The following is a 53,015-nucleotide window of genomic DNA, read 5'->3' on the forward strand; positions in this document are numbered from 1 at the left end:
GATCTGTAAAGGAATACTTCTATGCAATCAAAGTTTTCAGGTTATCTTTTCCAAATGAAGCCTTATTAATTATTCAATATCCATAGCAGTTGTTTGTTGTTCAAGTCCCCATATTACCATGTTTGCCTGACAATACATGAACAAAATACTCTTCTTTAAACAGCAAAGAAAAACTCAACCTTGTGCAATGGGGAAATTTTAACTTGACTTAATTTAAGCGAGGATCCAAACAGAGTCAATTAAAGGTTAGAGCCGTTCCTGCTGACTGTATTGAACTGCTTTCAGCTTCAATTAGCGAGTTTGTGTCTGTCTGTCTGATTACTATCGCTGCTGGGTGCAAAAAGCCTTCAGTCTACATGTCACATGCTGCATCACCTTGGTATGATATAAATCCGTGGGATAGCTGAAATTTGGCACAAAACATCAGCTTTCCAAAACATGTTGGTATCATTAGCAGCAGTCAAAAGCCTTATGAACCCTTATGATCTAAAGAATCCTGAGTGAGGAAAATGCCACATAATACTGAGAACAATGAACTTAGAGTTGAAAGCATGATGCACATTCCTACATTACATCTTACTAGCCTCTGTTGCTGTTTTCTCCCTCATCCCACAGCATTTACTATTACTCTCAGTGTAGACGTTGATGGAAAAAACTACCAAAAAAGAGAACATTACTGGATGATTACTGGATGGTCCAATCAAATTATCATCCCCTGCATCCCAAAGTGGTTCTGAACATTTTTGTTCATTCTTCTGCATGTACTAAAAGGAAAATATGAGCCAAACTGAGGTTAGTAGTTTCTCGACAAAGCCTGCACAGGTAAAGAATTACTGATGATGATAAATATGATTTTCATTTAGGGTACCTGGAAGTGATTACAGGTAAATAAAATAAGGAGAAAATGAGTCTGATACATGTTATAGTTTTAGTCATTTTTTTATCATCAAAGTTGAGTCAGAGTTTCCCAACACAACAAGAACAGATGCAATCTAAATGCAATTTAAAGTTATTCGACGCCTTTAACATAGTAATTAGAAAACTGGTAAATGGACGAGCAAACAGTGTGTTTTGAGTCTAGTTCTGACAAGCTCACTCGTGTGTGAAATGTGAGAAATGAAAAACAAAATATAACTGAAGAAATTACAGTTCTGACAGTTCTGCACATACCTCGCTGCTCCTTTTTTTGAGGGGCACTTGTTTTCCTGCTGTTCCACCATCATGATTCAGCTGTGCTCAGGGTGCACACATTCATTAGACTTTTTTTAAAGTCTGATATGCATAATTAATGCGATAATTACGACACAAACAAAATGATACCATCTTAACTCCCAGGTGCTTACATTTCATTGTGCATCAGAGAGAAATGCCTGATATGATTTGTTTTCATGACATTTACATTAATGATTACATTTGGCCTTCATGTACCTGTGCAGTTAATGCCACGGTATCTTCACTGGCATGCAGCTCATTTAAAGTTTAAAGGTTTGACATTTTGGACAATAAATTTGTTTAGAATAACCACCACTGTTATGTCTGTGTGTCAGGTATGAAGCGAGAGCAGGTAGGTCATTATCTTTGCTTAACATAAAGACAGGAAGCAGAGGGAAACAGCTACAGACGTTGTCTGATTAACCTAAGGTGAAAAGAGTAATTTTAGCAGATTTGTGTTTTTTTTTTATTATAGTTTCCCCTTCTTGTTGAAATCAATGTCTTGGACCTACATAAAGTAGCCACTATCACTGTCATAATGGCAACCACTGGCCTGCACAAATTTCACATGTATTTTTAAGCTAATAGCTTTGTGCCACCACAGCTGATGGATGAGGGAGGACGCCAAAGTGTCTGGAAACATCAAGGCTGAAGAGTGTAATTTCATGTAATCCAAACATTGCTTTAACTGCAGAGTGCTGTAAGAGTCAAAATGAATTGAAAAAAAGTTGTAATTCCAAGCGTTTGTCAAACAAAATCATCTTCAATCCATATTTGTCGTCATATTCTTGCTGTACACAAAGGGAGGTGCACACGTGTATTAACGGGGAGGCCTGACAGCACTCTAACAGTACAATAAATGATATTCTTGAAAGAAAGTTGATTTTATATTTTTAATGATAAGCATGATGAACCCTCACATTTCATTTCATCACATTGCTTGTACCAAGCTACATAACCGTATTTCCCAAGATATAGTCCAGTATGGCTGAAGCAGGCTAAACTCTCATATGGTACATGAAGAAAAATAAATTCCTGAGATGAAGCCCTGTGAAGTAAAACACCTCAGCCAGCTGTCCAATCACTATCTTTCCCTCCAACGTCTTCCCTTCCTTCACCCCTTCAGCTCTTTTTGCCCACACTTCTATCTCCTTTATCTCTGAAGATCTGTAAGTGCAACATGCCTCACCACATTTTCACTGAAGTGTTTCCTTCTGACTGTGTGTGTGTGTGTGTCACACACTTCAAGTTACACTTATGTTGTAAACCCCATGTTGTGTAATCGCCTCAGGTGTGTGCAGGCAATCTGCAAGTGCTTTAACAGACCTGCTTTTTGTGTACATGCATGTTCTGCCTGAATTTAAATATCTAATTTTAGGAAATGTGCACTCACTATAAACGCTGTTCTTAGTATGTGCTTTTTACTTTATTATCTAAATTCCATTACTGTTTTCTGGTTCTCACACACTTTCTTTATTCAGACTGGATTATTATTCCTCTACTTAGGGATCTCTCAGACTACCATTTCCAGTTTACAATTTACACAAAATGTTGCTGCTCAGTTATTTTTTTAACCCTAAGGTGTTTTCTTGGGTTTGAATTTATTGTTAAACCTTCTTCTGTTTTAATTTTCCCTTGTCACCCACTTTTACTATGTATTTCTGCTTGTTTATGTATACATTCAGTGCTTTATATATGTGAATAAAATATTATATGCATCTTGAAACATCTTCTCTTATTTTTCCACCTTTCTCTTGTTTCTCTTTGTTTTCAACCATGACTACATTCATTTATCGCTTCCCTCTTTTTCTCTCCTTTCTACCTTTAACATCCTGGATAAGGTAGCCATGGTAACACAGTCGAAGTGTGTTGGTGACAAAATAGATTTTGGAAAGGCCAATCCATGGATTACTTACCACACACATGCACACACACACTGAAATGCACTAAAACTCTTCTTTCTTCTCTCTTCTGGCATAGCTTTAAAGTAACATGTTGCTATTGATGAAGAATGAATCCGTCTAGAAGAAACTTGACACACATGAGCAAGCGTGCATTTTAAGGTGATTATCTTGTCAGTGAACTTTTCGCACCCATTCACTGATAACACACAGAGTCAGTTAAGTATATACCTATCACCACTGGGAGTATGGAGTCACAGTGCGAAGAGGTCTGCTGTGCTGCACGTGTGTTTAAGTCCCACTGGTCAATTATCTATTAGACACACAGCTCTGACACTTACTGCTCACTGACCAAAACTTATTTCACTCGTTTATTTAACACACTGTACATAATGTAACCGTGTGAAGTATGACAGCAGTCATATCAAAAAGCATTCCCAGGGTGACAGAGCTGAATGTGAAAAGGTCAGTGCATATTTCCAGCCAGAGGTTTCTGATGTTTAAGTATTATATTTGGACAAAGGTGTTGTTTGATAGTCATGGTTTGCCATGACTTTCAACATTGGAACAGAAAGTACACAGGAAATAGGGTTTACAGGGGCTTTGAAATTGTCATTACATTCCTGCTACCAGCTGCCTCTAATTCAGACAATTTCAGAATCTATGAAATGTTAATGAATACTGGTCAAAGCGCACACACACATACAGGTTTTAAAGCGGATGAGAGATTTCACCAAGGATACACTTCGAAAATGACAGTAATTAGTTTAAAAACCACGAGCCAGGTAATCAACTTTGTTGACTTTTCATTTTATAACGTGACTGAAAAGTGTGTATTTTAAAAACTACAGAGGTGCTCGCATGCACAGCAGACAAAAAGTATCAAAAACATTTTTTGAACTGGTCTCCCACTGCAGAGTCCCTTTGAGTCTGCCCAGCATATCCGCCAAGATGGAGTGAGTCACCCATATTTTCCCTCCACGGGTGCCACTCTGCTTTGTAACCTAGCAGAAGGAAAACAACACTCTTGTTATCTCTGCGTCTTTGGGGCAAGTGCTGCTTTCCTCTCCATCTGTCTTTCTCTCTCTTCATTCTGATCTTTTGTTTCTCTCACTGTCTTTCTTGATTGTGTTGTTATCCAGCACTGATAAAGGCTTCCTGCAAACCCCCATGCCCGACTGAGCCTCTCTTCTGTAGGTCACATCTGGCTGTAAGCCTGCTTATATTTGAGCTTATGGTCTGTAAGATTATGTCCCACAGTCGGTCATCAATCACAGTCATGTCAGTTGCACTTGCATGATTGTCCTACCATCACAAGAGAGTTCAACCAATCTTATGATCTCTCTGCAATAGCTTGGTTTAGTTATAATACCTGAAATCAAAATATATCCCAGATAAATCAACCTGATCCACAATTTCTTGTGATCTCTTCTTCACTTGAGCGCCTTGCAGCCTTTATCCACTAATGAGGGTATCTGTGAGATGCTGGATTCTGGGTTGTTATGATCATTTCTGTCTCCTGGCACCATCTTAATCTGGCATAGTGAAGCACAGAGCCATGCTCCTTCACTATTCTCCATTCACATTGATGGTTATTGTCCGTTTACAGATACAGCTGGAAGCCTGTGCATGTGTGACATTATGAACTGTGTACAGGCTTTGCAGAGTTGGCCAGCTGGCCATATCGTATCTATCCGCTGCCCTCTTATGTATGTTGCTAACAACATCAGCCCACTGTTTTGGAGCTTTTAAAATCCACACCATTGTAAATCCACCAGCGTCTACCAGCAGAGCCTATCCATGTGGTGATGTTAGTAGTATGGCTCCAAATAGAACGCCACAGCACACGATGGTGCTTTCTGGCTTTTATTACCCAGGCTCTGCTGGCAAGATCCAATTCAGCTGGGAATGATTGGGAATATTAACGCATTTATCACAGATATGTGAGTAGTGGAGGGAAAGTGAGGGTGGTAATATGATTCTGCTCAATGTGGATTTTGAGAAATTAGAGTAAATGGGGGAAAGAGAAGGATGTGACAAAGAGAGGAAGTAAAAGGAAATTAGAAAGACATGGAAGGAGAAAAAAATGTAATGGTAACATTATCTTTAATATGCATGGAGCTGTTGAATGAATGTCAAGAAATAATTTCCCAACAACTTTGGGACAATTTTCCTAAATCAACAACGTGGCGAATGAAGGCCAGTTACTACAGCAGGTCATTTATCATACCAGTGCTGCCACTCGATGGTAGAGTGAAGGAGTGCACATCACTGACTTTCAGTGTGTTCACCCTACATGTTCCCTCATAGAAGTCATTCAGTCTGAGGCTATTTTCATTTATGAGTAAAGCAGGTATTATAATTTACATTTTTATTTTATGTTCATGTACATTTTTTTCATTTAAATGCCATACGTGTTCATAAAGTCATCATACACTTGTTGAAATGTTCAAACATTGCTTCATCTGTATTAGTCTAAGTGTCAGACTAAAGTCAAAACTGTACAGCCTGATCCTGCTGAAATGTTACCATCTGATAACGTAGCCCTCATGTTAGGGGCAAACATCTGCCAAAAGACACATTTGTTCAATTATACCTTTTTTTTTTTTTTGCTGTGAAATTAAACTGGTGCACTGCTTGTCACTTCCCTGAGTTTAAAGGCCCTCAGAAAGCTGATGAGGCGTAATGAAGCTTCACTAGATATACGCTTGGCAGAGGTTTTTCTAGGACTCGCCAGCAGTGACAGAGTTATGCGAAGTGGATTGACATTTTAAAAAGGCCACTGTGGCCAATTTTGTCAATGACAGACAAATTAATGTTTTTCAATCAGAGACAAGTCATACTGTAACTGAAAATAGGTGCCAGTTGGGCATTGATTGCCAGATGTATAGTTGAATTGGCTGAAGTTTACAATATCATTCAGTTCCACCTTAGACTAACTTTAGCTTTGATGTACATGAGACGGCAGTAAAATCAAACTAGCTTCTTGCTGAACATCTGTTAATGTGTAATGCACTCATATCAAGCAACAGGATGACTTTTAAACAAATATAGAAGGGCAATAATTCTGTAATACAGCAGTCAAATTGTTGGGTGGATTAAATATAGAGACAAAGCTTTTCTTCTTCTTTTTACCAGCAGGAGAGTAAAATGGTTTGTCCTGAGTCAGCAAGTAATCAACCAGCCAGTTGGGAACATTTCAGTCTACAGCCATCAGTCTACCCTGTGCTAACTGTAGCGTATTGCTGAAGGTGTTGGGAATTTAGTTCAGTCAGTTTCAGTCAGTGTGTTGAATGTACATTTCAGTCAATTTTGAAAAGCCCTGGCACTACATAAGCGAGGACAGCCATTTGATGTACTGTTTGATATATTTCTCAGTGGATCAAAGCTGACCACACTGCTTACATGGCTATAAAAGTGCATCTAAAGTAAGGCACCCACTGAAACTTATGGCTGCCCACTGTACACACATTTTGGACTAATAGAATATCCCCATATTCACGTTTATGAAACAAAATTAGACATATAAGTATAGGAAATACTAGTTGGAGGTTCCCATGAACTGAAGTGTTACATGAACTACATGATGCTACATAAAAAGCTGCACCAAATTCTTATTTATTTCTCCAGGATCACATTGCCAGCAAAGCTGTATTCACTGATCAAGCATCCAGTGAAACTCATGGATATTTCTTGCACTAATGGAAAAATAAAATAACATACTGTCTTCATTAATATGCAAAACATTTAACATATTTAACATGTAAGGAGAAACTTTATTAATCTCAGGGTATTGTGTAACTGAGGATAAGGGCAGTCATTAGCTCAAGGTGTTCTGTCATAACCTGAAGCTTTAAGTTTGAACGGCTTTGACCAGGGCAGTAACATGACAAATCTGGAAATCACAACCTTTGATTTAATTCTTCGAATACCATAAATGTCTGAACTGAATTAAAGGGATTCAACAATTGTCGAGCTATTTCAGTCTTGACCAAAGTAAAGGACTGGCCATACCACTACAGTGGTGTCTTCATTGAAGCAAAAGGCACCAACTTAAACCAGCTTTCTATATTTTTTGGACTAACACAATAGTAGATAGGATATTATACATAACACATTTGTATAGTTGCAAACAAAACAATTTTACATTCTTGTGAAGTCAAATTCTGTAAGATGACTGAAACATAAAACTTTAAATTCTGACTGTTGTGCTACAGTACATTATCATTTTTAAACTTATAATACCTCTGAATTCTGCATATGGCTCATTTATTGTCTACATACAATGTAGTCTCTGTGCTTTACTTAAACAGGAGGCATACAAGTGAAGCCATTCATTCTGTATCCCTCACCATTCACTTAAGTTCTTCTTTATGAAGACAGGTATCAGTGAGAGACCATGGCAATCAAGCACCTTTGAAATTCCTGTTTGAAGCAAGATTTGACAAAACAAAAACAAAGTATTGAGTACATTGAGGCTTTGAAACCTGAAGCTGGGAGACACTTGGCACCGAGATCATCTCAGGCTCCAGACCTCGACTCGACCTCCACTCAGACCTGTATCTAACTCTTAACATAGCATTAAGCTGAGACAGTTTACACTGTTCTGTTTCTGGTTGGGTGACTGTGCAACTGGCATCTTAAGTCTTGCCTGTTACTTTCTCACAGTGGTGTTCTGTTTGGAGTTATGTTTCTGTGCAATGCCATAGGGCACATGGGCAGCAATGGTGCCCATCTCAGCTGCTCCTTCTACATGAAACATCTGATCATCAAAGTAGATGTGAGGCCTGATCTTCTCCAGCATGGGGCCCTTTCGTGCTCCTGCAAGGAACAAGGCCTCGTCGATCTCCAAGCCCCAGGCTCTGAGTGTCTTCAGTGCCCGGATTCCAGAGCTGGCTGCACTTCGAGCTGTGACCAAGTATGTTCGAATAGGACAGTTAAGGCGCTGGCCTTTAGCGTAAAACTTTTTCTGAAGCTTCCCCAGTGCCTCCAGAAAGCCCTTTAGGGGACCCTGTTAGACAGGAAGACAAAAAATATTGTTTTATTGTTTTGGGTATTTCATGGTTTGAATTATCATTTCACTCTCATGTGGACACTTTGAAGCTGGCACAGCTTTAAGCTCCTTTCATATATTGATGTCTGTCTGACAGTCTGATAATCATTGAAACCATAAAACCACGAAACCATTTGTCATATTGTTTTACATAATTTATTCTTTGAAGAATCAGTCTATATTGAGAACATCTGCATAATAATTTACAGGTGGTTAGGGCTCCATAGAAATGGAAATGTGAGACTACAAAGGAGATTAGGACTTAAAGCTCTCCCCATTGAGGTGTCTTAATTTCTGTTGGATGCATTTCGTTTCTTTCTAATTACAAATGATAACGAAAACGATCCTGATCCATTCAGAGTGAAATGCAATCTGTGTCCATTGTATATGTGATTATTTAGTGTAAAGGATGGTGTGAGAACACTAATTACTGCTCAGGAAAAAATATCCAAACAGACTTCCAGTGATGGTACATACATGATCCAACAGTGTGTCCTCGTTCTCCCTCTCATGTTCAAAGAACTTGTCCAGCCCATGGGCCTTGAAGATACGTTCAGATTCATCAGAAAAGAGAACAGCATCACCGTCAAACGCCACCCTCAGCTGGGACTCTGATACCTCTGTCATCTTCTCCGGCATGAACATGGTGGCTGCAGCAATGCCTGAACGCAAGCACAGACAGAGACATCAATAAGTTCAACCACACTTAATTCCAATAATTAGAGGACATTTAAAAGGAAGTGGTGGCTGCACAAAATCCACTTCACTGCACCTTATGTTACTTTGCTTAATTTTGCTTTTCTCCAGCGCATTTCATTTCACTTTACTTTACTTCTTCACTTTAACAACCAGTAGATACTTTGATACCTGCAGACAATCATGCTGCTTGGATAATATTTAAGTGGACTGAAAGAAAAAGCCAGGTTTCATATATTGCTTGACTTCACTTCATTTCACTTTAAATCAAACCTTAAATAAAACATATATGTCCATACTTCATATAAACACATCGTTTCACATTGCTTTAAGCAGACAGATATTTTGCTACATGTAGACAATCACAGGCTGCTTTACAACATTACTAAATTAAAAACAGCTTCACTTCACTTGGTTGCTGTAACAGCTGTAGTGCTATTTAAAAAAACACTCTCAGAACAGACCTGTAACGGGCCTTCAGCTTACAGGAAGTATTAATGGCTACACAGTTAATTAAAACCTTTCAACTAAACTGTCAAGGACACTTCCTTTGCTTGACTGTGTTTGTGTGTGTTGTGGGCGTGGAGTTGCTGTTGGTGGCTGTGTGCTTCCCACAGAGTCACTGCATTCGTGACATTAAGCATATAAGTCATGAAGAATGTCCCTGAAGTCACCTTAAGGGGTATGTAGCCATGCTGTGATTAATCAGCACTCAATCCTCTACATACTAAAAACAATATGTTGATTTCTGGTTCTGACAGCTTAGAAAACAAGACTTTCTCCGTCAACTAAGATAAGACAAACCTTGCTTTTGTTTGGTTTCTTTTTATCCTTCATCCTTCCTTCATTCAGCCCTATCTGTGCCCACTTTGGTATGTGCTGTTCATTTGTTGAAAACACTAACAATGCAGCATGAAATGTGCTGCACTTAACAAATTTAAAGCTTCAAAAGCAGTTTGTCACCTCAAGTCCCACAAATTTCACATGAATATATTCTGTTTCCAACTTCCTGTCAGTAGAGCATATTAACATTTTGTATTTCTTTAGCAAATAACATGTCCATGTTTTCAAATACTGATAGGTGTTCAGAGCCAGAGTCAGAGCAATGCTGTTCTTCAATTTCGCCATGACATACAGGAATCCATTAACAAAATATAAAGAGAGGAAATAATCAATATGCTGATTTATGGTAATGTCACTTGAGCACTGGAGAGGATGTCAGTCACTGGTATTCGTTATGCAAAGAGGACAGAAACACACACACACACACACACACACACACACACACACACACACACACACACACAGGGACATAGTCATTTTTCTGTCCTGCAGTTCACCATCTTTCATTCTATAGTAACAAATACCTCATGAAATTAGACTTTATCTCCTTCATCTGTCAGTGTGTGTGTGTGTTTGTGCATGCTCACCTTCAGCCAATGCCTCCCTGACCTTGTCAGCATCAGCAGACAGGTAGAGGTTGGTGTGCCAGGCCTTCAAATAGCCAATAGGGCTGCTTCCACCCGTCATACAAAATCTCTCAATGAACAAATCTGGGGAACAAACAACAACAGGGTTTTTAGTTTCAACATATCTCCCAGTATTACAGGATTAAAGGAATAATCTTCAGTTTCTGAAGTGGGGTTGTATGAAGTTCTTATGCGTAGTCTGTGTATTACCTACAGTAGATGGCGATCGGCACGACCAACTTTGGAGAGGCAGCAGGAGTAGTGGTTTGGGAAGCTAAGCAATGTACTGCTGTGGACTGGGACAGCAGCAAAATATATTTTAGCCACTTAAAAATCACTGTTAGTTTAAATGTACACTATATTTAGAATATTTTCCTTTTACCTTTGTTCATGCTTTAGTTTGCCATCAGACAGCCCTTTGTGATGGGAAACAGAAACCATTTTCTCCATCTTCAAAACCACCAAACAAACAAAAAAATGTAACCTCAAACAACATGTGAGTTGCTGGTGTTCTGCTGCCTTTGTGTTATCGTGTATTGTGTGTATTGTCTTACATGGTTAGTTTGGAGAAAAAGATATTACAGTTGCAAAGGCCTGTCTGACAGCAAGAAAAAGCAGTGGAAATATTCTAAAGCAAAACTGATACAGATTTTTTTAAGTTGGCTAGAATGTGTGTTTCTACTGGTCACCCTCCTCAGCAGCACGCTGTAGTATACCGACTATGGATAAGTACTTCATACAGCCCCATTTCAAAAGCCTAAACTATCCCTTTAAATATCAACATACAGTATTCATGAGGTTCAGACACTGAAGTGGTGGGGGGATGGGTGTGTGTGTGTTGTGTGGAGGGTGAGGACAGGGTTAGAAGGATAAACTTACAAGATGGTGGGAGAGGTTCCAAAGAGGGGGTTAAGTACAGGGGGACCAAAGGAGGGGCAGAGCTGTGTATAGATGAGAGTCAGAAGGAATAAGGACTGGTGGGAAAGTGTCTGTTTGCATTTTGGCTGAATGAGGCTTCTAATTCGCTGCTGCGGGCTGATCCGAAGAGCAGTGGGGCGATGGTATGTTGAGAACAAAAGACTGATATTAGGTAATTAGAGCCATGGTGACAGAGCTGCTCAGGTAAAATGAGCTGACATTTATGAAGGAACAGACAGAAAGGAAGATGGGGGAGTGTTAGAAAGGACACAGGAGAAAAGTGGAGCTCTGAAGGTTATAATAAATTAAGAGTAGGTGGGCGACAACCTAGATAGATGGAGACATAGTAAAAGTGAAGATTAGTGTGGGTGGATGATAAGTATGCTGATTATGAAAAGAAAGGCAGCAAGATTATGGCATTTATTTAAAGCTGCACTACGCAAAGAAATTGGTTAGACATCCACATTAAAGGGGCAGTTATTATTGCGCTTCCACAAAGACGAAAAACTTGTGAGACTGTCTGTTCATTTTTCTAAATTAGTGTGCTGGCTCCAGATAACTCAACATTAAAAATAAATGATATAAAAAAAAGTCTGCATATCAACACTGAGCGTAGTCAGCACCTCATCCTCACCACAGGATGGTGAACATAACACACTGAATTTGCTTTGTATGCTGTCACATAAGAGATCATTTTGACATTGAATTGGGGACAATGATTGAGCTGGATAGTTAGACAGTCTTGTTGTTAAATATACTGTCAAATAATTTTCACTGTTTGTTATTGACTTTGAATCTTGCTAGCATAATGCTAGCTTTCTGGTTCATAGCTAAGCCAGAACTGAGTGGACTAGAAATATCTCATGATGTCAAATGGTATGTAAGGTTTGTCCTACTATATTTACCAGATTAGTGAATGTTTGCTTTCTGTAGCAACCTTAGGGGACAGGCATGATTGTTCCAGGTATTAGTCAGGCCCATATGTGTTACCAGTTACAGCTTCTGAATTGTGATTGAAAATGCATGAACATGTAAATTAAACATTTCTTTCTTTCTTTTATAAGTGATCATGATGTAAGTGATGTGTCAAAGGGCATTAATTACTTACTTAAAGTACATTCAGTAACTTCAGAACATACCCAAACCTAAGGCCTTTTCATCAGCCTATTCAAATCCAACCAAACTGTGACAACTACAACATCAATGACAAAGAACTTGTATGTTCATGGTATGTTGTTCTGGGAAATGACCATAGATGTCATTTTTTTGTAAGTTAATGGAAATCTGTGATCAGTAGTTGTTGAGTCTGAGTGTGTCTTAGACTGTTTTCTTTAAAAATACAAAGAATAAAAAGCGTCAAAAACGCATCACATAAGGAGCAAAAGTCAAACTGGAAGCAAAACTAAATGCAGACAAATGTGAAACACAGCAGCACACTCACGACAGAATTCATATCTTTGATGTCAGATACTGTTATTTGTGCAAAGTGCAAAGTTTGTTTTTTTTAAAGAAGTAAGACTTATATAAAACTTCGAAGACAGACAGATAAAAGACGACTCACAAACATGCTATAGGCAGATGGAGACAGACACAAAAACAGAGAGACAGTGTTCAATAAACCCTGAGTGATCTCGGCATCATTCAAAGAACCAACTGTCCTCTGCAGATTTTCCAAATGTTTTATTTAGCTTTGTAGTCGTGCCCTGGTATGTATGACCCCCACACTAAGCTGTACCTCATAATATCAAACCTCCCAAGCGTCCCCTGCCTTTAAGCGTGGGAGTCACTTTAGGGAAAACGTCCTCACCATTGATGTCTTTGTATCTTTTTTTTTTCCTTCCAAAAATGTTTTCATATAATCTATCTTTGTGTGATTTATTTGTTTGTTCAGAAGATCTAAAATATGGTAACAGGAAAGCAGGAAATCAGCAGGACTGCAGAGACACTGAAGTCACATCAAAGGACAAGCAGTCTCATCTTGCAGTTTAACGTTCTGCTCTCATAGCAGAGGTGTGTGTTCACATAGGACTTTATGCATATTGCATGCATATATGAGATCCTCTAGTGGCTCCAGCTTTGATTTCCATAGAGAACGATAATGTCATCTCATGAAACCTCAATTTTCTGCACACGGAGCACATTACAGGACAGCGTATACATGCAAAATAGACACATGAAACTGATGGTGGGCATCTTGTCATTCACTTCCATGTACTACTGTAACTGTAGCCTCCCAGTCATCCACATGCAAGGTGCGAAACTTTATACCTCATCACGCAGTTGTCAAAAATAGCTAGTGTAAGCAGCTGATGAGAGAAAAGGAACATCTAAATGTTTCTCCAGATTCAGTTTCAAATGTGAAAAGCTCAGGAGCATCATTTTATCATTTTATGGCTTTGTCACCCACAGTGGAGTGATGATGTTCAATGAGCCCTCAGCTCAGTGACATCAGAGGAGCTGTGTTTTCCTTTAGTTCTGTAGGAAAGGCCAGAGGTCAGGGTGCTGTGTGAATGTATCGGGCCCTTCTTGCTGAGAGCCACCGGAGAGATCTAACATGGAATCATCTGGAGGGCCGTGTGTCGCTTTGGTGGCTCTGCTCAGACCTGTTTTTGTTTCAGGCCTCTCAGATTATTCTTACATCCCAAAGGAGGCAATCTTGATCCCACCCTGACCTGCAGCTCTGAGGATATGAGAACATGTGAGAAGCTGAACAGGAAGTGGTCTGTGAGGAAGATGTCACCACAGGGTCTGAGATTTCCCTGGGAAGGACTCTGTCAGTCAGCTGTTCATACACTTTGTTGTTTGTTTCTCAGCTGATCTGGCGTCAGCTTGGATTATCTTACTACCTCAATGAGCTTGTTTACGTCATACAGTTCTCTCTCTTTTTTATTAACATTGCATACGGAAACAGTTTGATAAAAATACACAATAACAAACAGATCATGTTTAGTTTTTTTTTTTTTAAATGAAGTTGAGTTTTGATTTTGGACACTAGAGGAAAACAATATAAATTTCTGAAGTAAGCAGTTCTGTTTATTGGACAAAAGTCAAGTTCAGTAATATTTATTCAGAGACAGACTGTTGCCATCAAGCTCCAGCCTCTTTAATGCCCATGATGATCTGATCAAAAATTTTAAATATGCAATGCATTTTTACTGCAGTCATGGCAGTGTTTGGAATCCTCCTTTGTAACTCCAAATAATTTTGTAGTATCTTTGATAATGTTGAAATGCAAGCCATCTGCTCCCCCAGCCCATTCCTTATGGATTGAAGACATCCTTCGCTACTCGTCTCTTGATTTATATTGAAAGCTCCTCATCCACCTTTGGTGGTAATTCTTTACCCATATAGTAAACCATTCCTCTGTCAGTATTCCACAGTAAGGCCTCCACAAAGGCCACATCAGCCTCTGTACTCATACATGGTATAGCTGATCCTTTCCATGTTATTCTGCTGGACAGTGTTTTATTGGATTGGATGTTTTCTTTGTTTCTGTTCTACTCTAATATTTTTTTTTCCCAAAAAATGTACTCATAACCTTTCCTTTTTATATTTTATTTTTTCATATAATATATATATTTATCTGCATTCTTTATTTATGCTGGTGAATAAGTGACATGTTCACTTTGGCTAGATGGAGAGCGAGATAATGGTCTTGTCAAAATGAATGTGTGGGTGTGTGAAATCTGATATCTAACTAACCTATCAATGGCAGCAAGCTATTTAAATCCACATTGTTTTTTATGATAGTGCCACACTAGGTTGCCAAAGTCATAACCTTTTAAATTCTACATACATCCTAATCTGTTACTGTGATTACTATGTAACTCTGAAAGAGATGATGGGTATACAGCACCCATTTTCTCAGTCTGGAGTCATGATGCTCTAATTTTCTGTCTGTAAAACTATATACTATATATAACTATAGGAGCTTAGCCTACAACAAGCTACTGAGGGGTTTGACCCCGGAGCTACCTTTCTGACGCGCTAAGTTGTCCCAATTTCCTTACTAGATCAGGAATGAGTTCACAAGTATCCATTGACTGTTCCATACAATGTTTATTCTCGGTGCAACAATAAAATGTGTCCATTCATCCTCCCCAACATTCAATACCTGTGTCTTATCGATGCACTAAGGATGCCCTATCGATGTAGTAGCGACGCACTAGCGGTGCACTAGCGGTGCAGTAACTGTGCACTAGCAGTCAAAAAAACATTTGCCCTTCCGCGGTCACACAACACCTGATGGTCCCCCGATTTCCCATTACATTTATACCCTTTACGGCCTGAATGACCACAGCGCCCCTTGTGGTACCCACAAGAAATAGTCACCATGCTTCCCCATAACATTGCGTTTGGCTCCTACACTTACTGTGATGGTTGATGGTGTTGATTAGTCGGATTCCTACATGTGCATGGTTGTACGTCACCAAAACAATGTCAAACAGCTCTTCACTTTGTGGGTACAGCTCCCTCAGGCGAGCGTTCACTGCCTCCAGAGCCTGTCAGGATACAGCAACAGTAAGCAGAGAAGCTCAGCAACAAAAAGGTCAAATGTTCAACCTGCAACTGAAAATCTGGACTGTATTTGTTCTGTCTGCGGGTGTATGTTTGTGTGACTTAAACCTTGACGAAGGGAAAAGCGGGTCCAGGGGAGAAAGGTTCGTTCTCGTGTTCAATTTGGTATCTTAGGTATTCCTCCACTCCTTCCTGCTCAAACACCTTCTGCTCCCGCTCAGTGCGAAACAAGACCCGAGAAGAAACAGCGATGGTCACTGCATTTTCTGGCTTTGGCTAGAGAAAAGGAGAGAGAAGACAGAAATATGGTATGATGAACAGAAGAAAGGGGAAGATGAGCGAGCAGTAATGGCCCATTGAGACGATGAACGGTTAAACACAGAGGGAGGAGATGTGAAACGTGTCAGAGAAATGCTAGAAATGCTATTTTTACCTGTGAAAAACTAACCCTTAAACTACACCCTGCTAATAAAACTTTGATATGCATGCATACATGAGAGCTGCTGTTAATGTTTTTACAAGAGACCTCTGGGGCAACATCATAAAACCTTATCTGAAGTTCTTCAAATCATAACACATGCCAGGCTACATGCAGAAATGTGATACATTTCATTCACTGTCATCCCTGTTACAATATCATTACGTCTCAGTTGTCTTAGAGCTGCAACTAGCCGTATGAACAGAGATCTGTCATCAGTAGAGTTATGTCATGTTTAATCATGGGATAAGAAGTCTACGTATGTATGGTCAGATGACCACCCCTGTCATTCACAATGGCAGGAAGAATGCAGTACACTTTGTGAGCATGCCTTACACAAGTTGGTCCTTCTTTAAAACCTTAAGGGCCATGGATTTAACTCTGAGGCCATTCTGGAGGTTGTGGTCATGTTGATAAATTACACTGCATTAAACTGATTCAAATATTTTGCCCACATGCACTTAAGTCAAATGGTAGGTGCATGACTCACCAAATGGACACGCAGTGTCAGAGCCCTGCAGACAGTGTGATGTGTGTGTGTGTGTGTGTGTGTGTGTGTGTGTGTGTGTGTTTGAGCATGTCTGTTACTGGGAACTTCCTCCAAATGAACAGTAGTAGACGGCAGAGTGGCCTCACGTTGCTTAATGTGTGTGTTTACGCTTGGATGTTAGCATGTGGAGGGGGAGGGTGGCATTCCTAAGGGGGCAGCCGGCATTAGTGCCCACAGCGGGCAGCTGAACTCAAATGATGTCTGGTTAGTGTGAAGAGAGGAGTGTGATACAATAATGTGTTTGTGAAAGTGTGTGTGTATGTGTGCAGCTTTACCTAGATGTGTGGTTGAATGTGCTGTATATGGCATAAAGGTGCAAGTATATATTTCTGAAAAGGCTCTAAATCATGCATAATCCCTGAAATAATCAAATTCTTTAATAAATCTAGCACTACTCCAATAAATCTAATAATATACATAATGGTGTTAGTACTTCTGTGTTATTAGTCCAAAACATTAATGAAAAAAAATGGAATGCAAAAACGTGAAGACTTAATAGCAATAAAAATACATGCTTCTGGGTTAATATGTGTCTACATCCATGTTGTTTGTTGCAGTCGTAGAGATTTGTGTATCAACACACATGTGTGTTTGTGTCCATGCCCTGATAGGTTGGGGTTAGGCTGTGTGCTGGTAAATAGGCCACAAGCTGTCAGGGGCACTGAGCTATTGCCCCTCTATTTAGCCTTATTCCATCACAACACCACTGCCTGCTGACATGTCACCTACTTACCTGTTACATACACACACACACACACAAACACACACACATCACCTTGTCAGGACTAATTCTCCTCCACATCTAAGGCAGATTAAAAGCTAAATTTGATCAAACATAATCCAATTTTAACAATTTCTTCTGTCTGCAAAGTTCTCTGTGTATGTATGTGTCCATCCGACCTGTACTTTGTGTTTTTACACATACACACACACACTGTACATGCAATATGTGTGCATTTGTCACACTTTCTTATGCGATGTGCACATGATTTCACAGGCAAAGCATTTTCAGATTAGACTGAATCAGTTTTGACTAAAGACAAATACAAAAGACACCAATCACATTCCTGCAGGCTTTGTCTACATGAGGCAATCTGTACAAACACATACATACTGTATGTTTGTACCACACGCTGATGAGACTAGCTTTGTTTTGTCACCAGAACGAGAGAGAAACTCCTCCTCGGGGTACATGTCAAGCTTGCTATATGATGGGGAAAAAAACCTAAAAGAATACACAGGACTTTCAACACTGACTTATGCTTATAATTCTTAATAAGAATGTTCTCACAAGAATCTTTTTCACCAGACTTCAGGAAGACAGAGAAACTGCATTATTTTTTTTGTCAAATTTATGTTGTTTTTCTGTGACAGCAACTCCATTAGTTGGATTTTTGGTACCAAATGTTAATGTCTGTTAGCTTTATACAGTTTGAGCTCTGTGGCTCTTTTACCCTCAGACACGATTTGAAATGCAGGGTATCTTCCTGAGTGCTGAGGTCACAGGACCAGGTCTGTTCAATGCTGGGAGTTCTGATATTTTGCTCATCTGCCATAAAAATAGTTTTCACTTTCTTAATGGGAGCTAAACCTAACCCAGCTTATCATGAATGTTCCTACTGTCCCACAGTCCTAAGTTCAACAGGTCAGTATTCTGTTAAACACACATCAACCCAACTATTGTGTACTGGTCAAAACCTAAACCTAACCTTTTGTACATTATATAGACAAAAGTATTGGGACAATAACATTAAATCAACAGGGACTTCATATTCTAAAAGACATAGGCAGCTTTGCAGCTCTGTGCAGGCCAAACTGTTGGAAGCATAGCATTGTCCAAAATATGTTGATATGCTGAAGCATTGAGATTATCCTTCGCTGAGCCCAACCCCTGAGAAACAGCCTCATTAAGAGGCACGTCTGAATACTTTTGTCTGTATAGTGTACATGGAATCTTGAGAACCACAGATATTGACAGTATGTCTTCTAACAACCACTAGTCCTAAAACATAAGTCAACCAGAGGTTTGAAACTTAGATGCTCTCATTATCACTAGGCAGTAATCTTTTTTTTCAATGTGTCAACTAAAATTAAAATCCAAACATTACAGACGCATGAGTTCACCAACAGAGCCATAGATCTCTGCAGCTGATTAGAACATGTTGATTCATTAGCTCAGTCCAGTCAGTGACCATCCACCACAACATGGATCAGCATCACAGCGACGATGTGATGTGACGATGCATCGGGTTGCTGGTTAGTAGAGTGGGTGTGTCCGTGATCGTGCAGGGAAATTGACAATTATCACTGACAGAGGAGGTTAAAAGAAGGTGAAAGGGCAGTGATAATGGTCATTCAATAGCCAGGGACAAAACTTTTGACCGCACATGGTGATGAGACATACTTACGAAGAACACGCCTCCCTCCACCTTCCGGGCTCGTCTCCCTGTCACCTTAGCAAAATGACAATTTGGTTTAATTCATTCAGAACATTTAATTAGCTTCACTGACAATCCATCCAAAAATACCCTATCTGTTTTCCTATTGAGAGACTTGTTTTATACAAAGACCTAATTGATCTGTTAAGATCAACATTTCTTGGCAAAACCTGCAACTTAGGTTTTCCCAAATGAAGACAGGTAGTTGTATAGAACATGCTGACTCAATGTGCTGTGTGGTTTGCAGGGGTAAAACATGGGTCTCTTTACAAATGCTGCTCAGAGACAGCCTTGTAGATGGAGAAGACCTTTGGCGCAGCTTATCCATTAGAGTCATTTCACTCTATGAATAACATGTCACACAGTCTGCGAGTGATCCCAGCGTCAGAGTCCAGTTCTTTGCTGTGATTTGATACTGGTAGTGTTAACTGCCTGCCCTCTCTCAGTGTGTCTCCTACCCACTGGGAATGCATCAATCACAAGGCTCCTCTGCACAGGAACCCACAGTACCCATAATCAAATCCTACTTATTGATTTGTATGGTGGCAAACCAAAGTGAATGTAATTAAACCAGTTGACTGAAAACTAATCATTGATTCGTGTTTATTTTGTGTTACACTTCAGAATTACAGCAACATCTATTGTCCTGTAAAGCACAAAAACAATTGCTGTTGAGCCTCCCCACTCCTCTTCCCCGCTCTCTATATTAATCCTGTCAGAGCTCTGCCATATCAGCAGGACTGGTATCTGTCCATAACCCAGATCCATGAGTCATCTGTTATTTACATTTCTGAGGCTGTGAGACATCCCTTCCACCCGCCTAAGAACGAAAAGAGGAGAGGTGGAAGGGATTTCCAGACAACACAGAGAAAGAGAAAGGACAGAGGGGAGCGCATGGGGGTGAGAATGTGAGCAGAAAGTCTGTGTGTGTGTGGAGGGGTCTGATATTTATAGATAAGTAAAAGGCCAATGATGATGCAGGCTGTTCAGGCCTTGGCAGATATGGTGACAGAACAGAAGAGTATGACTGAACACTGCCAGTAACAGCAATGTTAATGTACTGCTTTGTCACATTTGTGTGAGGGAGTGACAGAGAATTCTATTTGGTTGCATAATTTGGTGTTAACAGTATTCTATGAGTGCTGTGTTTTATTTTGATAAGATTTTATTGCTATTTATCGGCATAATTATTTAACAGTGTCTCAGGATGTTGTTTCACACATAGCTTCCATTACCAGAATTCCTTTAAAACATTTTAAGTGTGATATCATTTTAAGTGTGGCCTCAGTTTAGTTATAACTGTAGAAAGCAGAAAATTTCTGGTTCTATAGGAGGCACTAGCAAGGTAGTCCAGAATGAATGGGGGCCTGTCCTGTACCCAAACTGTAACTTTTATGGGGTAAAAAAAAAAAAATTCCTGCCAATTTTCATTTAATTCACATTTAATTTGCAGCTTTTTGGTATTGAAATACCTTTCTGTATTATTATTTAAGTATTTGTGGCATCATGCACCAGTTTACGGCATTTGTCATTTTTAATCACACCTCTAATTAGTATTGGTATTTTTTCATGTCAATTCCCATATATAATTGATACTGTATTTGCAAAAGCAAAAATAAAATTGGTGCTTTTTTTCTCTTGAAGTAGGAGTAAATAATTATCCATTTAGATCCATTTACTAATGTTCATGGAGGATTACCTTGTGAATGCCCTCTAGGTGAATTGCAGCCAAATTCCATTAATTCTATAATGGGAAATGGGCAGGCTGTCCAAAGAAGGGCTGTGGTAGAAAGTAAGCTAATCAGCTGGACATGCTCATATTTGAGCATATAAACACTTTGCCCGTTCTTTATGTTTTCTATTTCTGTTTTTATTTCTTTGGAAAAGGCAATATGCTGTTTTTTTTCTTTTACAGTCATTCTATTTATTACTTTGTTAATAAAAATAACTTAATCAACCTTCTAAAGATTAATTCAACTCTTTCTCACCTACGGTCCCTGAATCATATTCCCTTCTTCATCCAGACTTTCACATTCAATGTAGATGAGAAGTGGGTTTAATTTAATAGGAATGCTACCTAATTACACTGACCTGGTCATTTCATATTAATTAAAATGATAACTGAAGTGAAATGAAAGGATAATGGTTGAACATTTTGATTCATTTGTGCACACAAGGTAAATATACAGACAACACAACAGACTGGCCTTGATTACAGATTGCTGAGTAATGGGAAACGGCAATTCTGAGGGACTTTGTATTAACAGTTTGAGGTTGAGTGAAGCATGGAGGCTGTATTATATAGAGAGAGTGTGTGTACAGTTCCTCCTGCTGTTGCTTCACTCCTTCCTCCTTCCTTGCTTAGTATACTTGTAATTTCTTAAATGTTTAAATTCAATAACTGCAGGGTCCAAACAGCTTGGCAGGCCTGCCAGCAGGTGCACCCTGCTGGAGAATGGGGAACAGATAGATAGATAGAGAGTTGTGTTAATTTAATTAGATAGGCACTTATGCATAAAGGGGCTGTCGTTAATGAATCCACAGAAATAAAAGCTTTTGAGATAAATAAAAAGTCACACTTAAATGTGTCTTTGCCAGAATGGAAATATTAGCAAGTGATAAGTGAACAATTAACACAAGGACACAGTAAAAAATCTTAGAAAGTGTCAGCTTTATTTCACTGTGTCTAACAAACAGCAGACATGCCAAGAGACATGGTGATATCTATTCTACTATGTATTATATTAACAAGAACACAAAATGTTGTCATCGTAGTAACAACTTTATTTCGCTCACTTGTAACTGTCACATCACCATCCATTCATTTCAGTAAAAGCCCTTTAATCTGGGTGGTCCATTACCTCTGGTAAATAATCACATCACAAAACTCTAAATATGGCAGGTCATCTTTCCATGTGAGCACAGCTAAACCCCACAGTGTACAGAGTTTCAGATGAAGGCCAGTGTCATATACTTATTACAGTAATATGTAGGCCGATAGCTCAGCAGTAATGGATGTTTACAGTCTGAAAATACACCAGTCTGAAAATACACCACTGTGGCCACACTAATCTAAACACTAAAGCAGCAGAGATTACTCAGCTTTTAGCTACTTTTAGCTCCAGTACCTTGCTCTCACCAGTACTCTTCAGTACTTTCGTACTGAAATGCTCTTGTGTGTTTTTGTTTTATGTATATAATTGTAATGATTCTGTTTCAGAGCAAGCTGTCTCCTGATTCCCTTTAAATGCTCATGTGTCCTGTAAACTAATTTGAACTCCCGCAGTGCTATAAACAGCACTAAACCCTGCCACTGTGTGTGCCTACTCCTCTTTTACTTGACAGCTCGGATTCATGTTCACCTTCTCCAAAGTGGACTTTTACTTCTCAGAACCTTCTCAGAAGCAAAGTTGATCTGGAAGCAGAACTATGGTCAAGTGAAATCTATTCGGGAACCTAACTATGGGCAGGTAAATCAATCAGTGTATGCAATATTAGCCTCTAAGCCACCTGCACTGAAGAACATCTGGAGTATCCGTTAAAATATCCGGTTATAGCACTCTCAGTGTCACCTGATCATGGGCTCATTTATATGTAAAATATTATGATGTACCATTTATATTGCCCTCTTAACCAGTTATGAGTTTAGTCATACTTTGTCATATGTGATTTCATATTATTTAAGGTCATGATTAGGGAAAACACTGGAAAAATTAACTGAACAATGTCAGGAGTAACTGAGCCTTGTCCAGTGAAAAAGATAAGAGGTAACAAAACAAATAAACTATGTAGGTTAACTTAGCCTCTGAAAGCATAAATGGCATGAAGAAAGTAAATGACCACTTACTTTGTTGGCTCCTATTCTCATTAATCTCACACTTTCTCACTTTATTTTTGCTGGGTTTTAGATGTTTTATGCATCTGCTATTAGAACTATATTCATAATTTGATTTAATAGGAGTTCACTTCTCTTGTTCGATCCCTGTGGCCTCAAAAACTTGCAAAAAAAGATGCACGTGGGTGACATAAACAACCTGCTCAAAAGACTAAGTGACTGAGAAAAGCAGCAATGGGCAGCAGAAAGCAGAAAAGAGGAGGGGGGCAGGGAGGGAAGAAATGTTGGGCCCAGTCAATGTAAATTCTAGCATGTAAAAATACAGATCATTAGCAAAGACAGAATCCCTGACAAACACACAGATGTACTGACATTTATAAATTAACAGTGAGACTTACTGGCTTTGGCTTGGTGGTGAAGCCCAAGTGGTCTTGATCAAACTCTTCTTTCTCTTCCCATGATGCTCTGCTGTCTCCGTTAGATGAAGGGGAAACTTTGAGCTCCTTGACCTGTCCGCTCATCACCTGTACAGGGTTCAGACTCATCTTGACTAAGACGCAATTCTCTTCCTCCCGAAAATCGAACGAACAAAATGTCCCACTACAGTCTGTAGCATCTATGGAGATTGATAACAGTATTCCTTTTTCCTCTGGAGAATTATTGCTCACTGCATCCAGTTCCAGGAGGTCATGGAAGACGCTCACTCGTTTACAACCATTCTCGTACACACACCTTCACACACTGTCTCTGCATGCATGCACGCGCTACGTCACACATGCAGTATATCCTTTGGAAGTGTGTTGCAGGCTGTGCAGCAGTCCATCTGCTGCTATCTCTGTGTCTCGTTCTTTTCCCCACTCAGTGCCCCCCACCCCCCCACTGTCCCATTCAATCACTCTCTCAGCTCCCTGGCTTCGTTCATTCCCCTCTGTCCCCCCGTGACCAATCACAGCCCCGCTTCCTTATTCAGCATGGCTCCGCCCCCACCCCCCACCCCCTCCGCTGACAGTAAAAGAGGCTCGTGGGACATACACATGAAGTGCACAGCAAAAATAGGCATCACGACGAGCCTTAATCTGGTGGTGATTCAAAATTTTTTAAATTTATTTTTCATAAGCAAAATGGGCTGAGATCATTTTTAAACCCTGTAAGAAACTAAATATTTTTTTTAAATCTTATATTGGCAGTTTTGTTAGATTTGTCAGAATTTTAGTACTTCATATGATTATTCATTTCATTTTATTTTTTTCATTCTCTTCAGAGTATAGCAGGTTTAAGTAAAGTAGGCACATTTTCACATGAGGTTTTTAGTGATCCATACTGGTTGGAATATAACAAAATGGAAATAAGTCACAGGTACATTTGAGTAAAAACAAAGATAGTTAGCTTAGAGAGCAGGGGAATAAGGGATGGGTTGATCAGGGCACAGAGAGTTAAATTAGCCTAAAGGTAGCAGATAATGGATGTAACCTTCATTTAAAACCAGGGTTGCACACACAGTTAAACACAGGGCCATTAGTGTCTTTACTCATGCATGTTTGATACAGCACAGAGCCACGGCTTACAACAGCCAAATGCCTTTTGTGGTTTATAGTCATGTTTCATACTAAAATCCTTCTAAATTCATTTATCTTTTAATGACTCAAATGAATGCCCGTGTCCTGTCATGGCGTTGCTGCCTGATGATATCTACGTTGTTTGTCCAGTCTCTTGGGACCAGATTCTTGACACTTAACTGCAACAATGCATTGGCTTCACTTCTTTGCCTACCAGTGATGCTAATAATTGATTTCTAAATTTCACCCGGCTTTGCACATTTTAGATTTATTACTATGGCTTTAACTCTGATCTGTCAATACTCCGACCAGGAAATTAATACTGGTGGAGCTTCTTACTCTGAATTTATCTGTTTAGCCCTTACTTTGATTGTTCTGTACATTTAACATTCATTCATTTATTTGTTGCATTATTTGGAATGAATAATTATTACTACAAATACTAATCAGTATGGATGTTTCTCACAACTAATTCCCCCACATTTAAATGGGAAGTTTAAACTTAAACTAGTTGACACTCACAAACCAACTAAGATTGAATTTAATCTATAAAGTTAAATATTGTTGAATCCTGTATATCATGAGAGCCATTTGAAACTGATAATCACATTCTTCAGTAACATCTTAGATCCATTTAACAGGTGTTGTTAACATGAGTAATGGAAGCTTTTTGTTTTTTTATAAAGCAACATTTAAGGTAAAGACATAACATTTAGGATGCAAATGATGTCAGTATGTAATTCAAGTGTGTAATTCATGTTTGCTGCAGCTCCACTCCGCAGTGTCTAGAGACAAAACAGAGTCCAATTTCTGCTTCTCGTCTTTGATGGAATTTTTATAACGTGCTGTTCATGCCCTTCATTGTGTTACCATCAACAATCCACACCGATTGTTCATAAATCTCCGTACAGCCAGACATTTCACCAATACAAAGCTGTGTTAGCTTATAAAACGTGCTCCTCCATCCACCGCTGATAATATCATTTAGTTTAATAACCAACTAATATATCTAGTGCCAAGTAGCAAGGATTTTTTCATACTTTGCCAAGTTGCGCTACTTTTGAAATGCTTTATTAGATATCCTTTGGTACCTTTAGGAAGGATATTCCCGTTGCACAGAGGATGTTGCCTACTGTCTTTTGACCTTTGTAGTATTAGCTTTTGAACTATTAGCTGGATTTCCATGAAACTCGGTAAAGATGCGATAATATCCTCTTTCATGATGAATCTTGATGACCTTTTCATGTAGCATCCATTTATAATTTTCCAGTGAATACTTCATGACCAAATACAAAACTAGTGACATTCCCATCAGCCATCAGCTTTACTCTGTTTTCAGTACAAAGTAGTGAAGTTTAGAGACATCGAATAGTTTCTGGTATCACTAAGGGAATGGGAGTTGACTAGAAGTAGTACTGTAGTAGGAGTGGTGGGGAAGGGACTTGTTCTGATGGTAGTAATGGTAATAGTAGTTAGCAAGAAAAAACTGCATTTGTCCTCTACATTACTGTCAGAAAATAATTTCAGTTTGCTGCCTACCAGTGCAATAAAAGACTTTTATGAATATTTTGCAAATAAATGTAATCTTTGTTTGCCAAAAGAATGCAATGTAGATTTTAGACTTATTGTTCTAGCTTTAAATATGACTTGTTCTTACATAATACAAAGATTTGTGTTTTAATTAATATTTGTATTGGTTCTTGTAAAATTGATGGATTGCCCCTTAAATGTTTGAACATGTGTGAGCTTTGCATCTTCTAGAGGTATTTGGGTTAATAACAATGACTTTTGTAATTTCAAATAATTATTGTTTACAATATGGAACTTATGAAGTTCATACTTCACAAGAGCTAACTCAAAGTTCAGTTCACACAGATCAAAATAAATCAGTTCACAAGCATAGTTCAGTTTTCGTGATCACTGACTAAAAAGGTCAAGGGGTGGTTAGATGCTTTAACTCATGTTGTTTCAATTTTGCTGCCCATGTGGCTGACATTTGGACTTGCTGTTTCAGACTTTTTAGTTTTTTATTCATGAAACTTCTTTAAATATTCCTATGAACAGGCTTCAGCAGCACCTGTAGCTGAATTGTTGGTTGCCAGCATGCCAAGTAATGTTAAAAAGTTCAGTTCACCATTCATAATAAACTTAACCAGATTCAATTAACACACTCTTTTAGTGTGTTTGTGCACAACACTGTTGACACCATCGAGACTCTCAATGGTTCGGGAGCTGAGTAGAATAATTGTATCATACAGGGTTTGTGTGTTTGTTAGCTGAACTCTCACAAAATGAGAGGGAGTTCCTTAGCAGTCAGGTGTCTGGCTGGTCGTGGGTCAGTGTGATAGCGACTTACTGTGTGTAAATGTATACAGATGTCTGTCTCCTTCTTTTCATCAAATAATAATTCAAGATGTCTTCCATTTGTACTCTCTCGTTTGTGTTTCAGTTTACAAGAGTTGGGTTTACAACTCAGCTCCATTCATGTATTAACAATTGAGCCTCGCATAGTCCTTCATAGGCGCCAGTCAGATTCTTCATGTCAGGACACTGGTGTTGAATGTGACTGAGCTAACAGCCCCATCCTGTGGCAAGTCTGCAAACTGCGTCTCTTTGCTGTGACCTCTATTGCTGCAGCGTGATTCACTGTTTCTCTGCTGCTTGGCCTGCATGTGCCCATTTGTGATGTTTGGTTTTCCACTGAGCTGAAGCCTAATACAGCAAGGCTCAGAATAGATTTATATTGATCCGTGATGGAGGGCTGGAGGAGCAGCATTGGAAAACAAGGGTTTAGCCAACACAGTTTAAACACACTGAGCACAGTGCACAGTGAACTGAAACCAAAGAGCAAAGACCCAAAATTGTGATAACATCAGGGAATCTGGATTAATTAATTTAAGCTTCCTTTTTTTTAGGATCTCATAATGTTTACATTATATGGCAGCACTGTATGAGTATTCAGTGTTTTGGGGGTCTCAAAAGAAACTGATCTCATGTCACGCATGTACACATTAACTCAAGTGAGGACTTTGTGGCATTGTTCTTTAATAAAGCTCAATTTTTAAGCACAGAAGTCCCCGTTAGTGTTCTCGTTCCTCACGGGAAGAACATCATACTCATTCATAAAGTTAATGCTCAACCCTTATGAGTCATTCAGTGTTCAATTATTTCTCCATTGCGGTCCAGCTGAGTGAACGAGTTTGCAGATACCTCAAGGAACATTAAATTTCTCAGTCATTACATTTGACTGTGAATTACGACTCTCTATGAGTGTGTGTGCTTTTGTATAAATATCTGGGGTAATACAGGAGAGTGAGATGGTGCATTGTGTGTGTTTACATACTGCCCTCCCTGCCTTGTAGCCTCAGCATGGTTACCATGAGAACAGCATGGCTGGTGACATCACTGCAGCAGTGTGACATCATTGCTAGACGGTGACTCATACCCTTGGCTCACTGTCATGTTTGTGTGAGATTTAAATGTGTCAACATGCCACAGTCACTCTCAACATCCATGTTTTATTCTATGTAACAAAAATAATTACATTGTCTTTGTTCTAGGAGCCTAAGAATATCGAAAACAAAAGCAAAATCATCAGACAGGACAAGGAGACATTTACATGAACATCATAGAGAAATGTTGAAGAATAGAATTATATTGCACAATTGAGCACAAATGATCCTGTCACAAAAAAAGTAGAATATTCATGTTGATATTCATGTCACACAGCTCAGCGCGTCCGTCCGGAGCTGACGGCTGATGAACAGCATCACAAGGTGATCAATACAGCATCACTTCATGTTTAACTCCAGCTGATACAACCACAGCACACATTTTAGTATCCTCACGTGACACAAATCCCATCTTTGGCACATTAAATCTAGAGTGAATGCTGATTTTTTTCGTGAAAGCAATTTTGAATTGGATACTGCAAATAATTCTTAAGACCTTCATTCTGGTAGTATCAGCCTTGTGTCTTTGTGTTTCTTGAAGTAGGTGCAAAAAATCTGCTAGTGGAGTGGCATGACAAGACATTGAAAACTGTGTGGAATTTTTACGATTATAAATATCATCTTTCAAATTACTTTCCTTGACTTTTATTTTTGTTTTGCCACTTGGGGTGGGAAAATCAAAAATACATACACACTGGCATAATCGTCACCCTATAAAGTTAAGGTGAAAGAGCATAGAATTATAAATTTACACATGCAAGACATACAGAACAACATTAGCTTCCATTTCCAGTCATGTTTCTGACCCCTCATTACAAATACCTTCACCCACTGTTCTTTCCTGAAGAGAGCCCTAAGATCATAAGAGATCATAAGACCTCCTCATCAGTCACTGATGAGGAGGTCATGTTGGTCTCTGTTTCTGCCTCTTAATTAACCCCTAGTATAAAGATGCCAAACAAATAAAAAAAAAATCAGCAACAAAACAAAAATCCTATCTACTTTAGCTTAAAGTGATTTCGCTCTACTTTCAAATTTCTGCACATCTTTTGAGAAACACAAGACAATACAGGGAGGGCTAACGGTGATGTTCACATACAGACAAACATACACTGTTTTGATCTGGAGGCATGTTCCTTACATAATGAACAAAGCTGAGCTGTACAGTGTTTGAGTTGTTGTGAGGTGTGACATTATACCTCCATCCACTGGGTGACACTGTGACACAAGACAGGTTTTTATCTTTTTTTTTTTTTTTTTTTAATCACTGACACCCTCACACCTCAAGCTTTTCCTGCAAACAACAAGCTCCACTTCACAAAGATCCCCCCGCTGACTGCTTACCGGTCAAAGCCATTTGGTGAAACATAACGTCTTTATGTCAGTATTATTCGTAGAACTGTAACAGTAGGCTACAGCAAATGAAATGACCCATCCCGTATTGGAGACAGTACATATCGTATATATCAGCAGACCACAAAAGCAAGTGTGGGTAATAATACTCAGTGCTTCCGTGTGAGGGCCTATGCTCATTTTTTTTTTTTTTTACAAACTTAAACTAGACTGAGGCATCTCCTGTTACACAAATGATACAAATCCAAAACACGGGAACACAAAAGTGTCCTGACACACAGCACACACAGAGCTGTCACAAGCGCTCACAGTTATTACACAGGCTCACTCTGACGCTTTCTCTCGCACACACACGCACGCACGCACGCGCACGCACGCACACATACGCACAGTAACTGTGTCATCATATGAAATTAGGTCTAAGCTAGTGGTACAATTACATTTACATATTATATTTGTTAATATTCATACATACGATTACAGTTGTATTATAATGTACATGTAGTTTTATCGTTACATTATCGCACAAAGGAGGCCGGTGCTTCAGCTTTAGGGAGGGAGCGTGCTCACTGGCTGAATGACAGGAGAGAAGTCAAATGTTTTTGCTGCTGTGCTGAGGTGTCTGAAAGTCTGGAATGATCCACAAATGCAATGTTCTACCCCACTGAGTCAGAATATATTTTAGAGTTGTGGCGTTACTCAGAGCGGTAACTGGCCTAGGAGCTAACCGTGCTCTGGCTGCTTCATACTTAACAAAGATACAACAGTGGTATCAATCTCTTTATCCAGCTTTCCATAACTGACATAAAATTAGATGTTAAACAAAGAACAGCATTTTATCTGTTTAGAATAAAAGATATGGCCAACCGCAGATTGGCCCTGTTTTTTAAGCTAATCTAATGGAATACAGAAGCCTTTATGTTGTGACTGAATAACTGACTTTCGGTTTCATGCAGGTTACAGACAGCATTAAACTGTCCAGTTATCTGCCATTATTCACATTCACAAACAGGTGAGCACCCACAGGCCTACACACACACACACACCACCCAGGCTCTTCAACCTTTTGCTCTTTTTCGAATTGATTTTAGATCTGAGCTGAGTTCAGCAAAGTTCCTCTCCCTCCAACTATTATCAAAGCGCTTCCTCTCTGACATTTAGGGAGGAAGAAGACAAAAGGGGGGGAGGGAGAGCAGTGTGGTGGGAGAGGAAGAGGAGAGATGGCTATTTCAGCTTTTCATGTGAAACAACAATGAATCACAGAGGCAGGTTTGGCCTTTCAGAGAAATACCGTTTCTGTCATACGGCCTGTAATTACTGTCCTGATTATCCTCACTCCACACTCTTCTAGTGGCTCTATCAGTTGCTCAAATTGCTGGTCTCAGAGAAGCTAGATTGTGTTTCATATTATTCTGTATGTTTTCTTGTTCGGCACAGACCCCATACAGTTTCTGTTTCTGTGGTCTCATTTTACAATAATGAGCATGAAGTGCATCTTTTTTAAAGTCTATTTTAAAAATTCTACCTTTTAATTTAGTAAATATCAAAATAAGACATAGCGACTTCTTGTGTAATTAGCTATGTTAATAAGCTTAATTAGCTTAATTTCAGCTGAGGAACTTAGTCTAATGATTCCTAATGATGAAACAAGCTAGAAGAATGATTTATCAAATCACATTGCTGATCGTTAATTACACAGATTACACCTCAGACACCGAAGGCAAAACATTTTGGCCGGTTTCTGGCAATGTAAAAAAAATTTTGATCATTTAATTTACCAAGTCTGCAGGTGCTTTAAAGCCACAATGCGTACTGTTTAAATATGTTTGCCCCACATTACCTTTTTTCTGCAAATGAAAACATATGCCAGCAAAAGAATTTGAAGATAATAATCACATTAAAAATTCTCCAAATGTTAGCTTTAATTACATCAAGCTGATGCAGTGACTCCATGCCATTTTTCCTCTAATAATAATAATCATATACTATCAGTAATGTGAAGTTAAATGTCGTGTTAACAGTCAGATTTACTGTTGCTGAACTGAAACTGCAGGTGACTTTCACATAAACCTAAAATAATCACAAAAAGAGCCATGCTGGGGAAAGCGTACATTACATTATGCCTTACCTACATATAGGACTAGGCTTTATTCTAACCTCATGACATGATCCTTAAATAAAGAACTATTAATCAGCCTGATAAGATGTTAGCATGTGTGGAAAAGCTTAAGCCACAAGTCACTGAGCAGCACATCATTACGCTTCTTGCAGCCATCTGAGATATCATCATCATCTGCCTGCCTTGCACTTCAAGCACATACACACTGCAATGTAAATCAAAAATGCCTTCTTTAAATGCGGTATAACTGGTTTGGTTGTTGAAAAATAACAACAACTTACACATGACTCATAGCATTGTTCATTTCTATGCTTCTCACTCTATCAACACAGCATTTGTCTCTCTCTCTTGTCACTCTGGATGGACCACATGGACCAAACAACAGGCATTTTGTTGCTTTAATGCCATTCCTTTTGTCAAACCATCCCATGGTGCACATATAGACTGTACAAAACAAGGATGTCTTGGTAGTACTCTGACTAACTCCTGGCTAATCCAAAAATAGGCAAAGAATTGGAACATGAGTGGAGCTGAGGCAAACCGAATGAAGCCTGGTTGCTAACAGCTAGCTAGACAACTAGCATTTGTGCTCTTAATTATGCATAACTATAAGCCTTAATAAAATTTAGAGTGATTTATATATAAAAAAAAATTCCCCATACAGTTGTCATTTTATACCAGGATGCAAGTGTGTTTATTTCTGCTGTAAAATTGGATTTACAAGGAACTGGAGTTTTTGGCCCTTCAATGCTGGCCTCTTTTCCAGGCCTGGAAAAAGGCACAGCATCAAAACACCAGTTGTGTTTCAAAATTAGCATTTTGAGTGCTAGAATTTACACACAATCTCATCCATGCATCTGCAGTTATACGAGGGGTTAACCAGACTGCTTCTTGGTCAGCAGCAGTGAACATAAAACCCCAGTAAAACTACAACTTCATTTCACACTACAGCCCATGTACAGCCCAAACAAACAATATATTACATGTTAATTAGTTAGTTTTAAAGGTGGCAGGTGGATTTCTTATCACTAGAACAGAGCCAGGGTACCTGTCTCCCTGTTTTCAGTATTTAAGCTCAGCTAAGCTAACTGTCTTTTGGCTGTGGCTTCATAACCAAGTGGTGTCAAACATCAAATATGGAGCTGTTAATTTAAAAAGATGGCTTCAAATGAGATTTGGGGCAAAAATGAAGCTGGTGCACACATCTGCTAATGCTATGTTGTGAAAATCCAATATTATATTTTTTCCTCATGACCACTGAAGTCAGTGTTAACTGACAGCATCTACACCATCTTCTCTGCAATTACATCTTTTAAGATTAAGATCAGATAGCAAATTATTCACTGTAAAAAATATGCAAGCATAGAAAGCAGACCTTGGCACTGAAGCCACCCTGCAGTCTTGTAATCTCACGTGCAGCCACAGAGCCTGACAGTGTCAGTAAAGTGTGAGTGACACTCCTGTGTATCTCCTTTGTAAATCGCCAAAATATTTCTTAGGTCTGTGCCAAAGGAACTGCAGGAATTTTATCATCAAACTGGATTTGTAAAGAAACTCAGCTAGACTGAAGCAGGACTGTACTGCACAGCGGGACAGTCTGGAAGAAAAGAATGGCATCAATCAGAGGGTCCACTGTGTTCCAAACATAGCTCATTTCCAGTCATCACTGTCTCGAAAAATGAAGAAAAGCCTCCCTACCTCCTTCTCCTCCTTCTCAAACAGCATCCCTCCCTTTCTTCCCCAGCCCATCTGTTCTCCCATCCTTCTTCTTTCTGTTTCAGTTCAACTCTTAACCCATCCCTCCCCTCCCCTCCCTCCCTCTGTTTCTCCACCCATCCCTCTCTCTCTCTATTTCTGCATGTCACACTGCAGCAGTAGGACGATGGAAGGGTCGGACTTGGCAGCCTCTTTGAACTCTTCCAGGGTGATCTCATCATTGTGGTCCTTGTCCATCTTGGAGAAGATCTTGTCGACGCGCTGCTGCGGAGTCAGCCCGTCCTCGTTCATACGCATCATGATCACAGTGCCCACCATCCTGTAGATGGCCTGCAGACGGAAAAGGAAAAAAAACATCGACTTTTTCTTTCTTTTATAGGAATATGAACCAGTAAAATGCCACAGTCTAATATAATAATCTCATGCCTACCACCTCCTCACAAAAACATACCTCAATGATCTCCAGCATCTCCATGCGTGTGATCTTTCCATCCCCATCCAGATCATACATATTGAAGGCCCAGTTGAGTTTCTGCTCAAAGCTGCCCCTGGAGGTGATGGACAGGGCACAGATAAACTCCCTGAAGTCGATGGTCCCATCACCATTCTTGTCAAATGTCCGAAAGGCATGCTGAGCAAACTTGGAGGCATCGCCATATGGGAAAAACTGGAAAGTGAAAAAAGTGACAAGGTGACAGAAATGACAACTCTACTGAGTTGTATGATGGGCAATGGAAAATCTATATGGGTGGAACAGAATCGGCAAAGGACACATAATGGGTTTTACAGGTATTTTAAAAAATATTTGTTTTCAGGAAGAAAAAACATGTCAAATATCTGGTGTTTTCACAGCGGGTATTTGTGCTCTGCCCGCTTATGCTGACAAGACACGAAGACAGCAGGAGAGTGAAGGCGAGAGAGAGCAGCATGATTAAAATATAGGGAAAATGTAGTACACTGTGACACAACTATTTTGTTTTGAACTGGTTTGCTGAAGTAGTTTAATAAAACATTACTTGTCCTTTTTAATACAAAAAGAAAAACAGGATTGTTACGCATATTTCTGATTTTATTCCAGTACAAATACAAATAAAAATACCGGGTTTTTTGCCTCTCTTCTTTTAGTTTAGCCCTAAATTCTCTATCTTCTTCCCTTCGTTTTTAACAATCATTTTGAAACCAAAATACCAAAACTGTCAAAATGGAAATCCATCAATTCATTTCCCAACTGGGATAAGATAAGTTTACTGCTGGAGGATGCTGGTCAAGCTGTCAGGCATCCTGAACAACCCCTCCCATCCTCTGTATGACACAGTGGGGACCCTAAGTAGCTCCTTCACTTTTTGCATTGTCTTGTCCTGCTGGCTGCTGTAACGACCAAATTTCCCTCTCGGGGTTCAATAGAGTCTCATCATATCTTATTTTATAATGTCACGATACAACTCTGAAAATGGTAACGGTTTGTTTCTCACTCAGTCACATAGCAATATCAAGCCACAGTTGTTTTCTGTGCACTTTAAACCTGATGGTAAAGCATGAGGTCTTATGCGAAACATTTAAAAGTATCTTTAACCCCTGTGCATCCATGAAAATTTAGTCAGCCCCTCTTTCTGGCACTATGCCATCTCAAAGGCTCCAGAATGTTCTGACGGCGTTTCAGACAGCTACAGAGGTGGTGGCACTATTAGGCCCCGCCCCCCCTCTATGCACCAAACACAGGACGATTAGTCAACCATGGCAACGTAAGCTTTCTATGTAAAAACAACAACAACAATGCTCTGAGTCATTAGAAAGATAACTTTTTTTCATTTTACATAATTATGGAAAAACAGTGAGCCCAAAACTCACCGTAGGCAACGCAGGTAAAGCAATGAAAAGACCCCAACCCTACTTATTACTGCATAATCAACTGTCTCAATGTTACCGCCTCTGCTTCATGTTGTTTTTCCCTGCCTCTCTCCTGCCCTCCACCTCACCCTCACCTTAACATAGAGCTGCTGAAACTCCTCCAGGTTGAGGATGCCAGAGGGACAGTCTTTGAGGAAGCCTTTGTACCACTGTTTGAGCTCTGCCTCGTTGAACTCGGTGTTCTTGGTAAGGTCATCCAGGACCTCTGGAGCCAGCTTGCTGTTGTGCTTCCCCATGATGCTTCACCTCTCTGGAGGGGGAGTAGAGAAAGAGAGAGAGAGAGAGAGAGGGTGAGGACACAGGTAAGGTGGTAGACAAACAACAATAGCAGTAATTCCCCTGAGTTGTTGCAACAGCTCATGTCTCTGAGGACAGACGCAAACAAGGAATTACCTGCTCAAAGCCACACACTGAGGACAGCAGCACTGTCATCACTGTGGTTTTGTGTACCAAAATTTACAGTATAACACATTCCCACACACATATATACTTAAAATATTTAGCAAGTAAGAGTAATGATTTTTTGGAAGTCAAAGGCAGATAAGAGTGATGTAGTTGGAGCAATGTTCTTGATTTTGTCAGTTTTTACTGTCTAAGTTTTCTACTTTAAACCCAGTAAATTAAAGGTTTCTCATCTGACTCAGTGACCCAAGTGAATTTTCTTTACTTAGGATGGCTACCCGCTTCTTGTTGCCTTCACTGGTTTGATTAATTAAGTTTAGGTGAGGACTAATGGTAGTTCAGGATTAAGGCAAGAATATTGGGGTAAGTCAATCAGAGGCAGAGGAGGACAGCTCGGTGTTTAAATGACCACTTTAGCTTTTCCTGAAATCCAAACACGAATGATGCAGATGATGTAGTATAATTTTAAAACCCAAAAACCCGAAGTGACAGACATACTGTATATTTTATGTCAATGATTAGCTATTTTCTCACTGTCTGATGTTAATCTGATGTACTAGAAAAGAGAAGGGAAAAATGCTGAGATTTGTATATATCTACTATCAGCAGATGCTATAAAACTGATTGTCTCAGGAGAGTTTAAAGCAGTATAGGGATTTCTGGTACTCGATCAATGGAAATAAGAAGCTGCACAACATACAGCCTTTTTTTTAAATCAGTCTCAGAATATGATTGTTGATGGTTATGGTAGTGGTTAGTGAAACTGCATTGGAAAAGTGGAATTATCTCTTTAAAATATTTGTTGAAATAGACAATTTTAGCAGTGCACATACATTACACACAAAATGTCCATGCTGCAAAAGGTATTTTCATTCCCATAATGACATCATTCTGACTCCATAATCAAGTGATACCATCACCGCTATTCTGGCCATAAAATGGCCCATTACACTGGCTCCTCACCACACCGCAGTGCATTTATGACGCCATCCCTGACTCATAGTCCTGTCTGACAGCTTTCGCACTTTGACACCAGGACACAGTCGACTCAGCCGAGTCAAGCGGCCACAAATCCACCTCTAAATTGCAGAGAGATTGTGGGAACAGTTTTGAGCCTGAAATATCATCCTGCTGTGCTTTATGGCGAGTGAGTCATGTAGAAAGGGGCAACAAAACCCCAAGTGACTGCAAACTGGACTTTATATCCCTGTGACAAGTGGGAGGCACTGTAGGAGAGCCAAGAGCTCAGAGGAAGAGCAATAAAGGATATCAATAGGTCAACAGGCCATTAGAGCTTTAACTTGTTTTGAAAAGGTCACCTATGATTTTATCAAGTCGAAACACAAAAATGAATGTTTCTCTCTTCACAATCCTCTTACAGTTTTTGAAGAAAAGAGAGAAGTTGCTTCTCAAGGAGAAAATGTTCTTTAACAGGAGCAATCAAAGAAGCTGGATCAGATGGGTGTTCTGTTCATTGCAGTCCAGTACAATTCATGAACCTTTGACCTTTTTCAGTTATTGTCCAAAACAGCTTCTACTTTTTGCTTGTGTACATGATAAACAACAACATGCATCAGCCACTGAAGAGCAATTTGTGAACCATTTCCACAAAGCAGTCTGTGTTTAGATTGTGCAGTGACACAAATGGACCCTTTCAGAAGTGCCTGTATTTTTTCTTTTGTTTTTACGTTAGGAAGGCAATTGTTTTGTGCAGCATCTCACATTTTCTCAAACCATTTGTGTGATGAATCATTTGCACAGACACAAATAACTGCTTAGAAACATGAACACATTCAGTTTCAAAAGGTTAACTGCTGCAGGATGGATGCAAACAGATGTTGAGGGCAGCAATGTGCCGTAGGATCAGATAAGAGGGTTCATGTTGTGGCAGCAACACCTTTTTCTGCTGAGAGGCCATCATCAAATTAGAAGTATTCAATTAATAAATCTTCACTCATGCTCTCAGACGTGTATGACTCTCTTAACGTTTAAAATGAAAGTTTCACAACCTCTCAGCCATTGACAGTGTCCTTTCAGGTAGCTCTGTAAATCACTGACTACATCAACAAAGACACATGACGAGTGCATTAACTTTTGCCACAAGCTGTAAGTTTATTTTGGCTCTTCCCTCCTGTGGACACATGCACACATATAAACACACACATACATGCAAAACCCATACACATTTTTGCCTCTGACTGGAGCAGATGAGATCTTGTCCCTCTGTTAGGGAACCAAATGTAGCAGATAATGTAGTTCCCTGTGGAGGGCACCAAGAGGAGTGATTAGCCAGGAGAACAAACACACTGAAAACTTATCCCATCTGAAAGAGTCAAAATAAACACTGCTCACACCAGCAAAATAGGCAACCCGTAAGTTCATCCTGATCGTTCTCAGGTAGGATGCTGTCTTCCATTCAGGTGCTCAGGTCTCTGCCAGCTCATCTCACTGAGATAGAAATCTGTTGTGGGAGACTATTCAGGTATTGGAGGTTATCTGGAGATAACGCTGGATGTTGGTTTTTCTTGGATTAGGCCGCCTTTCAGAGCAAATAAGGCAAACCTCTGGGGAATCAATGAGATGCATTCAGAATACCTTAACTGGCTTCTGTTCTGCCTGCCTCGGAGAAGGAGATGAGTACATGCATTAACACATGTATGTGTGTATGCATGTCAAACTAGGGAATGCGAGTTGCAATAGAGATGACCTTGTTGAGACACAAAGAATGGACAAGCAGACATGTGAACGCATAAAATATGGACTCATGATGTACCTGTTTATGTAACCTGGTGCCACATTCTTCATCACAATTTTCATTTTCACATCAACTCTTTACTTTCCATATGACAGTGCGGAAATATGTGTGTATCTTGTCATGGATGAAGGGCTTGCTAACTAAGCAACCACAAGCAACTAACTTGTGCACCACAAGAGAAGTACCAAATAGTTCTATTATACTCAAGAGAGGGCAGACATCTCTACAGGTGATATCTCTAAAACTCTGCAACGCACACTTGATGGATACATAGCAATACGGGTAAGAGTAAAAAAATGTTTTTTGATTTGGGCGTGAACTGTCCCTTTAAAGCTGCAGTAATCAGTAAGGTCAGTAATATTATACATACACACACACACAACAAGTCAGATGACTGTGTACATTGTGGAGCGGGGGTCATTTGATATGACGAACCTACAGAAAATTAGTTCTCTCATTTACTGAGCAATGAGCTTCTGTTAAAGCTAGAGTGCTTGGCTAGTCCCTAAGCAAATAAGCTCTGACAAACCCACTGTGCTTTACCTGTGCAGCATCAATCACCAAACAGACAAAGTAAGTGACTAGTTGGTGAACACAGTAGAGCATTTAGTGGCTGAAGAGGCAGACATTAGAGTTGGTGGAGATCAAAACTGAGCCGAAAGGAGAATGAGTACAAGGCTCACATTTATTAGACAGACACAAACATCACTCCAAACAAGTGCTTATGTTAGTTTGTGTCTGATGGCAAGAATATTGACTTGTTCCACTTCGTAACAATGATGACAATACATCAATAAAAATCAATATGGCACTTTCAACTAACATATTTCTTCAGTTAACTGTCCCTTATAACCACACAGTGTTATGTAACTTACTACTGATTGGTCAGGGTAACACCAAATAAACAGCATGAGCAGCAATAGGGCTAATCAGGCAAAGAAACTAGCACAGACAGGCACTCCCAGTCAAAATGTTTGATAGGCAATAGGTCTGTTTAGTGTCTGGAGATAGATACATGTTCTTTCTGAATTTCCAAAGAGAAAATAATGAAATGTAGAATAAAAACACTGACTTCTTGTATATTTCAGCTGTCACCAAGTTTAGTAAAAAGTTGCCTATTTTCAGTTTCAGTTCAGTGTCGCCTTTGACAGTCCGTTCACGTCAATGTGTAGCGGAGGCCCAAACACACACGTGCCTGCCTCAACAAGGACGCATTAGTTCCATCACACGCAGGTGGCTTCTCTGGAATTCTTACACATATTGACACATCCTGGAGCTGAACGCCCAGAAGACTGTGGAGATGATCATAGACTTTCGGAAAGTGCCAGCTCCATCGCTCCCCCTCACCCTGGCAGACACCCCCATCTCCATGGTGGACTCCTTCCTTCACTTCCTGGATACCACCATAACCCGGGATCTCATCAAAAGGGCCCAGCAGAGGATGTTCTTCCTGCGGCAGCTGAGGAAATTCAAGATGATGGTTCAGTTCTACACGGCCATCATTGAGTCCATCCTCACCTCTTCCATCACTGTGTGGTGCGCTGGGGCCATTGCCAGGGACAAGCACAGACTGCAGCGTGCTGTGCACTCTGCTGAGAAGGTGATTGGCTGCAGCCTTCCATCTCTCCAGGTCGGATCACAGCTGACCCTTCTCAACCTGGACATGGACTCTTTGAGAAACTCCTTTTAGTCAGGAGGTTACGGTCCACTCGGACCAAAGCCTCACGCCACAAGAACAGCTTCTTCCCCTCTGCTGTTGGTCTGTTGAACACCAGCTGATTAAAATATCTGCACTTTAGCTACTTCAGTACAGACACTGATCTATACTCATGTCATGATCCACCTGCTGACCATTTGCACTGTTTACCTCACCTACTTGCACTACTTCCACTCTGTACTACCTCACTTTTGTACTACCTCCAGAACCATATTTATTTTACTTATCTTATTTTATTTTGTTCTACCTTATTCTATTCTATTCTATTCTATTATTATATGTTACTCATTCTTACGTTCTATGTATGCACCAATCACCAAGACAATTCCTAGTAATGTGAAACCTTTTCACTTACATGGCAATAAAGACAAATCTGATTCTGCTTCTGATTCTAACTTATACACTGACATAAAAAACACAATGATGAAAGAGCAGAGAGGACACATCAAGAGAACATGAAGAGGTTGTGTGTAAAAAACAAAAAAAAACAAAACAAAAATAAAAATAAGGGAGGGAGGATGACTCAGTCTAGACTCACACCTCTACGGGAGCAGACAAATAGACAGACAGGAAGAGAGACGGGAGTGGAACGACAATGAAGATGGAATGATGGAGAAAGACGAGAGGCTGCAGGCAGATAAGCCCAGCTTGTAGAAAATTGTCCCAACAGGCGTTCAAAAGAGAAAGACATGTATCTCATCGAGTCTGAAGGGGCCTTTACGCATGTTCATTCCAGCTGTCAGACTGATAGTAAACACAGGGTATAATCTGAGTTGCAAATGCGTGGGAGGCTCTGTGACTGTGTGTGTGTCACTGTGTGTATGTGTGTGAATTTGCCAGCACAGCCTGACAGCAATAGAGCTGATTGGATAAGCTAGTTAAATATGTTTGCGTGCCACAGAGTGTAGTAATAAAGCTTACATTTTGATGGCAGCTTTCTCAAACTCAAGGCATTTGTTATCGGGCTAACGTATGACATGAGTGTAAAACATCAAAAGCAGAGGCATTCCCAAGAGTGGCATCTGAGGGCTACAACTACCAACTCTCCAATGTCCGCACTGCAAGGAGGGCTAGTGTAGAAACATGCTGCAAAAACTAGTGGAAGTACACTCATCTTGGTCAGGATTGCTTCTTTTAAGCATAATTGTGCTTAAAATAAGCGTATTCCATATAGTCTTATTTCAAGATGATAGCAATACTATTGGATGCTAGATCACAAAATTCTGACATAACTCAGAACTGTCACCTCATAGTAAGGAGGTTGTGGTTTGAACCCACCAGCCAGCTAGGGTTATTCTGTATGGAATTTGATTGGAGACCTGTCTAAGGTATGTGCTGCGTCTCACCCAATTTGAACTGGGATAAGCTCCAGCCACCCACAATTCTCCAAAGCATAAGTGGATTTATACATGATGAACAGATAGATGGATAGACAAATGTACTTGTTTTTAGTGTATCTCTACTGGTTTTAAGATATGCTTCCTAAATATGAAGTCTGTTTTCAAGACAATGGCACTAGCATTTGTTAAATTTAAGCACATTTTCACACATATTGAGAAAATATTTTTTTAATCTTTGTAACCAAACATATTGCATTTTTCCTTACTTCGTCCATATTTTTCTTTGTTTTCAAAAATCTTTTAGTGAAAGTCTCATGTTCCGCGGGCTAATTTTTTTAGTTTAATTACCATTTTCCATATTTAATTAATGGTGGTATAACAGTAGATTCCAATGAAAATAAAAATTAAGCTGATTTGACTAATCTGATAAAAACTGTAAAGCATTATTAGGTCAAGGGCCATCCAGGGTGTGATCTAAACTCAAATCACATTATTATTATGTGAAAAATATTTTCCTTTCTGCAGACACACAGCAAGAGGCTATGCATAGAACAAAACAAGGCTGAAAAACAGTGGGCCTCCACTGTCATTACAATGGGGCTCAGGCACTCTGGCTTTAACTGAACTTAGCCTGGAGGGGAAAATGTGTTGGTGTCCCTGTGACTGAAAATGATTAGCTGGCAAAAGCTATAATTGAGTTGGAAACAGAGCAAAAAATGAGAAACTAGGCCTCCCATACAGCAGTCATTTCCTGTGTGTGTGTGTGTGTATGTGCGTGTGTGTCTGTGTGTATTTGTAATGGCAATAACCTTTGTGAGAGTGGAAAAAGTACAATGGACTGTAGCAGCATTAGGCAGCAATCAATAGGACACCAGTCCAATACCAGCCCTCACCATGAGCTACACTGCGAAGTACGTGTGAGAGTATGTGTGTGACAGGAAGAAATAATAAAATATAAAAATCTGATCAGAGGTAGATTGTCAGTGAACTGATAAGTGAATGACAAACCAAACCCTGAATGATTTTCATGGCAGCTCACCAAACCATCAAACGTGAAATAGAACAATATGTTGTCTTGACAACAGTATCCCAGCTCACTGCCAAACAGCCGTCCGGGAGCGGGTGATGCTTTTGGCCAGTCAAAACAGTCCTGTTGCCAACTGGACCTGGCCAATTGGCTGACTGATATAAGGGCTTGATGTGGGGGTTTCACTGAAAATCTAAATATTGGCCAGTCAGTCTTCCACATCCCATATGTTTGATCCGATTTTTATTGTTGCATTGAACAGTAGACTAACACTGGTTGTTTGAAAGATGCATCCATATTTAAATTCTGCTGTCTGCATTACAGATTGCAATATAAATTTTAAATAAAAAGTTTTGTATAACGAAAATGACAAAATCTTATTTTACAAACGCTTCAATAATGCACAAAATGTGATTTGCTTTGATTTTAGCAGTATGTTTGAAGTCATTTTCATTTATAAAAGCAGAAAACATATTGTGTCTTTAATCTATGTTTTCAGAGCTGCAGACTCGAGACTTGGAGCAAGATGTAAATCACAAAACTTGAAAGTCAAATGTTTAAATGTCAAGGTTGATCTTCTGCAGCAAAATCCAAGAGCAATCGGAAGAAAGAAACGAGACAGTGTCACACAGGCTGAGTCAGAGGACTTGGTCTCACTTAAGTACAAACACTTTGACACTTGCCGTTTGCTTGACTTAGGCTTGCCCTCACAGACTTCACACTTCACTTGAGACTTGTAGAAAACGACTTGAGACTTGACTTGGCCTCACATCAAAACAGCTTCGTCTAGTTGTCATAAGCATTGGCAGGCAAAGTTGAAAATCGACGAGCAGTGCCGCTTCACAGCCAGTACCACGTATTTGATTCACTGGATTAACCAAAAGCTATATCACAGGTTATATGAATACCACAATATAAAACTAAATATACTTTAAAAGAAGTTTTTAATCCATATCACCCATTCATATTTGCCAACTGAATGAAGTGTAATACTTGATAATATTCTGATATTAGTACTATTCAACCATATTGCCAAACCCTAAATAACAGCCTTGTGGCCATAGAATTACCAGTAATAGTTATACCAGTAGTTCTGAAAAAATTATCATGTTATCATGGTTTGAATTTTTGAAAAAAACATCAGCAGCATCAGCTCTGAAGTGTCAGTCAGAATTGTGTTGGCATTAACAGCGCCGTAAAATACAATTAAATGGATGGTTATGTAAGTAATTACAGCGTGATGAAAGGAAATGTTGGTGCTGAGGCATTGCTTCCTATCAGCAAAATCTCCATATTATCCTAATCTACATATATTGTCTCTGGTGACTGGAGCAGGAAGGATGCATCGCTATAGAAACGCAGCTCTCCTCTGCACAGCCTGGGGAGAAACACGGGGGACAAAATAACCGTGTGCCTGTGCCCTTATGAGTCAGTCTCTCAACTAACCTTTACCTTACATTCTTCCAAAACTTGATTTATTCACCTCAGTATTTATTGGCACAATTATTAAACATTTACTGAAATGTGGGTGACTCATGTCCGAGTGCTGCTCTGATTGGCGACTATTGTTTATGCCTGTGCCATATTAAACCTGCACAGCCTTGTAAAATGTGGCTAATAATATTCCAGCGACACCTTTAACTCCAGGCAAGAAGCGGGAAGTTGCCAGGATGCTCTCTCTCTCTCTCACACACACACACACATACACACACACTCTTATGTACAAACACACAAAAACGCACTTTTGTATATTACATAAGCTCTGGTGGAGAGTTGTTTGGTTGTAAGGCTCAGGTGTCTCCACACAAAAACAGTCTGTGGAACAAATATACCCATGTCCCATAAGCACACACACTCACACACACGCACACATGCACCCAGTAGAATTGTATTCATTGTGTAGTGTGCTGAAAGCAAAGTAAGTAGTAAAGCAAAAAAGTAAAGTAAAAGAAACAGCACACGGGGCCAATGCCTGCAACACTTGCAACACAGCCTGTTCCTCTACTGAAAGCTATCCTGTCATCACTGTGATGAAACAAAGACTGGTAGTAGGTGGCAGGTCAGCATCTTAAAACCTGTTCAGTGCTGCTGTGTGTATAATTTCAGGTGAAATTAATGATGTGCATTTCAGACATTGCCAAACTCAACCATATCTTCTTAGCCCTCTCTGTAATACACGACAAATAAACAGTATATCACTCTGTAAAAACACACGTGCTTATGGGAGGTTTCAACAAACATTATACAATTTTCTGCAGGTAGGGGACTCTCAACTGAAACGGTGGACAAGAGTTTGATGAGGTTGGGAATTAGCAGCTCGGACAATACAAACATGTGCGTATGCGTTAGAGAGCTGACACACATTCTGAAACACAGCTTTTGATTGGTCGACAGACTCAGCACAAGTCATCATGGAATTCCCGGTGGATGGCTAAAGACCGTGCAAGTCAGCAGCAGCAAGTCTTTTCAACACGAACAAAACAACATCTATGTGAGGCATTTCACTTCATTCAACTGAAGATAAAAGTGATCAAGGTTTAAAATGGAACGTGATGAGACTAGAAAAGTACGAAAGTTTGGGCCAAAGCACGAAGGTTTGGGCCAGCATTGGGTTCGTCTCTCGAACAAGCCGCACAAGGAAAAGAATGGGTAATGTTGGGTCTCTGTATATTAAAGAGTATAATGAAGATTATGGTCTAAAGCTGCCCCATTTGGCAAATGTCATAAGATAACTTTTGTTGTGATGTGATACTAGATAAATAAATTGAACTGAATTGAAAATGAAAAAGTTTGCCGTATTGCCCGTTTTGTTACTACAGTCACATAATTACCACAGGTACATTTGTTCTTATGTAACCAAGCCACTTCCACACTACTGTGGTTGCTGTAAATACTGCAGCTGACTACCTCTCCTAACTTAAAGAAAAAGGCTCATCTCATGCATCCTCACCCATCATTTGTTAACTTTCGATGTAAGGACGCTTAGGTCATACTAAATGTTTGTGTCAAATTTCAACGGGGAAATAGCTGGAGGCACCTTGAGAAAAAAGAAAAAAATCCAAAGGAGAACACAAAGTACATAAGACAACCATAATTGGCCCCCATGTTGCCTACTGATGAGCCTGAGCAACAGGTCTAAGCGGCAATAACCATATGTATTTATTTATATATATATATATCTTGTCTGCAGGTTCCTGCTCTCACCTTTTATTTCTCCTCAGTTGTGGCATTCAAAAAAATGTGATCAATAATTATTGAATGAAATATCACACATGTTCTTCCAAGGTAAATATAACAATCCTTGTTCCATCCATCACAGGTTGTCAGTCTATCACAAGGTTGACACATACAGTTTAGACAGAGCAACACGTTCACATATTCATACCTGTAGGCAATTTTAGTCACCAGTTCACCTGTCTGTCGGAGCGAGGAAACTGGAGCACAGCACGTTCAGTTCGGTATGCAAGTTATCACTTATCGATTGCTAGTCAGCTTAGCCTCGTTAGCCTCATTTGTCAAGCTCAAATGGTGTTGCTGCTGTCTGTATGGCAAACATTAATGAGAGCCAAGAGTGGGAGGGTCCTCCCATTACACTTAGACCAACGATATGGGAGCATTAGAGCTTCCCAGTTAGATAAAGCGAAAATGGAAAAATTTCAAACCGGTTTGATATCAGCTCTAACACCAGAAGAGGCCACCAATTTTATTGCGTCGACACTTTAATTCTAGTTTAACATCAAAATGATAAATAAAATGAGACTTCAGCCTGGTGCAACTTGAGAAAAGATGGCAGTAGCTACATTTCAAGTGTGTATGGGAGCCTTTAAAGTCAGCTCCTGATGAGGTTGTTCAGGATTTGCAACAGGTCAGAGTCTTAGGATGAAGCATTACTTACATCTGTGGTATTTATTTTTTGTTATTGCTAAAATCCAAGTATTTGGGTAGCCACTAAGCTACTACTGAGTGTTTGCATTTCTCAAAATAAATGACAAAAATGTTATGTTCTGCATATGTTCTGTTTCTTGATATGCTTCTCTACAGAATCGTTATTTTAAATGTGTCTTAAACCTAACGACAATGGCACCCAATAAAATCCAAATTAATATGTTTTGGTTTTGAGATCAGTTTCTCTAATCAACATTACTTTGCTGAACCAAAAGTCAGTCCATGGGCTCAAAGGAGCTGGGTCTGTGTGTGTGTGCAAGCATGATACGTACACACACACACACATCTTTGTAGTCCAGCGTTCTCCCTGGGTAATAAGGGAGTAATAAAGCATGTAACAGGAATGGATGAATCAATCAGTCAAGAGACGTACACATGAAACAGCTCATGTGAGTCACCCCCTACACACACAAATACACACACACACACACAATGAGCCAGTGATGCATGAGACAGATGCATAGTACACCTGGCCACAGGCTGATGACAAAATGGCAGTGATACAAAGGGAAGCAAAGAAAGAGATACAAAATGTGAGGGGTGATGGTGAGTGTCACAGCATCATTCATCTGCTGCGGCTTACAGAAAAAGGGAAAAAAGAAGACGCTGGGAAAAGAAACAACACATGCTGCAACATAGGCAGGACATTGTAGCTTAACATGTTGCTCCAAGTTGATGTTATTGTACTCAACAGAATATAGATCAATAGGTGTTTCCAGAGTGAAGGGAGTAGCTGTAATCACGTGTTTTCCCATCTAGTGTTCTGTCAGTCACCTATTATGTGTAAGTGCAGGTTCTTCCACCTGTTGTTGTAAATAAGAGGGAGCTGTGACTACATCTAACATCACTGCAAAGACAGTCTGTTTCTCATCTGATGGGAAAACAACATAGAGACCATAATGGTCCATATGGATTGCTGGAGAATCTCTAAAGCTAAACATTATAATAGGAAATCAACTGGTATGTTGTTTTCAGGGTTAATACTGATTATTAGTAAATAAGAAGACCAAGAACTGATATTTGGAACAAATATGCATTTGCAGTAAAAACTTAAATCTTAATTTAGCCATCAATAGAATAACCAATTATGGAAAGTATAAATTAATCAAGAACTGAACTTGTGCACTTGTACTAATTTTAATCTACTACTTTTAATTTCACCCCACTTTCGGATCAACATATTGTACTTTTTAGTCCACTATATTAATTTGACAACTTAAGTTACTATTTATTTACAGAGTCAGATTATTCAGTGTTGATAGGCTATTAGGATTATCGCTCAACAGAGTGTACTTAGCTCCTTAGCTAACAATCAAGCATCAGTATCCATCCATCCATCCATTTTCTATGCCGCTTATCCGTCAGGGTCGCGGGAGGGCTGGAGCCTATCCCAGCTGACTACAGGCCAGAGGCAGGGTACACCCTGGACTGGTCGCCAGTCAATCGCAGGGCCAACACACAAAGACAAACAACCATACACTCTCACCTAGGGGCAATTCAGAGTAGCCAATTAATTAGCCATGTTTTTGGTATTGTGGGAGGAAGCTGGAGTACCCGGAGAAAACCCACGCAGGCATGCGAACATGCAAACTCCAGATAGAAGGGGATTCGAACCTGGAACCCTCTTGCTATGAGGCAACAGTGCTAACCACTGCACCACCGTGCCACCCGCATCAGTATCCAGTCTGTGCAAAATTTAAATAAAGGGTAGCCACCCACCCCCGGCAAAATCTGAAACAGAATTAGAAACTGATGTCACTCCAAAAGTGACTGACAGGTCTTCTAGTAATTCTAAACAGCTACAATGACTTTGCTTTTGGCCGATGGGAAACACACTGAATATATATTTTATATCTGATGTAAAAGTCAACTTCAGCTCTTCACAGTATGTGAAAATTCCTGCAATTTCTATGCAAGAAACAGTTATTGAGCTGGTTTTATTTTGGAAAAGGTGGTACTGAATAAGATGGTAGCTGTGGCACTGTAATATCTCCCTCATGGGATGCTAAGCACCACTTGAGACAGGCTGACTCTTGAGAACTATTCACTGTGTGCTAAGAGTGTAAAAGTGGGTTGCAGTGCACAAGACAGCAACAGAACCAACTGTATGTTTGATTCAATTAAAAGACTACAAACAATCATACTGCCTCAAGACTTTATCTCTTCTGGGTTGATAGGCTGTTGTATTTGAAACCAAGTCTATGTTAAATAATACAGATGTGATAAAACAGCAAATGAGCACTGAGCGCCATCATGCACCAAAGGTCTGCTCCTGTTGCTGGCATCAAAACTGAGCTGTCCGCCATGAATGTGCTCATCCCAGTTATCTGTGAATTTGTTTACAAATTTGTTTGTCTGTCAACTTTAATGAGACATTTCTTTGTATTGCACATGAACCCAGTCAATGAAAACTGCATCAGGTATCGACCCAGCAGTGCATACAAATATGCAGACACACACGGTCAGTGGTTATGATGGACCAACTCATGTGATGTGACCCTGTGATGCACAGCCACATGAGGGCCACCAGTAATGTGAACATGTTCACGCACAGCGCTGTGCGATATGACGATATTTATCTTCTCAGCATAGGAATTTTTTGTGTCTGACATGGACCAGAAAAATGTACTGTGCAAATTATGATTTGTTGGATATATCATTCAAAATGCAGTAGGAAACAGACCTTTCCATGTATTGATCTTATATAAACTATTTAATCACTGAATTTTCAGAAAAAGTGCCATATTGTGACATCTGGATATGAAATGAGTAATATTGTGATATTAGATTTTGGTCACATTGTGCAGTCCTGCGCACACACTGGAAACTGGTCCTATTGATTGTGTGGAACCTGGTGAAAGATGAGTTGATTATGATAAAACTAAATCACTTGTTCAGCCTGCTGTCTATGTCTTTGAAGACAAAACAGTGAGACTTGCTCCCACTGGCTCCTTTTACAAAAGTACTTGCCTACTCTTGATCTAAACGCACTTATTCCATTAGTTCAACTACCAGCCACTCAGACAACTCATACCCTGCACCTGCATCATTCTCTATGCACACACATGCACAAATAAACAGCTGTTTGACAAAAGTGACATTCTTACATCATGCCTATTAAGGCTACACATGCAGAATGGAGAGTGGGAGACCGGTTTCAGTGGCACGACTCACAGGTAGCCTTATTTTGTTCATCAGCTGATTGCTTCGACAGCTTGAAGGACATCCTAGCACTGACTTCCCTGGTTATACTTTCAGATCCATGCAGAAGCAGTTTATGCATCCATCCAAGACTCATGGAGCATTCTACAGAAATGACTCACCAAATGCAAGACATACCTGCACAACACAAGCACGACAATGTGTCAGCATGGCAGAAGCAATCAACAAAGTACTCCTTTCCTTTAAAGCACGAGACCATGGTCCTGGTTTTAATTGACTCTACAGCCCTAAGTGTCCTTGAGCAAGACACGGTACCTTGTAGCTGCTCAGTAAGACAGCTCGGTATAATTGAAACCTTGACTTGACTCTCTTCTACTGCTAAGTAATTGTAACACACCAACACTGGCAGGGTTAAGGGTTCAGTCCCCCCCCTCCTGGTGAGAAACTCTGAAGAACAGAGCTTTAAAATAACATCCATGAGCACCTTCCTCATTACTTATTGCTTCTCTTAGTTAGAAATTATAGATTAGCAACGGCATACCTGCCACCTTTTGACAAACACTTGTACACATTAACATGATGGTACAAAGAGACCATGTAGCCTACAAATAAAAAAAAATGTCCTCTACTTACCCTGTAATGTTTGGACGAATAATAAGGTCCTTACAGCTATAAAACAAAAAGCCTCTCAGCTTTTTAGGCTATTCTCACGGCAGTATTTTGGTCCACAACAGTTCCTCCCTCATGTAAAATAACCTTCGTGTTAACTCACCTCTCTCTGTGGAAGAAGATGAATGAACCGCTGCGTCTCCCTTGCCAACACATTTGCATAAAGACCGCCTCCCGCGCGCGACGATTAGCCAACATGCTGTTTAAAGGTGTATCCTTTTCATCTGATTCGACGGAGCGGCTTGTCAATAAGAAAAAAAAAAAGCGCCTGTGCCCTCGCGTCCTCTCTGCCGCCCGCGAGACCGAGAGAGAGAGAGAGAGAGAGAGAGAGAGAGAGAGAGACCCAGAGAGTGGCAATATTATTAAAAAGCTATAGACTTCAAGGAAAATCCAACAACAGCAGTCGAAACAGCAGGGAAAAAAACACGTGATAATTTAATATAAGAGTTTTTTTTATATTTTTACCTTCAAAATCATATGATTTATATAGGAATTTGGAAATCTTTGGCTCGTCATCTTTCACATACTGGCCATTTGGGATACACGACATAGCTAGCTGGCAAAGTGGCTTCATCAGTTTAATCAATACAGTAGGCTATAGCTGCAAAGAGCTCTACACTGCAACACACATGGCTGCATTAACCTGCTACACGCCCCAGGGGAAAAACGAGCTACTTGGCCCCTATTCATTTCTTGTTCCTGTTTGCATATTGTACAATATTTGAGGAATATGAATTGTATTTGCACTTCACTGAATGAATATTTGTCTTAAATCTAGAGTTGAAAAAGAGATTTACTTGCAGGAAGACATTTTAAAGTGATACTAATTTGTATGTATCCGGTGAAAAGGAAAAGTTTCTCTGCACTCACCTAAAATTAAGATGTGTTTGAGCTGCACTTTGTGACATCACTAAATTTATATAATCCAAAATCACAAATCAAGTGTGATGTGAAAACTTAAAGCCCCCAGTGCACAGTATCTGAGAGGAACGACATTTGAGGAAACTGCAGTGAAGCAGGGGACAACTACATCCAACAGTCAAACAGTACAAATGAACGATAGACTCACTTTATGCTGTTTTGCAAGAAAACCAGAAAGTCAGACATGCTTAATATGGCTTCTGCATTTCATCTAATAACAGAGAGATAAAAAAGCTCCAGGTGTTACTGTGAGACAAAGAACACTGTCTCTACTTTGTCTCTTAATGGCACAAATGTCATTTTACTGAGAAGGAAGAGAATTATTTTTGTCTTGTCATGTGACGGCAGAGCCTACATGGTTATATAATGATTTGAACTCGTATTCATTATTGATTCTTTTTGTGCTAACGTGGTTTTCCAGTCGAATGTTGTTATTTGCAAAACCCACTGACTCTCGCATCCTTTATTATTTCATATGAGTTTATATTATAACAAATAACCCAGCCCTCGCTCAGTGCTCAATTTTCAGCTGGTAAGATAACGCAGCTCATGTGCACATAACAGTTGATATTGTTGATTACAAAGACAATTACTGTCCTCATTTAACAAATCAAGTTAAAACACAGATAGAAAAGCCCTGAAAGAAAGCCTGCTTTGTGATAGTATCTGCTACAGAAGAATGCTGGGAGAATGAAGGAAAAGGAGAAAAACACAGAATACAGAGACTGAGTTCTAACAGGAAGGAGGAAAAATGCCAAGGTCGGCTGGGGCCTCTCGTTGGGAGTGACATAATCTCTAGCACAAGGTAAACGTCCATCACACTGCAGGACTACTGCAACACACAGTTATTGGATGCTATGATGGTGTGTATGTCCTTCAGTCCAAGGTAAGCATCATTCACTCTGAGAGAGCCTCAGATAACCACATAAAACAACCAGCTTCAGCCTGAATATATGGAACTATACAGCATTATGGGAGACAAATAGCTGAAATCATCAAGGATACAATGAGCAGGACTTCATCATTTTAAAGAAATAGACTGATATGAATATGAAGCTAGCTGATGTTAGCAGCAAAAACTCATGAATTAGTTAAATTTTATATTGCTTGTTTAATGCCTACAAAGCAAAAGTGTAAAAATGATATACATATGTGACATTTGAAAAGCGCCATGCTGGCTGTTAACCTACTTCGTGCTATGCTAAGCTAACTGGCTGCTGGCTGTAGCTTAATATTTACCACATTGAACTTTGTAATTTAACTCTTGGCTAGAAAGCTAATAAGTATATTCCCCAAAATGTCAAACTGTTCCTTTAAGTATTAAAGCAAAATCTTCTCCTCCTTTCTCCACTTTGTCTCCCTGCCTCTCCTCCCCTTTCCCCCTCTAATTCAAATAATGTATTATTGAGACCATATTAATTGATATAAAATGAATCTCCCGCCCTCTAATTGAAATATGCTTTATTGAAAATGGCATGAATATAGCATGAACCTCTCTCCCTTTTACTTCTATGAATATTCATGGCTGTGTGTGCGTGCATGTGCGTGTGTGTTCAATAGCAACAGAGGGTTGCCACGGGAGACAAACCATCGCGCCTGTCCTCATCTTCTCATCCCTCTCTTCTCCATTTCATCTCTCTTGTCCTGTGCCATCGTGCCATTAATCTACACACTTTCTTGTCCGGGTCCTTTCTTTGAACTACTTGACACTGCAGTTTTCAGCTGCTTTCATTTCATATTATATTTTGATTTAAAATAACTCTCAGATGAATTCATGTCCACCAAGAGGCTGATTTTTGGCTGATCACATGAGAAGAAATTAAGGATAATACGGATATTTTTTTTTTACAATGTGCTGCTATTATAATAAGGGCAGACCTGGAGGATGCAGTATGTGTGGCTCAC

General features: G+C 39.7%; 2 protein-coding genes across 4 annotated transcripts; both read right to left on the minus strand.

Annotated features, from left to right (window-relative positions):
- Positions 1-5,265: 5,265 nt before the first annotated feature.
- nt5c1aa (5'-nucleotidase, cytosolic IAa) lies at positions 5,266-23,914 on the minus strand. The gene is made up of 7 exons (XM_046418381.1): positions 23,467-23,914; positions 19,204-19,248; positions 15,876-16,043; positions 15,622-15,751; positions 10,293-10,415; positions 8,644-8,828; positions 5,266-8,124 (listed from the first exon to the last, which is right to left on the minus strand). Exons 1-7 carry the CDS (start codon positions 23,611-23,613, stop codon positions 7,768-7,770), a joined length of 1,155 nt encoding a protein of 384 aa, XP_046274337.1. The 5' UTR covers positions 23,614-23,914; the 3' UTR covers positions 5,266-7,767.
- A 3,666-nt stretch (positions 23,915-27,580) lies between these two features.
- Positions 27,581-50,406, minus strand: LOC124074786 (hippocalcin-like protein 4). 3 transcript variants are annotated; one of them, XM_046418052.1, is made up of 4 exons: positions 50,293-50,406; positions 35,247-35,422; positions 33,716-33,931; positions 27,581-33,594 (listed from the first exon to the last, which is right to left on the minus strand). In XM_046418052.1, exons 2-4 carry the CDS (start codon positions 35,406-35,408, stop codon positions 33,397-33,399), a joined length of 576 nt encoding a protein of 191 aa, XP_046274008.1. In that variant the 5' UTR covers positions 35,409-35,422; positions 50,293-50,406; the 3' UTR covers positions 27,581-33,396. The 3 variants fall into 3 exon arrangements, with proteins under 3 accessions (XP_046274008.1, XP_046274006.1, XP_046274007.1); XM_046418050.1 differs by lacking the exon at positions 50,293-50,406 and adding an exon at positions 49,698-50,120; XM_046418051.1 differs by lacking the exon at positions 50,293-50,406 and adding an exon at positions 50,154-50,292 and having other exon boundaries at positions 27,582-33,594.
- Between the last annotated feature and the right edge of the window lie 2,609 nt (positions 50,407-53,015).

The sequence above is a fragment of the Scatophagus argus genome, chromosome 17 (genome assembly GCF_020382885.2).
Source record: "Scatophagus argus isolate fScaArg1 chromosome 17, fScaArg1.pri, whole genome shotgun sequence".
NCBI classification, from domain to species: domain Eukaryota; kingdom Metazoa; phylum Chordata; class Actinopteri; family Scatophagidae; genus Scatophagus; species Scatophagus argus.

Excerpts from the sequence above, each read along its gene's own strand:
- LOC124074786 (XM_046418052.1), bottom strand. The coding sequence starts at position 35,408 with ATGGGGAAGCACAACAGCAAGCTGGCTCCAGAGGTCCTGGATGACCTT. Across the intron at positions 33,932-35,246 it reads TTCAGCAGCTCTATGTTAAG|TTTTTCCCATATGGCGATGC; the intron begins GTGAGGGTGAGG and ends TTCACTTTCCAG. Across the intron at positions 33,595-33,715 it reads AGATGCTGGAGATCATTGAG|GCCATCTACAGGATGGTGGG; the intron begins GTATGTTTTTGT and ends TTCCGTCTGCAG.
- nt5c1aa (XM_046418381.1), bottom strand. The coding sequence starts at position 23,613 with ATGAGTCTGAACCCTGTACAGGTGATGAGCGGACAGGTCAAGGAGCTC. Across the intron at positions 15,752-15,875 it reads CCGCTTTTCCCTTCGTCAAG|GCTCTGGAGGCAGTGAACGC; the intron begins GTTTAAGTCACA and ends GTATCCTGACAG. Across the intron at positions 8,125-8,643 it reads AGGACACACTGTTGGATCAT|GGTCCCCTAAAGGGCTTTCT; the intron begins GTATGTACCATC and ends CCTGTCTAACAG.